This window comes from Nicotiana tabacum, chromosome 14 (genome assembly GCF_000715075.1).
Source record: "Nicotiana tabacum cultivar K326 chromosome 14, ASM71507v2, whole genome shotgun sequence".
Classification (NCBI taxonomy): Eukaryota; Viridiplantae; Streptophyta; class Magnoliopsida; order Solanales; family Solanaceae; genus Nicotiana; species Nicotiana tabacum.
The window spans coordinates 116637222-116708775 of NC_134093.1; the positions used below are offsets into that span (position 1 = coordinate 116637222).

Consider the following 71554-nt stretch of genomic DNA (forward strand, 5'->3'; position numbering starts at 1 on the left):
GTTTCGCTTTACCTATGTTCCTGGTACCACAATGAATGAACATATCACCAGTTTCAATAAGTTGGTCACAGATTTGCAAAATATGGATGCAACTTTTGATGATGGTGACTTGGCCTTGATGTTATTGGGGTCACTTCCTAATGAGTACGAGCACCTTGAAACTACTCTACTCCATGGAAATGACGAAATTTCTCTCAGAGAAGTTTGTTCAGCTTTGTACAGCTATGAACAAAGAAAGGGAGAAAAACAGAAGGGCGGAGAAGAAGAAGCACTAATTGTGAGGGGTCGTCCTCAAAATCAAACGAGGACTAAGAAGGGAAGATCCAAGTCGAGATCTAGACCCAGCAAAGATGAATGTGCCTTTTGTCGAGAAAAGGGGCACTGGAAGAAAGACTGTCCGAAGTTGAAGAATAAGGCCAGACATAACAATGGAAAGGCCATTATGGATTCAAATGTAGCTGATTGTGATGATTCAGACTTCTCATTAGTTACAACAGAGTTATCAACATCATCAGACATATGGTTGATGGACTCGGCTTGTAGCTACCATATGTGTCCCAACAAGGACTGGTTCGTGAATTTTCAAGAAGGAGAATATGGAGTCATCCACACAGCGGATAAAAGCCCTCTTACCTCATATGGCATTGGTTCAATAAGATTAAGGAGCCATGATGGAATGATCAGAACATTAACAGATGTTCGATATGTACCGGGTTTGAAGAAGAATCTCATCTCTGTGGGAGCCCTAGAATCAAAAGGGTTCAAAATCATTTGCAGAAAATGGAGTGATGAGAATATGCTCCGGTGCACTAGTGGTAATGAAGGCCAATCGGAAGAACAATAACATGTACTGCTATCGTGGTAGCACAGTTATTGGGACAGCAACAGTGACATCCAGTGATGACAAAGAGGCAGAAGCAACCAGGCTATGGCACATGCGCTTGGGACATGCTGGAGGAAAATCCTTGAAAGCTTTATCTAATCAAGGATTGTTAAAAGGCGTAAAGACTTGCAACTTGGAGTTTTGCGAGCATTGTGTCAAAGGAAAACAGACAAGGGTTAAATTTGGTATAGCGATCCATAATACTAAAGGCATTTTGGATTATGTACACTCTGATGTTTGGGGTGCTTCCAAAACACCTTCATTGGGTGGGAAGCACTATTTTGTAACCTTTGTTGATGATTTTTCCCGAAGAGTGTGGGTGTATACAATGAAGAGGAAAGATGAAGTGTTGGGAATTTTTCTCAAATGGAAAACGATGGTGGAGAATCAAACAGGCAGGAGGATCAAGTGTATTCGCACAGACAATGGAGGTGAATACAAAAATGATCATTTCAATAAGGTCTGTGAAAATGATGGCATCGTCCGACACTTCACTGTCAGAAATACACCACAACAGAATGGAGTGGCAGAACGTATGAACCGGACTTTACTGGAGAAGGTACGGTGTATGTTGTCCAATGCTGGCTTGGGCAAAGAATTTTGGGCTGAGGCAATTACATATGCATGCCACCTCATTAATCGTCTACCATCTGCTGCTATTGATGGCAAGACACCATTTGAAAAATGGTATGGAAAACCTGCTGTAGATTATGATTCTTTGCACGTGTTTGGCTCAATTGCATACTATCATGTGAAAGAGTCAAAATTGGATCCGAGAGCAAAGAAGGCTATATTTATGGGGATTACTTCTGGAGTCAAAGGATACCGCTTATGGTGTCCAGAGACAAGGAATATTATATTCAGCAGAGATGTTACCTTTGATGAATCTACCATAACAAATTAGATGACAGTTGAAGATGTCAAACAAACTGGTGGTGCATCAAAGCAGGTGGAGTTTGAGGGAAAATTTATTTTTCCTACACAAGAAGCAGAGGAGGAAACTCATGAAGATTACCCTCTGGAAGAAGAGCCAGTAGAAAGGGAGATTCCAACTCAGGAACCTCGACAACAACTTGAATCAATAGCAACCAGCAGGCCAAAAAGGACAATAACGAAACCTGTTCGTCTTATAGAGACGGTTGCTTGTGCAACCTCAATTGTAGCTGATGGTGTTCCTACCACTTATAAAGACGCAATCCAAAGTTCAGAAGAAGATAAGTGGAGGATTGCCATGAATGAAGAAATGCAGTCCCTTCATCAGAATCATACATGGAAATTGGCCAATCTCCCGAAGGAAAGAAAGCAATTGGGTGCAAATGGGTATTTGCAAAGAAAGAAGGATTTCCTAACCAAGAAGATGTTCGCTACAAAGCAAGATTGGTGGCCAAAGGATATGCTCAAAAGGAGGGAATTGATTACAATGAAGTATTTTCTCCAGTTGTAAAACATTCCTCCATTAGAATTATGTTGGCTTTGGTAGCACAGTTGGATTTGGAACTAGTTCAGATGGATGTAAAAACTGCGTTTTTACATGGAAACTTGGAGGAGGAAATCTACATGACTCAGCCAGAAGGATTCAAAGTTGCTGGAAAAGAAAATATAGTATGCAAACTTGAAAAATCGTTGTACGGATTGAAACAATCTTCTAGACAATGGTACAAGCGATTTGACAAGTTTATGTTGCGGCAAGGGTACAAGAGAAGCAAATACGATCATTGTGTGTATTTGCGCAAACTTAATGATGGTTCCTTTGTATATCTTCTCCTATATGTTGATGATATGTTGATAACTTCCAAGAATTCGGAAGAAATTGATAAGTTGAAGATTCAACTGAAGGAGGAGTTCGAGATGAAGGATCTGGGTGAGGCAAAGAAAATTCTTGGCATGGAGATAATAAGAGATAGACGTACAAAGAAACTCTGTTTATCTCAGAAAGAATATTTGAAGAGAGTACTAAAGCGTTTTGGCATAGATAAGAAGACTAAGCCAATTAGTATGCCACTTGCTCCCCATTTTAAGCTAAGTACTACTATGTCGCCAAAGGATGAAACTGAACAGGAGTATATGTCAAGGGTACCATACGCAAATGTTGTTGGTAGCTTGATGTATGCAATGGTTTGTACGAGACCTGACATTTCACAAGCCGTTGGAGTTATTAGCAGATATATGCATAATCCAGGAAAGGAGCATTGGCAAGCTGTGAAATGGATTCTACGGTATATTCATAGTACTGTAGATGTTGGGTTAGTTTTTGAGCAGGAAGGCAATCGGTCTGTAGTTGGATATTGTGACTCAGATTTTGCGGGTGATCTGGACAAACAAAGGTCAACGACTGGTTATGTGTTTACTTTTGCAAAGGCACCAGTTAGTTGGAAGTCTACTTTGCAGTCAACAGTTGCTTTGTCTACAACAGAGGCAGAGTACATGGCTATTACGGAGGCTGTGAAGGAGGCAATTTGGCTTCAGGGGTTGCTAAAGGAGCTTGGTATTGAACAAAAAAATATTACAATTTTTTGTGATAGTCAAAGTGCTATTCAATTAGCGAAGAACCAAGTTTATCATGCAAGGACGAAGCACATTGATGTTCGGTATCATTTCGTACGAGAAATCATAGAAGAAGGTGGAGTCACGGTGAAGAAAATTCATACTACGGAGAACCCTGCTGATATGCTGACAAAAGTGGTGACTGCGGTCAAGTTTCAACATTGTTTGGATTTGATCAACATTGTTGAACACTAAAGATTGAAGATGAAGACACAACCAAAATTTGTTATTGAGAGAAAATTGAAGATGTGGAATTTTGCCAAGGTGGAGATTTGTTGAAATTGGCAAAAGTACCACATCGGTGGATGACAATTTTTGAATGAGAATTTCACCCTATAAAAGGAGGCCTAATGTTTAGGATTTATATACACCTCTCATTTGCCTTTTATCTTCTTAAGGCATTTGTATCTTCTCTCTTTAGTATTATTTCACTTGTAATTTTGGAGTGGAATAAAATATTGATTGTGTCCGAGGAAGTAGGCAAAATTGGCCGAACCTCGTAAATTCTGGTGTTCTTTTATTGTTGTCTTATTGTCTTGTTTATTATTTAGTGGTTGTCATAATTTTTGGTATAGTAGTTGTGACTCATTCACACTATATACATTTGACTTCCGCAACAATATCATCACGGTAAATATTTATTAGCATCAAATATTTACGATAAGTTATAGCACTACCTTTATTCCCATACGACACACTTGATTAGTACTCTTAACACCCAATTTTTCGATTACGCACTTTTTCATCATTTTATATTTTTTAAGTTTATTTTATACAACAATATTTGATTGTACTCAACATTTAAGATATTAATTTAAGTTCTCAAGTATTTTAATGACAGTGGGAGAAACTATTAGACTAATTAATAAGTTAGTTTGATAAAAAGAATATCACATTAAGTAAATTTAAATAGTTAAAATAAACTTAAATTTTTATCACATTAATGAAGTTGGCATTGCATGTTAAAAACCACTAAATACTAAAAACTATTTTAATTTGTTACTCCATATATATTTGAAAGAGAATGTTTCTTTTCCAAGGGAATTTGAGAATGGGCATGGCAGTAATGTAATTTAGCTCATAAGCGTGGGCATCTCAGCTGAAAGTCTTTGCTATAAATATCCAAAAAGCTGTCCTAGCTTCTCCTCTGTCGCATCTTCCGGAGTTTCGCAGCGTAGCAGATAAAGGTGAGTTCTCTCTCTCTCTCTCTCTCTCTAGATTTGGATCCCAAAATCTAGGGTTATTCTGACTGAAGATTTTTTTTTGGCTGATCTGCTAATTAAGACCTCAATTTTCGTAGTAAGACTAGCTTTGAACTTCATTAATATTTGATTACATGCATCTGTGCAAGTCAAATCAGTTTATTGCTGCATTATACTTAGCATTTCCATGTCGATGCTCTGATCTGTAATTCATTGGATCGCCATAGCTTGATGTATTCTTAACTGTCCTGTCTCGGGCTTGATTTGAGAACTACTTTTCCTTTAATCACATTTTAACTTATTCTTATTTGGAGAACTTGTCTACTCTCGCTGAAGTTAAAAACCTTACTGAAATTTTTTGTTGATTCAAGCATTATTCTTAGGCAAACTCTTCTTCTTTTTTTTCAGCTTTTACCTGTGGTAAAATTTTGTTGCTGTTATCTCTACAAGATCGAATTGACATAATAATTGTTCACTTGAAACTCCTTTCCACTAAGCATTGCTTCGGTTTTTGACTCGTCTTGCTATGATATGTATATAGGTGATACCTGTTACCTACTAGCTGCGAATAGGTTTTAGTCTTGTAAGTTGAATTTGAACCTTTTGCTTTTTCTAGGAGTATTTTGACCATATCATAGGTTTATACGCCATTAAAAATACAGAAAACTTCTAATTTTGTTATATATATATATATATATATATATATATATATATATATATGAGAGAGAGAGAGAGAGAGAGAGAGAGAGAGAGAGAGAGAGAGAGAGAGAGAGACTCATAGATCACGAGTACTTTAGGTTTTTTATCTGCTTCAGCTGAAAATGTATTTATGGTGATTCTTGGGGTATGTTTTTGTTGTCAGATACTGCAGCATGGACAGTCTTCACAGCTATTGGCAGTTTGGCGATGAGCTCCGAGGACAATCAAAAGTTTCAGAGGATCATCAATGGTCAACGGCTGCTATGAAATTGGCTCAGCAGATAAGGTCCAAGGGTGAGCGGAGGAATAACCTAGACCTTTCAAAGGGCTCATCTGAAATTAGGCCCAGGGATAATTTAGGGTTTCAGGAAGATAACAAGTGGGAAAGCCTTAACTTCTACATGTTGAATTTGGATACCAAGATGAATGAAAATACGTCGAAGAGTTCCATTACGAATGGCATGTACAACATGAATTCAGCTTATCTTAAACCCAACGTCAACAACTTGGGAAATGTGTCTTTAAGCAAGTTCAACATTGGGAACCACACAAAGGAAAGCAACAACAACAATAACAACAGTGAGAGTGCCAATGGGAATAATGCCACTGACAAAAGGTTTAAGACTTTGCCTGCTGCCGAGACACTTCCCAGGAATGAGGTTCTTGGTGGATATATATTTGTTTGCAACAATGACACGATGCAGGAAGACCTAAAACGCCAGCTGTTCGGTATTTCTCTAGCATCTTTAAGCTTTCTGCCAAAATGGTCTTGATTTTGTGACATGGAATATTATCATATTTATATCTTGTTAATACATAAGGTTATATAAACAACCTTTCTGCATTCTGATCCTTTTGATAAAAATTGTGGACGGAATAGTGGTCTTATACCTATTCTTTATTGTAGAAGGAAACCATATGGAAATGATAGAAAGAGTGATGATTAAAGGACCAGAATGTCAATTTTGTAACTTGCGCCTGTTTATATAAACATTATTTACCGTTTAAAAAAAAGATCTGCTTTGTTTGAGTTGTCAGTTATTATGCATCTTATATCTTGTTAGCTTTTTTGTGTTTGTGGCTGCCTTTTGTTAGAAACACTTGCAAAGAAAGGAGATTGAGATCCTTATTGGATTTGAACCTCGAGAGTTCTGGGATTCAATTTGTGCCAATAAAGCAAACTGAAAGTTGAAGCTATTGATAAGTTGATGGTGATGAAAAAGGAACTGTTTCCACTGTTACAAGTTCAATCATTCTTTTGCAGGTCTACCTCCAAGGTACAGAGATTCTGTGAGGGCGATAACACCAGGCTTACCCTTGTTCCTCTATAATTATACTACTCACCAGTTACATGGTATCTTTGAGGTTAGTTGCGACATTTTTGGTTGTTACTGGTGTGAACAGATGTAAGTCAACTGGTTTACGCTATTAGCTAGAAGGGCAGAAATTATGAAAAATTGTATGCATACATACTAACACCTTCATCCTTGGGAGGCTTGAACGTGCTTGCTATGGTTCTTTCCATAGTTTTTTCCTTCTTATTTTATGTTAAGATTTCATTATCCTTCAAGCATAGTGGTTTGAAGAGTTGTTGTTTGCATTCCTTTCTTATCACACCCCCCCCCTCCCCCCCCTCCCCCCCACACACACACAAACACACACACAAAAAAAAACAGAGGAATTTCTGTTTGCAGTTTACTTGGTGAGGGGTCTTATTGTATTGCTGGCTTCTTATTTTATACCTGTCAAAAATGAGCTATACTAGTTCTCTGTTGCATGCTTCATTCAAAGCATAAAATCTCTTCTTTAACCATTTCTTTACCAATTTTCTGAACAGGCAGCAAGTTTTGGAGGTTCTAACATTGATCCAACAGCTTGGGAAGATAAAAAGTGCAAAGGAGAATCAAGATTCCCTGCTCAGGTAAAGATATGAATCCACAATTTATTTAATTTTTAAAAAAATGAAAAAACAATTCATTTTTTTTCTATAGGTATTTGATGCATCTGTATTGATTTTTGAGTTTCATGCATTTACACTTAGGTGAGGACCCGTGTTAGGAAAATCTGTAAGCCTTTGGAGGAAGATGCTTTTAGACCAGTTTTGCATCACTATGATGGTCCCAAGTTCCGTCTTGAGCTCTCCATACCTGAGGTAATATGATAAATGTTGTCATGGATTGTTTCCCCCACACGTACCAGTTATTATAAGGTTGAAAATTTGTTATCTAAAATCTTACTTGTTATGCACAGACTTTGGACTTGCTAGACCTCTGCGAAAAAGCTGATGTCTAGGTTTGCTGAAGTAATGCGAAAAAGCTGGTGTCTAGGCTTGCTGAAGTAATGGACTAATTGGCATAAACAAATTGTAGCAGTGTATGTGAATGTTATAGGTTGTGTTGTGCTTGTCAGTCGTGTGCTTTCCGCAGATTTTCCAAAGCGCAAGCTTGGGTGGTAAATCTGAAGGGACTTAGTCGTAGGATTGGCTTTTGTAGCCAAATAAGTGTAGTGGTTCTCTGTGGAGATGTTTGCAAAGTAGCTTCACAAATCTTGTAGTAAGCTTGAGAAGTAATTATGATTGTGTAATGAGTAAAGATCGTATGCATTTCTACTTCTGCATGTAACTCTGCGTAATCCAATTGTGCAGTGAATTCTGAACTTCATGTATCTCTGTCTTTGCTGGCTGCAATTGTTTTTGCCCGATCGAGTTTGTTCTGCCAAGCTCAAGAGTATTGAATTGATGGTGAACGGCAGTTGGGCTAAAAAGTTTCTCAATTACAACTTCTGGCTCGGTAGGAGAAATTGGTCATCTGAAAGTAGAAGATAACATGCCAATCCCTTTTTAAAAAGAACAAATAAATTTATGGATGTGGGGGATTATTATCTTACCTTTGCATGATGCATAAACGGTGTAGCAGGGTTTTGCCAGTGACTTGCAACAAACAGTAACAGATAATTTAGAAGTGGACAATAGTTTTGTTTCATAACATATTAGGAAGGCTTACATTCAATTTGAATTGGAGAAAACAAGTATCAACTTCAAAGAACCTTGGTCTAATTGTCGAGATAAATGTATAAAAGGCGACAAGGGTATGTCATATTAGTGTATGAAGTGAATGGAGAATCGTGAAGTCAGTTCAAATTTCATCGGAGATAAATGACTCTATGTGATCTCTTCCCATAATTATACTAGTACCACTTATATCTTTAAGAATAACATAAATATATAATTAAATAAAAACTGTACAAAAAGATTAGGGTAAACTAAAGAGTTAAGGAAAGTAAAATTCATATTAAGAAAATTTGTTTACCTTTTTGTGTAATTACAGATAAATGGAGATATTTAATTAAGCAGCTGATATTTTTTTAACAAGAGTCAAAGTCAAGGGACAATGAAATGGCGGGGAATAGTTACCAAGAGTACGGCTGTGGTCAGAAACTAAACTACGCTTCCATAAAAAGAAACAAAGCCACCAAATATTGCGTGTGGCGACTTTAATTAAACGAATTTCAGGATTGGGGATTAGAGAGAGCAGAATTCAGACGCTAACAAATCCAGGACCTCCAATGGCTTCCGTTCCTCTTCCTATGGCAGTGGCACCACTAAATTTGTCATCTCTTTTCATTAACTCTTCCTCTAACAATCCTCCAATCAGTTCACTTTGCACTGTTGGATTTAAGCAGCTGGAGACGAATCCAAAAAGGTTGAGGTCATTTGTGCGTCGAGCTGCTTCAGTAACTTTTCGTGATTTGGACGCCGATGATTTTAGACATCCTCTTGACAGACAGGTAAAATGCATACTATGTTATTGGTACAGTTGTTTCTGCCTCTGTCTTCCTATAAAAAAGGAAGAAGCAAATTTATTAGTACATTTTTGCATAATGTTAGGTTGATTTTGGTCTTTTGATGTTTAATTCTTATGTTGCTCAGAATACGTTGCTTTTGAGAGCCATACCTGGTCTCAACGACATTGGAAAAGCCTTACTTGGTAAGTGCTTTTGTTTACGAATCATGGTTGTTGAAGTTATGTAAATCGCCTTGTCTTAAAACATACCACTTATATTTATTTATTTTAAGTCTACAAAATGTCAAATGTAAGCTTTGGACCACGTTGGTGAAACATTTGATGGGTAAAGGTGAAACAAAGGCATATTTCTATAACGACCTCAAGTTAATTTATATAATAATAATAATAATAATAATAATAATAATAATAATCCTACAACAATAATAATTGGTTTTACAGTCAAATAGTTAGAAATATTTAATGAATTTCTTAATATATATACATGGTCTGGGCAAAAGCTACTTGGTTCACGTGAAACCGTAACCAATACTATAACCGTAACCTTGCTTTATGTGATAAATGTTGAATTTTGTAAGCCATCTCAGTTAGAAGCTTGAAATGTTAGGGATACTATAGATCCGCCCCTGCAACAATGAGGAACCCTTCAGGTACTCTATATAACCTCTATAAACCAATAAGGTGAGAAGGAAAATAACGACAATTACTTGGTTACTTGCAAGTTCACCTGGAAAAAAGTGCCTTACTATCCTGTCATCTTGACATAGCGTGGAAATTGGGGCGTTCTCTTTAAGTAATAATGAGTTTTTATGTTAAGACAAACTGCCTTTTCTTTTCGTGACAAATGGTTGATGTCAATCTGTATGTCTGATCTGAAGATGTTATCGCAGGGAGTGTTTCGGAGCAAGTTATGCTTCTGGAGAACATAGGAACATCAGTTCTTGTTTCTGAAAATCAGGTCATTCATTTTTCAGTTTGGACCTTTAAGTGATAATGACTTAATCCTCCTGCTGTCAGATCTTTTCATAGCACTTCTTCTTGTGCCCTGTGGATGCTTACTTGTATAATAGGATCATCTCTTGAAATCACATAAAGTTGTCAACTTACTATTGGGGCCCCTTGTCGATGGTCTCAATAACTTGTTTCTAAAGCCTTCTCATATACTGATTGACATTCCAAGTTATGTTTACTGAGCAGACTATTCTTTAATTTTCATATGCTTGTAATTGGTTTTTCTATAAAGGTTCTGATAGTCATACTACATCAGCTTAACAGTTCATATACTTAATAACGAAACGGAATACATCTTTGAGGAGTAAAATGTTCTTCCATAGAGGTTTATCTCTACTCAGATTTCCCTGTTTTAATCATCACATTCAGCAACTCTGAGTTCTTCTTTGAGCTTGCATTGACTACTATGAACTAGCATCTTACATTTATTAGTATGTGGACTGGGACCTTGTGCTGGTTCCAACGTACTTTGCCATTAAAGATTAAGAGGTCAGAGAAATTTTCTCTCATCTAACTGATTTGGCATGTCTTTCAGCTCCCTGAACTTCATCGCTTAATGGTTGAGGCTGCTAGAATACTCAATATTGAGGCTCCTGACTTATATGTACGTCAAAGTCCTGTACCCAATGCATATACTCTGGCTGTCAGTGGTAAAAAGCCTTTTGTAGTTATTCATACAAGCCTTGTGGAGCTGCTGAGTCGAAAGGAATTGCAGGTCTTGATTCTTTCCTAAAATAACTTTCAAATCATTGCTTTTAGTATCCACTCTTGTGGTTCTTGTACGCATTTTCAAAGAAAAGGCAGGTATCAGTTGAACCATAAGATTCTAAGATTGCTTGAGACTTTTGTTAGTATATCCTTATGGCAGGTTTAAGAATCATTTTACAATCTTAATGTACTTCGATTTGTCTTTCTTATTTTCCTTTTTCATGCATTAAATCATCCTAACATTTTTAGCTAACTCGAATTCTCAAGCTCAGGATGTGATTCTTTCACTTTTGTCTTCTGTAGTTCCTTAATTTTCTTCTCTATTTCAACTTACAATTTTTGTTGCATATGCTTGATTTGCCTCTTTTATGCCCTTTGTTGTTTTAAATTCCAGGCAGTCTTGGCTCATGAGTTAGGTCATCTCAAATGTGATCATGGTTTGTGGTTGACATTTGCAAATATTCTCACTCTCGGTGCCTATACTGTTCCTGGTATGACTTACATTCTACTTTGCATAACACAGAAAATTGCAAAAGCAACAGAGAATCCATCCATTTCTGGTTAATAAATACTCAAAAGGGATAGGATACAGAAGTTAAACAATAGATAAAATAGGTTATTTTAGTAAGTTAACCAAGTTAAATTTCAGCTAGAAGTAGCAAGTATTACTATATTCGTATCACATAATTCTTATAGAAGCGCTTCAACATGAATGGGTTGAGAACTGATCTCTTTACATATTAATTTGTATATTTTACCGGATGTCCCCGAATGGGGACTATATCAGATATACTAAAATGTAAAGTTATGTAAGTTTAGGTAAGTGTTGCGCAAAGCTTTTATCTGTGAATCAATTGTTTCTTAGCTGCTAGGATGTGTTATATGGGGTTATAATTAAGTAGCTGCAAAAAAAGACGAGCTTCAGTTACAAATGATTTCGAATTCTTTTTCCACCCACAGGTATTGGTGGTTTGATTGCTCAGAGGCTGGAAGAACAGCTCTTCCGCTGGCTTCGAGCAGCAGAACTCACTTGTGATCGTGCAGCACTTCTTGTTGCTCAAGATCCAAAGGTAGAGGAAACCCAAACAGTAAATTCACATTTTAGGGCATTAACCACATTAGAAAATCTTATCCATGATATTCCTTTTTTTCCATGCTCCCACAAGAGGTGGTCGTTTCAGTACTAATGAAATTAGCTGGCGGCTGTCCATCTCTGTCGGATCAACTGAATGTGGATGCATTCTTAGAGCAAGCTCGCTCTTACGAAAAAGCATCATCAAGCCCAGTTGGGTGGTATATTAGGTATATATAGTAATATAGCTGTCTTGTATCTTGAGATAGTTCGGCTTGCAATTTTCTTATTTTCTTACATTCTTTTTAAGTTCTTCAACCTGCTTTCTTTTCAGAAATGCTCAAACAAGGCAACTTTCACATCCACTCCCCGTTTTACGTGCACGCGAGATTGATGAATGGTCGAGAAGTCAAGAGTATAGGTCTCTTCTTAAGCGTGCAATACAGACTGTGCAAAATCTTTAGCACTGCATGAGGATGAATGTCGAAATTGAATACGTGTAAATATCCAGGTATATGGTTTACTCTTATATGCTTTAATGTCTAGGAATTGGAGTTTTTTGTAAATGTTTTAGTACTATATATTCTTCCTTCCATTTCGGATTGGTTAGAGGGGTTGTTACTAAAGGTCTGAGGAGCATTTACTTTCGCTAGGTCTGTATAACTGTATTAAAGCTATTAGCTGAGCAGGATTCCATTTGAGAATATGCAAAGAAGCATTTATTAAGAATATATAAACGTCAAAGGTGCATGTTAAGCCAGAATTGCTAACTTGCGCCACTACGATGGCTCGCCGGAAACGGAGACCCCCTCAAGTCTATACCCCAACTATCACTACCAAAGTTCCCACCCTACAATCAACCCATTCACAAAGCCCTAATCAGGAGATAGAGGAACGAAATACACAAGTGGAAGTTTCAGTGGAACATGAAGACCAGTCGAAATCTAAAAGTCAGATGGTGGAGGAAGCTTCCCCAAAGGCAAGATCTGTAAGGCAGATTACTCTAGCTTCAGGGGTGACGCAAAATCTAGCCCCAATTCAACTAGGTAGCTGGATTTCAGGGGAATCGAACCAAAGGGAGAAGGATAGCTATATGTCCTTGTAGATTATAGCTATAAATAAGGACCTCTTGTATTGTATTGAGTATCTAATATCGATAATATATTTTCTCCCGTTGTTGCGACCAAACACACTCACGCAAGTATACGCGGTCGTCAAGTAATAAAGTGACTAAAAGTCGGATGTCGAACCCACGAGGACTTATGATTAACTATTAACTAAATTAGACTATCCTAATTATCTAAACAAGAATTAAACCTAAAAATATTTTATTCTAAACTAATTAAATAAGAAAAATATAAATAATAAACTTTGAACAGAGAAAGAGCAGATTTTAATGATATCAATGTAATGAAAACGATCTAGGGTTATGGGCTATCTAACAATCCTATTGTATTCTTCAATTGAATTGACCGACTAATTTATCTAGCTTATTGGTTGACAGGGTTAATATTGCTCATAAGAATCTGTCGAGTTCTTACTCGCCTATTCAAGCTAACCTAACGCCTATATGTCTATGGAGTTAGAATCAACAAGAACGCATTTATAATTCCTGTAAATCAACCAAGCAAGGCAATTAGGTATATGTCTATCCCAACCACGAATCCGTTCCCCGATGCCCGAGTTCAAGAACTTGCCCTACTCAATCCTGTATGCAATATAGAATTCCCACTTTCGAGTTCAATTCTAGATTCGTAGATAATATTGAATTGGTGATCAAGCAATTAAATAATTAAGCACAAGATTGAATAAATAAACTAATATGATAAATCAAGAAGTCAAAATCAATATCCGAATAACAATAGTCATGAAAGAACCACAACCCTAGAACGTGAAGTTTAGCTCCATATAGACATGATAGCCAAACAACAAATCATACAAAGAAACATAAAGATTACTAAGTTTGGTGGGAGAAAGATGAAACTTGATAAATTCCGGCCTCCACAGCTTTGTCGTGGCTTTTTCCCCCTTCCCAATATGTTAGATGCCCTAAAAGAGGCGTTTTTAGCTTATATATTGCGTACAAAAGTCGTGGGCCAAAGTTCTCCTATTCCTAATCCGACTTGGCTACAGGGATTGATGCTGGGGTGGATGCGTCGCATCCACCTCGTCCTCCACTTCTCAGCTTCGCATGCTAGGGTGGATGCGTCGCATCCACCCTTTGTTCCTCCTTCTCAGCTTTGCCTAGGTGCGGATGCTATGGCGGATGCTATGGGCCGACTTCACTGCTAAGGGTGCACGAAATCCAACCCCTCTTCCTCTACCTAGAACACCTTTTCTTCATATTTTTGTACTCCAAACACCCTAATTCATCACACACAACTCAATTAGTCATAAAACCAATAATTAAACCATGTTGGGCATTTTAAAGATCAAATAGCATCAAAAAGCGGTTAAAACATGGGTAAAGTAACATCAACACATATCGAAATATGCCCAACATCACCACCCCACACTTAAACCTTTGTTCGTCCTCGAACAAACCATCACTATAGTAGACGAAACAAAATTAAGCTCTTATCATTCAAAGCATACTACACCTATGACCATGGTCATTTGCCACAACTAGGCTCTAGAATATGCATCATATGCACTTACCTTTACTTGTGTCATTCTTTTAAAAATATTCAAACAAAGACAACATGCTCACAACAATCCTAACCTCAAAAACCGACTCAATGTCACAATGCACTCATGGCTTGAACACCCAACATCATAGAGAAGTCTAATAACGTTACCTATCCCTCGTGAAACCATGTGCCCTCACAACAAGAACAAGAGAGCGAGTTCAATCCACACATTCGAATCTCATGATCAAATATTTTAATGACTCACATATATCAAAGAAAATCGCTCACTCTCACAGAGAAGTCACATGCATGCAATTGGTACCATATGCTTGCCCTTAATGTAAATCTCTACTAATGTAAGCTCGCTCGATCTAAAATCAATTAGGACTTTTTCATGGTTGTAATGTGGGCTAAGGGAAAGGTAGGATATATTTTAGGAATAGTGACTCAACCTCCTAAGCACTTTAACACATCATCAAATAACTTAAGCGCAAATTCTTCAACACCACTTCAATTTCACAAATAATATCACCCCAACAATATTTTCTCTTTCTTTAAGTACTACTTTAATTCATACCCACTAGCAAGAACAAGACAACAATTTATTCATCTATATTTTTCTTTCTTTTTTTCCAGATTTTTCTCTTCTTTTTTTTTTCTTCTTTCAATTTCCGCTAGTGGTGTATTATTTTACAAAATAAGTGCACCCTTCTTTCTTTCATTGGTTCCACTCAAAAGTCACCCCACACTTAGTCCCTTCTTACTTCTTTTAGCGCTCATCTAACAATTAAAGTGCTTTAAGAGGTAAAAGGATCAAAACAATGTCAATTAAAAATAAAAAGGGTATAGGCTTGTAATGTGGGTACCAAATAAAAGGTCTACAGGCTCAAAAGGGTTAACTAGGGATAGATTTTATTTGTGATAATAAATAAGCTCAAAAAGATCAAAGAAAGCCTAAAATTATTTTTCAAACCGAGCATCACCTAAAATTTCGCTTCAACTCACATACCGGGCAAGTTCTAGACACAAGTACAATACATGGACAACACAAAAACCTCACCACACATGGCACATGACTCACTAAAGACGATCACATTCCGACTCTCAAGCAATGCAAGTATTCACGGAGTCACGAGATATTAAGTATTAAACACAAGGTGAACATAAGTCATGTAAACGAGACATAGGCGCCACAAAACATGCTATCCAATTTAACAAGGCATCATCAATAAACTCAAATCATACAGAAGATACTACACGTGCCAAAGCATAAATATGTTACTATCAAACAAGTCAAGGGCGCCTAGGTTCATCATTCTTGCTCCTTTTATTCCCTAAATTCCTAATCTACTCAGAAAGAAAAACTACCCGGTTCAAACTACATCCCATGGAAAAGAACCGAGGCACAAAGAAAAACCACAGGGGATTATTACTACCTAAAGAAAGCTAAAAGACATATTTTTGAATTTTTGTTTAGACTTTAATCCCTCAAGAAAACTGTCTAGGAGATCAATCGTCGGGAAAAGTCTAATTTTTCTAATTTTTCATTTTTTTTTCCACAAAAGCTACTACACTTAAGAATGAGTACTACAACTAAGCTAAAATAGCACAGAAACTCATCCAAACGATCTCCTCACCCCACACTTAAAATTTTGCAATGTCCTCAATGCACACTATAAATAATAAGAGGGTAAACGAGACTCCCTGGTAGGCCAAAGGCCGAAGCAATAGCGGCTCACGAGGTACTCAGACTTTCCCCAGGCATCGTCCTTTGTGTGGGCACCCCACACTTAGTCCTCACCATCTAGCTCGCTTTTGCACTCTTCTAATGGCTTTGCTTCCTATGCTCGTAATCCTACAAAACAAAAATAAATACTATAAAATAATAAAAATAAAATAAAATAAAATAGAAAGTAAACAAAAAAAAAAAAAAAAAAGCGCTAAAGCTGGGTTGCCTCCCAACAAGCGCCTGATTTAACGTAGCGGCACGACGTGAATCACTTTTTGCCTCCACCTCGAACTTATGAATTGAGCCCCTAACATGGCATCCAGTTTGCGGCTATGCTCCAGTGGTGGGGCTACAATGATAACCAGGCCAAGTAATAAATTTTTCACTCTACACTTCTCGGCCTTTAGATGAGGAATGTATTTTTTGCTTTTTGGCATGACAAATTCAAGAATACAAGCACTCTCATCCTCACTCTTTGACTCCCCCATAGGCTCAGATGTCTTGATTACTATCTTACTATCTAAACACAATGTGGAAAAATGATTGGAATGAGGACCAATACGCCCTAACTCTAGAATTGTATTACTCTTTACATCCTCATATTTACATACACAAGAATCTTCAAATATAACATTATCTACTTCCTCACATGGCTCTAGTGTACTTTTCTCAACATGGGCATCATCAACAAAAATATTCTCGAGTGATTGGCTCTCCACTTTTAGCTTCTTAATTTGGCGTATAAGCTCATTTTCAGCTTTACACAACTCATTACTGTTTTGTTGAGCGTTAGACGCATCAACCTTTGTATTCAATTGAGCCTCTAAGTCGTGAATAGTAGTACCAAATTTATCGATCTCTTGTCCCAATTTGGCTCTTCCTTCTATAAAGTATCTCATCTCATTTGTAATTTCCTCACGTTGAGCCTCATATATTTCTAATCTTTCGGATTGTTCCACCAGCGACATATGGCTCAAAATCTCCACTTTTTCAAAATTATCTGTTTGCTGGTACTCGCTCTCTTCATTCAATTCTTCCATATTGGCCTTCATTCTTGTGATTGCTGCCCTCATTCTTTTCATATCTTTTTTGAGTTCATCCTGTTGCTCTGCTACTTGCCTCAGAATATTCCTAATATATGCATCAGGCTCCATATCCTGCACTTCATTGCCCCTATCAAACTCAGAAACATCATTAGAAAGATCATAATAAGGGCTCAGAGAAGGATGAACAGGATTAGGACAACCATCCCAATGGTCATCTTGACCACCACACATATTACAAATATTCCACTCAAAGGATTGAGATTGTGCGCACAAATCGGCCCCGGGAATATTCTGACAATTTTTCCACCAGTGGGGTCTTCCACAATATGGACAAGGATCATCAAAATAAGAATAACCATCATTCGAATAATTTTCATTCCAAGATGCCATGTTAAAATAAATAACAAATACTAACTAAACAAAAAAAATGAATAGATAAAAAAAATGTCTAATCTAGAAAAATAGCTAATTTCTAAGTCCCCGGCAACGGCGCCAAAAACTTGTTGCGACCAAACACACTCACGCAAGTATACGCGGTCGTCAAGTAATAAAGTGACTAAAAGTCGGATGTCGAACCCACGAGGACTTATGATTAACTATTAACTAAATTAGACTATCCTAATTATCTAAACAAGAATTAAACCTAAAAATATTTTATTCTAAACTAATTAAATAAGAAAAATATAAATAATAAACTTTGAACAGAGAAAGAGCAGATTTTAATGATATCAATGTAATGAAAACGATCTAGGGTTATGGGCTATCTAACAATCCTATTGTATTCTTCAATTGAATTGACCGACTAATTTATCTAGCTTATTGGTTGACAGGGTTAATATTGCTCATAAGAATCTGTCGAGTTCTCACTCGCCTATTCAAGCTAACCTAACGCCTATATGTCTATGGAGTTAGAATCAACAAGAACGCATTTATAATTCCTGTAAATCAACCAAGCAAGGCAATTAGGTATATGTCTATCCCAACCACGAATCCGTTCCCCGATGCCCGAGTTCAAGAACTTGCCCTACTCAATCCTGTATGCAATATAGAATTCCCACTTTCGAGTTCAATTCTAGATTCGTAGATAATATTGAATTGGTGATCAAGCAATTAAATAATTAAGCACAAGATTGAATAAATAAACTAATATGATAAATCAAGAAGTCAAAATCAATATCCGAATAACAATAGTCATGAAAGAACCACAACCCTAGAACGTGAAGTTTAGCTCCATATAGACATGATAGCCAAACAACAAATCATACAAAGAAACATAAAGATTACTAAGTTTGGTGGGAGAAAGATGAAACTTGATAAATTCCGGCCTCCACAGCTTTGTCGTGGCTTTTTCCCCCTTCCCAATATGTTAGATGCCCTAAAAGAGGCGTTTTTAGCTTATATATTGCGTACAAAAGTCGTGGGCCAAAGTTCTCCTATTCCTAATCCGACTTGGCTACAGGGATTGATGCTGGGGTGGATGCGTCGCATCCACCTCGTCCTCCACTTCTCAGCTTCGCATGCTAGGGTGGATGCGTCGCATCCACCCTTTGTTCCTCCTTCTCAGCTTTGCCTAGGTGCGGATGCTATGGCGGATGCTATGGGCCGACTTCACTGCTAAGGGTGCACGAAATCCAACCCCTCTTCCTCTACCTAGAACACCTTTTCTTCATATTTTTGTACTCCAAACACCCTAATTCATCACACACAACTCAATTAGTCATAAAACCAATAATTAAACCATGTTGGGCATTTTAAAGATCAAATAGCATCAAAAAGCGGTTAAAACATGGGTAAAGTAACATCAACACATATCGAAATATGCCCAACATCACCCGTGCTTTCTCACATGGTATCAGAGCAATCGTGAGAGATTTATCGCTGTGCATAAATTCCAGCGACTCCGGGAAGAGAAATCAGTCAACCGGAAGTCTTTTTTCCGGCAAACACAGGTCTGCCGCAGTAAAAAAAAAAACAAACCATTTTTCGTCAGTGTTGTGCAAAAACCAACACTATCACAAAGTAGATCGGCCTCCGACGACCAACCCATAAAAATATCTCCGTCAGAAGACCCTCCACGCGCTCCCATGCGCCGTCGGAAGAAATTTTTCCGACGAAGTTCCGACGTCACGCGCCAGCGCGTGGGGGCCCTTTCCGGTCACTTTTTGGAAAAAATTCTTTGGGGCAGATTGTTCGCAATGGAATTCCGAGCCTACCCATCCAGGTTACACCAAATTCCGACCACTTTTATATTTTTCCGGTGTGAACAGTTTTTGTTTCTGGCAGCTACAGTAAGATTCCGACGACTACAGTATTTCCTTACTCTGTTTCAGTGGATTACAGTTGATTCTTTCTCTTATTTGGTAATAATTTGCAACGATGTCTTTGGGATTTGATGTTTTTGGGTTTAGAAACATGAGTTCTGGAAGCTTAGTGTAATGATTACCTCAGAACCTTTAATGGGAAGTGCAAACTACTTAGCTTGAGCTTCATCTGTCGAGTTGTGGTGTAAAGGTCAAGGTGTTCAAGATCATCTAATCAAACAGTCTAGCGAAGGAGATGAAAAGGCGATAGCACTTTGGGCAAAGATCGATGCTCAGTTATGTAGCATCTTGTGGCGATCTATTGATTCCAAGTTGATGCCCTTGTTTCGTCCATTCCAGACATGTTATTTGGTTTGGGCAAAGGCTCGTACCTTATACACTAATGACATATCTTGCTTCTATGATGTGATATCGCGGATGACAAACTTAAAGAAGCAGGAATTAGATATGTTTACTTACTTGGGTCAAGTACAGGCAGTCATGGAAGAATTTGAGAAGTTGATGCCAGTTTCTGCTAGTGTTGAAAAACAACAAGAGCAACGGCAAAAGATGTTTCTAGTTCTTACCCTCGCTGGACTTCTTAATGATCTTGATTCAGTACGCGACCAGATTTTGGCTAGTCCGACTGTCCCCACGGTTGATGAAGTATTCTCTCGATTACTCCGCCTTGCTGCAGCACCAAGTCACCCAGTGATCTCATCACATATACTTGATTCCTCTGTTCTCGCATCCCAAATAGTGGATGTTCGGGCGTCTCGAACTATGGAGAATAGACGAGGAGGAGGTCGTTTTGGAAGATCTAGACCCAAGTGTTCTTATTGTCACAAACTTGGACACACTCGTGAAATGTGCTATTCCTTACATGGCCGTCCACCCCAAAATGCTTACATTGCTCAGACCGAGACTACATGTAACCCGGGATTTTCTTTATCTAAAGAAGAATATAATGAGCTCCTTCAGTATCGTGCAAGTAAGCAGACATCTCCACAAGTAGCCTCGGTTGCTCAGACTGATACTTCTGTTGCTGGTAATTCTTTTGCTTGTGTTTCCCAGTCTAGTACTGTTGGACCATGGATCATGGACTCAGGCTGTTCTGATCACATCTCTGGTAATATATCACTTTTGTCGAATGTTGTATATTTACAGTCTCTTCCCATTGTTACTTTAGCCAAATGATGTCAAACTAAGGCAAAAGGAGTTGGACAAGCTAATCCCTTGTCTTCTATCACCCTAGATTCCGTTCTTTATGTCCCTGGTTGTCCTTTTAGTCTTGCATCTGTTAGTCGTTTGACTCGTGCCCTCCATTGTGGTATATATTTTATTGACGATTCTTTTATTATGCAGGACCGTAGTACGGGACAGACATTTGGTACAGGACGTGAATCAGAATGCATTTACTACCTTAACTCACTCAGTCCTTCCACAACATGTCTAATTACAGATCCTCCAGACCTAATCCACAGGCGTTTAGGACATCCGAGTTTATCCAAACTTCATAAGATGGTACCTAGTTTATCTAGTTTGTCTACATTAGATTGTGAGTCGTGTCAGCTTGGGAAACATACCCAGTCCCCTTTCCGCGTAGTGTTGAGAGTCCTGCAGAGTCTGTTTTCTTCTTAGTTCATTCTGATATATGGGGTCCTAGTAGAGTTAGTTCAACTTTGGGATTTTGTTATTTTGTTAGTTATATTGATGATTATTCAAGATGTACTTGACTTTTTTTAATGAAAAATCGTTCTGAGTTATTTTCTATATTCCAGAGTTTCTGTGCTGAAATCAAAAACCAATTTGGTGTTTCTATTCACATTTTTCGCAGTGATAATGCCTTAGAATATTTATCTTCTCAGTTTCAGCAGTTTATGACTTCTCAAGGAATTATTCATCAGATATCTTGTCCTTATACCCCTCAGCAAAATGAGGTTGTAGGGAGAAAGAATAGGCAACTTATTGAGACTGCTCTCACACTTCTAATTGAATCTCGTGTTCCGTTGCGTTTTTGGGGCGATGCAGTTCTCACAACTTGTTATTTGATTAATCGGATGCCTTCATATCCCATCAAGGATCAGATTTCGCATTCAGTATTGTTACCCCGGTCACCCTTATACTCTCTTCCACCTTGTGTTTTTGGGAGCACGTGTTTTGTTCATAACTTAGCCCCTGGGAAAGATAAGTTAGCTCCTCGTGCTCTCAAGTGTGTCTTCCTTGGTTATTCTCGTGTTCAGAAGGGATATCGTTGTTATTCCCCTGATCTTCGTAGGTACCTTATGTCAGCTGACGTCACATTTTTTGAGTCTAAACCTTTCTTTACCTGTGCTGACCACCATGATATATCTGAGGTCTTACCTATACCGACCTTTGAGGAGTTTACTATAGCTCCTCCTCCACCTTCGACCACAGAAGTTTCACCCATACCAACCGTTGAGGAGTCTAGTGTTGTTCCTCCTAGATCCCCAGCCACAGGAACACCACTCTTGACTTATCATCGTCGTTCGCGCCCTACATCAGGCCCAACTGGTTCTCGTCCTGCACCTGACCCTGCTCCTACTGCGAACTTGTCTCTTCCTAGTACACGATTGCACTTCGAAAAGGTATACAGACCACACTTAATTCTAATCCCCATTATGTCGGTTTAAGTTTTCATCGTCTGTCATGGACAATGTGATTCTGGCTCATGAGCTTGTGAAAGGTTATGCAAAAAAGGGAGTATCACCTAGATGCATAGTGAAGGTGGATATCAGGAAGGCATATGATTCTCTGAATTGGGATTTTGTGAGACAGGTCTTGCTGGAATTTGGAATCCCTCAGAAGATAATAAACCTGATCATGACTTGTGTATCCACAGTTAATTACTCCATAGTGTTGAATGGTGGCCTAACCCCTATATTTCAAGCTAAGAGGGGATTGAGACAAGGAGATTCTTAAGTCCCCATACCTGTTTGTCTTGGCTATGGAGTATCTAAATAGGTCCCTGAAGCAACTTAGACACAATCCTGATTTCAACTACCATCCCAGATGTGCTAACAGGGGAGTAGTGCACATTTGCTTTGCTGATGACCTATTAATGTGTTGTAGGGCTGATCAGATGTCTATATCCCTGATGATGCAAGCATTCAATCACTTGTCTAGTGTATCTGGACTGAAAGCTAATTTGGAGAAGAGTTTCTTCTATGTTGCAGGAGTGACACAGGAGTTTAGTTCTCAGATAATGCAAGAGATGCACTTCTCTAGGGGAGAGATGCCATTTAAATATTTGGGGATTCCATTGTCTTCTAGAAAACTGTCTATCCATCAATGCCTTCCATTAGTTGAATAGATCATTGCAAGACCTAAATGCTGGACTACCAAATTTTTATCATATAGTGGCAGAGTACAACTTATCAAAAGTGTACTCTTTGAGATGCAGACATACCGGGCGCAAGTGTTCTTATTGCCTAAGAAGATATTGAGTATGGTGACAAATGTTTGCAGAAGCTTCTTATGGACTGGTAGTAATGAACTATCAAGAAGGGCCCTAGTTGCTTGGAGCACTACATGCATGCCTAAGGCTGCAGGAGGATTGAAAATTTTGGATTTCTTTATCTGGAACAAAGCTGCAATTTGCAAGCTATTATGGGCTGTGGGTGAAAAGAAGGAAAAGTTATAGGTGCAGTGGATCCATAGCATATATATAAAAGGAAGAGACCTGGCCAGCATGCCTACCCCAAATCAAGCTAGTTGGATGGTCAGGAAAATATTTGAGGCAAGGAAATGGATGACTCAATCTGGAAATCCATTAGATGATCTCAAAGCATGTGAGGAAAGAGGGAAGTTCAGTATCAAGAAGGCATATCAAACCTTTATGCCTCAGCTCCAGAAAGTTTCATGGAAACGCTTGGTCTTAGCTAAGGGAATTGTTCCTAGACACCACTTTATACTATGGCTGACAATGCATAAGAAGTTGTCCACTGTGGATAGACTTCACAAATGGGGAATTCAAGTGGAGCAGGAATGTGTTTTATGCAATACTATTGCAGTGGAGACATTGGAGCATCTTTTCTTTGGTTGTGGCTATTCAAAGTTCATATGGAGCACACTGTTACATTGGCTAGGGGAAAGGAGACCAATCAGAAACTGGGAAGAGGAAATCGAATGGGCAGCTAGAAGAACTAATAATTCTAGAGCAAGAGCAGGCATCATTGGATTTCTGTTTGCAGCAAGTGTCTACCAAATATGGTCCGAGAGGAATGGAAGAAGATTCAACAATCAACAAAGAGAGAGCAGACAGCTGATAAAGGAAATTATACTACAGTTGCACGCTTATGGGCAGAGACAGAGCAAGTGGCGCCAACAGTTGTATTGTTTAAATAGTTACCCAGTATAACACTAAAACATAGAGTTGTATTCATGGATATCGTCAGTAGTAGATTTGATGGTTGAAGAGAGTAGAGGTAGAATAGTTCCAAAATGTATGAATACTGAGATCTGTCTCTAGAGTCCAAAGAGTCAATTGTACATTCTGATATACTTGGTTAAATAAAATTTTCCGATTAACCAAAAAAAAAAAGGATGCCATTTGAGAGAGGCCTGTGAATATAAACCAGGAAAAAGTGCTTCATGTGTATGGTTTACAGTTGTGGCAGATCTAGAGGGGTTCCACAGGTTAAGCAGACTTACGATTATCAGCTCGAACCCTATGTGTGTGTGAAAATCGAGTATACAATAAGTTAAATGTGTATTTCAGCCAAACTCTCTTCTCAAAACTGTAGTATCGAAATTTTAAAAGCTGCCACTATTTTACAAGCCGCTATTTCTATCAAATCCATCTGTCAGATTTTGCATATCCCTTTTCTTCCTCCTCATAACTACATTTGTTAAAAGATGACGGAAAGGTTTCCTGCCTGTCAATGGCAGTTAATGAGAATTGGTATCACCAAATACTATACATTTTGGTCTTATATGGCATGCGACCTTTACTTTTCTTTGCTTTGTAAGTCATTGTTTAATAAGGTTCTTGTAGTCTCTTTTGAGCATCTTCTTCCTAACATACAATTTTGCAGGATTATAGGGTACAAGTGCAGCTGCTCAGGGCGCAGATTTTACGTGGAATATAAACCCACTTCAGCAGTTGATGACTTGATATCTACTTACCATTGTAGTTTCGATTGTCGAAGTACTAGCTTTGAATATATTTCCTCGGTCAATATAATGTAAAAGAGGTATGATCTGAATTTGTATAGTCATTAACTATGTGTATATCTCCAATAGCTCTGTACATTCAAATACAAAGAAACTTTGGTTTGATGATGGTCATCAATGAGTAGAACTGACCGACAGCCACGATTATCCTGCATTTGAGCTCTGACTCTTGCACGATCTTGAAAGACCTCTTGGAAAGGAACTTCCATTGATGTCTGGCCATTTAGAATAAGTATTTTAGTACATTTATCATCACATACGTTTGCATATCATAGAGTAAAAGAACAATAATATTGCTACTATATACTTTCATTAGATAAAGCATCCAGAGATCCAACAGTTACGTGCTCTGTTACCCAGAAAGGAGAAATGATGGAGACCAAACAGAAAGACCGGGGAGATGCTTGAAGAGCCAAAAGATTATTTCTTGCTATACATGAAACCATGAATTCTTCTCCCTACCCCAAACCCCTACATTATTTGCTTCTTGCAACTACAATGCTAAGGACGTGAAAGATACCAGAAATGAGTGAAATTTCGTATCTAAAAAGCATTTTAAATTACACACTAAATGACTTGCACAGCATTAAATAATACAGCAGTTGGACTGGCGTGAGTCATTCTTTGACCCATACGGCAAGAACAACATCATGAAGAATGCTCTTATGCCTTGGAAAGAATTCCAGAATGTGGGCTTCTCCTTTCTACAGTTGTGTTCCTTCAACATTGGCTTCTTCTTCTACTGAGTTATTCAGTGGGGTCTCTTTTGTTTTTTCCCCGATTTCTTCTTCTTGGTGCTAGCTCCTCTGCCTCGTTTAAACACAGCTAGAATCTCAATACTGCATCCAGTCAGATTAATTTCTTTAAAATGATGTTATGAAACTATGCCCCACAAACATAAAAGATCACTGAAGCAGTCAAACGAATGAAGGTTCAAGCAAAAGCATTTGAGCATCACATACCAACAAAGCAAGGGACAGGGATCTTAAAACAGATAAGAACATGCATAAGGTAAAAAAAAGAAGTTGACAAAAAAGAGGGGACATTTTTATATTTAACAAGAATTATCTTTATGCCCAAAATAGAGGAGATTTTCTTTCTTAGTTTCTTTAGAAATTAGAATGTGAGCATCTACAAACCCTGCCCCTCCAACCTCTTGGTCCTCTGCAATGTCTATTTCATTCCCTTGCTATCTCCAATGGGATTGGTGAGTTCCAGTTGAAAGCTATATTTTCTCAACAATCAGTGAACACTAATGCACAATCTCAAATGTAGAAATGTCCTTATTACAGGCATACTTAAAATTAGTAAGTCCCTTCCACACATCTAACAAACATCAAGTAGCAATTTCCACATAGAAGTGCTATTCATAGGCATGTCCGAGTATTTGTGAGCGGTGATTCCTTGGATCCATAAACTAGGTGATAATGGAAAGGAAAAGAACTGAAAAATAATAATCTAAAAGAGAGAAATATCATCTCTCCCATATAGATGTTCCTATACAGAATTACCAAGAATCTTCCATCCTCTTCTCCATAGTGGCACAAGCATAAAGCCTTTTCATTTAGGGTGTGTTTGGTATGAATTTTTCAATTTCCCATGTTTGGTTGGCTTAAATGTTTTGGAAAACATTTTTCTCATGAACTCTTTTTCCTCCAATTGGAACCTTCCCCACCAATCCCCAACAACCCACCCCCACCTACTCACACACCCCCGCCCACCCTACCCCACCCAACCCAACCCCCCCCCCACCCCCCACCCTAAATAGAAATATTATTAATAGTGCTTTCTTTTTTATGTTATAGATAGATTTTTTTTTATTTCAACAAATGAGTATTTCCTTTTCATGATATAAAAAAAATATTTTTTTCATTTTAACAAAAAAATTACTTTCTTTTCATGACGTATAAAAAGTATTTTCTTTCATTTCAACAAAAAATGATGAAGTAAAAAGTATTTTCTTTCATTTCAACAAAAGGAGTATTTTCTTTTCATGATGTAGAAAAAGCATTATCATTTCAACAAAATGAATATTTTCTTTTCATGATGTAGAAAAAGTATTTTCTTTCATTTCAACAAAGTATTTTTTTTCATTTCAACAAAATGAGTATTTTCCTTTCATGATATAGAAAAGTATTTTTTTTTATTTCAATAAAATGAATACTTTATTTTCATGTTGTAGAGAGTACTTTACTTTTTTTTTCAACCCAAAAAAGAGTATTTTCTTTTTAGCTATGGAGCATAAATTTCAACGTTTTTGTGTAAAAAAGTAGAGCATCACATTAGTTCTTTTGGGTATTTTCCGGAAAAAGTTTTCCACTCGCCAACCAAACAAGGGAAAATAAGTGATAAAACCACTCATTTTCCATAAAAACATTTTCTAGGAAAACATTTTCCATGGAAAACATTTTCCTTCATACCAAACACACCCCTAGTTTCTCCCCTTATTAGAACACTATACTGGAAGACCATTCAGAATTTTTTGTGCAACACACAGTTTCTTCCTTCAAGCAAATGTGTTTATTATGCATATACGTGAATGAAAATAATAAATAATACTTCATAGTTATTTGTAATCATATTCGATGAAATTTAATTTTAGTTGACACAGATGCAAGTTTAAATTTGTTTGTAGGACTACATGAATTACAAGAGGGAATGACAAAACCTTTGTGTTCCAGGAAAGAAATTAAAGCCATGGGCTTTATGCAAATGCCATTCCTTACTAGCTAGCAGTGACAAGCAATCCTGCATGAAAAAGGGCCTATAATCAGCTTCAAGATGACATAGTTCAGTGCCCAAAGTTGAATTGCATCTTATGAACCAAAAACTTGATCAAATTGAATGGTAGTTCAAACGAATTGTATTAAGACGCAGAGATCAAAGAGCTGCATCTCAATCTAATATGGATTTGAAGGAAGGCCACATACCTCTTTAAAACTTTCCCAACCACAGCTAATATAGATAAGAGTCTGAGGCAATGATTGATCTTCCTCATGTACAGTTGTGTTTTCAATTTGAATTGCAGCTTCTCTGGCACGCAGGACCCACGGTCTCTTCTCGTCTCTGACCTTTTCAGGTCTACCATAACAAATAAAACATAAGTGGATGACAGGAACACATTGAATGCTGTAGCACATCAATGATCGTGAATTTTCATAACAATATAGCAACCCACATACTTCCCAGAATTTTCTCTTACTCTACCTTTTAGATGAATTGGCTCTCAGTTTCAATGCTGAGATATGCCGTAGTTCCTTCACCAAGGACGGGTCCAACCCTTTCCTCGGAGGGTCAACCACAACAACATCCGATCCCAAGAGCCATGAAGTTGGTTCCTATGCAAGTCGTTACTTGAAGTGAAAACTTATACAACATCAAAATCATATACAGCTATACAGCATACCAAGAGAGTTCTAGGGTCCGGAAAAGAAGATTTAACAAGTTGAATCCATTCGGACAAAGCAAAGTTTCCACCAGTAGAGTTTCTCTCCGGAATTGAATTAAGAGGTCAAAGAGATAACATAATGGTAATTATGATGAAGCAAATAAATGACCAATACACTATATGATGACATTTAAATCACATGCAAAACCCCGAGGATACTGATGAGAGCTATTAGAACAAGAAACCCCCCAAGGAGGTGTGTTCTATCTCCACATCACAACAAAAACTTTTTTAAAAAAATCTTTTTTATTATTCTTAGGGGAGGAGAAGGGGAATTAGGGAGGAGATTACAAGGTGGAGAATCGACCCCCCACAACAAGGTGGAAGTTTAGGTAGCCAACCAACTGGGCTACCATGATTCCCCACAATAAAAGCTCTTCATGCCTACGGAACGAGCTTGACTGGTTTTCCCCTCTTTTGGTTAAAGGTGGTAGTTTTTTTCTTTTTTGGTTTGGGGTTTGGGGGGGGGGGGGGGGTTTGCTACCCATTCTCACTACTGAATCCAATCCATACAAGGAAGTGAGGAACATTAAGTATTTGGGAGAAATAGGATTCTCAACACTGATTAACACTAAGAACCAAATGCTTTGATAACTCCTTTATCAGGAAGTCTCCAAGAGACTCAGCTTCCTCTAAAAATTAAACAATTTAAGGAGATTTAATACTTATTCCAAATGATCTGTTACTTTAACAGGGGAGCATCCTGTACCTCCCAGGGAATATATCCCATGCTATCAACCTTTATGCCACAAAACTGTAGATCAGAACACTCAGTGCAGCAATTGCTCTCCTTTACCATCATAATGATGCAAAATTTTCCATTAAATGGGTGCCATGCCAGCTTATATATAGGCGTACCTCTATTTATCTTACACTAAACTGATCAAGCTATTACATGTTCTGCCCACCTAAAAATCAATATGTAGCCTACATTTCCAGGTGATTTTGAATTCTTAATCTTTGTCCGTATCAAAAGTCCCCCCTCCCCCCCCCCCCACAATCTCCCACCAATACCACCTTATACTGTTTAATTAATTGCAGACATTCATGAAGAACGGACCTCCTTCCCGATTCCCTAGCTTTACAGAGTAAATCAATACCTCTCCATATATTGCTGCTTTTTTTAAACTTCAAACAGAGGGAACAAAGAAACAAACATACATGCACATATACTGCCAAAGTCACATAATTATTACTTGGGTGTGGGTTATTGCAATGCCCACACTTCATTACACAGTATCTAAATGAGATGGAATATCTATAAGTATGTTTTGTTCTGTTAATATTTTAGGGCAATTAGGGCTTACATGTTACTCCACTGTGACTAAACTCATCAAAGTGGGAAGCGGAATTGGCCAAGTGGAAGAAATTGAATTTAGATGACTCATTGAGGCAGTTCTTCCTATAATACAGGACCGAAGAGGTCATTTTCTGAACTACATCCAGCTTCTCAACCCAAAGACTTAATGAAGATTTGAGGATGACAGTGACCAGGTTTGTTTGGAACACCTTTGTCAGTGTAAACAACATGTCTTACTATTAGCTCCATTCTATGAATTTATGTAGGATCAGATTGCTACTAAGACTTCTGAAATAAGGAATCTCCATTTAATTAAATCTCCTACTCTGTGATACTACTACTGAACAGCCGCTCGTTTAGAGGGCAGTCCAAAACTGCTTGATGAGAACGTGGATTGGTGCAGATGGCTTACTGAGTTGCCATAGCTGATCCAAGATAGTCAGTTGTTCAATTGACAAAAGTGTGTAGTGAAATGGGATTAGCTACTAGTCTGCATTTTGTTCAGAAAATAAAAACAGAGCCTTTCAAAATAAGCAAATCCCTTTGAAGTGTTTGTATAGGACAATATTCACTACTCTGCTTAGGGATTCTAGGTGTATGCCTGTATGGCATGTGCCATGATTGAAATACCATTGGGAACTTAGTCTTAGCTTAGGGATATTTTGAGTAGATTGTCATGTTCCTCCTACTGTATGCCCCTTGTATCTTTGTAATGCTACATTTTATCTATTCTTGAAGCAATTATATTATACTTAAAAGAAAAAGATCTATGTGTAGGTGTACATGATAAAACAAAAATGTGTTTCTCAGAGTCAGTATGACCACATGAATAGATTTGAAAACCATATATTGAAGTAAAAATGCAGACAAGTTTATGTGACTAAAACCAAAGTTGTGCATGTTTGTGATGACTTATATGTAATTGACTTGTTGAGACTGACTATTGAAGCGTCTGCATGGTGCCAGCTGATATTGCTTTCGACATTGGTAGGCAAGCGCTCAACTGTCTTCTCAAAAGATTGCTTGGACTCTTTATTAACCTCAACACATTTAACTGACCTGAGAAGAAACATAAATTTAAAGAGGAAAGTTCAGACATGTTATCTTTAGACAAGTTATCAGATTTAAGTTTGTCCTAGAAGATGTGAGAGGGTATTCATCCACAAAGGGGGGGGGGTAGTATAAAATGTCACATCAAATTCAAAATAATACGTTGGAAAAATAATTCACAATAACACGAAGTGATTTTATCAAATGTTAACTTCAATTTTTGAATCCAATAGATTTTTCCATTTCCAGAGAGATTAATCTTTTTGGGAGTGACTAAAACAAAGAGTAGGTCAACAAAAGGGGTAGAGGACTGTTATTCTGACCGGCATTTCCTTGAAAAAGCCAAAGATAACCCAATTACACCAGCTCCTGCATAGAGATCAACAACTGATGCACCGAGAGGGACATATTTCTGTAACTTCCGCAGCAAAGAGTCAAAAGCCTGAAGAAGGACAAATGATTAAGTAAAATCGAGAGAAAAATGTATCGTAATGGGAAAATCGGTCAAGGTTGTGTGGTTGGGTTACCAAATTAAGAAAAAAAGGATAATCAGAAATATGCCCCTAGAAGCAAAATGCATGGACTGTGGCTCAAACCAAGTTTAGTTCATCGTTAAGTAGGTTTAGTGTAAGCTAAAGTAGGAAAATAATCATCAAAAACATGCCATTACATGGTCAGAAATTATGAATTGGCCCAAGACAAACCAGAAATGGAATAAAGTGGGGGAAAGAATGAAACTAAGTTATCTACCCAAAAGAAGACATGTCCAATGTAAAGAATAAGGATTCTATTCATTTTTTCCTGATAAGTGATGTGTAATAAGGATCTATTGGCACTTATCCTGCCGTGTCTAAATTTACTGGAGAACTAAGAACCTCATTCATAGCAAACTTTGGCTGGAGAAATCCACTATTGTGCTTTATCTGAGAAGTATGTTCTATGTCTCGTCTGTGCTACTCAGAGTGGAGGTCAAGAAAACGGTTATAAACATGATTGCTCTTTCCCTTAAAAAAGAACAAATAGAATCCTTTTTTAAAGAGCTCTACCCGTGTATTTGCTTGCCCAAAGCTTGATGGAGCTAAAGAGACATCAATCCCTCCAATGTGCTCCCAGAAATCTCTTTCCCCTAACAAATGTCTCCATCTGTTTCCAAAGATAATCTGCATACCAGAACGAAGATATCAACTAACTGCTGCACTCTTATTAAAGATATCACAGTAGTGGCCAAATTATGAGCAACATTTTCCAATCACATATATACTGAACATCTATTCATATGTGTGCATATCCATGGGGTGGAGAAAGAGACAAAGGAGGGAGGGAGGAAGGGAGATATTTGCTCACATTATTTGATGATGTCTGGAAGTTCGCCCAAACTGAATGAATTAAATGAACTTTTCTCTTTGGCCCACCATTTGCCCAGAGGAACTACATTAGAAGGTGAAAGTTTGTGTAAAATTAACGCAATCCATTGATGAAGAAGTCTAGTTTTGCTAACATCACACTCTTACATGGGCTAAAGCATTTAATTTTCCAGAGTTTGCTGAATTCTCGCTTCTTGAATTCCAAACCAAAGAGACCTGCACTTTACCTGAAATAAGACAATTTTTATCAACACCATCAAAGATCATCCTAAGCCTCTTATTCACTATAACATGTACAAACCATTCTTATATCTCTCCGGGATAGGAAGGGACGTATCATGCATAGTGACGGCCATCTGCACAATAATTAGTTGCATCTCAGATAAAGAACACCAAAAATCTCATTCAAACTATCTCAGCGACCTAATTCTTTCCTCTGCAAACTTATACTATGTATTACTCACCTGAACATACCTCAGGTCACCAGTGCCTTGATCTTCATCATATGGTTCAACATTCAACTCAATTATCCCTGGAGGGACCCAGACAACGCCAACAGTGAAAGAGAAAAAGAAAATCCAAATGAGAGTAAAGAATAGACAAATAAATACAGCGGCTGTTGTTTAAATAGGTACGTTCACACTATTTAATACACTTCGAAAGAGAATGACACACAAATTATTACATAAATTGGGGGGGGAAAAAGATAGGATGCAGGATTAGGAACAAGCCTCGCTTCAGGAGCTCCACAGCAGCATTGATGTTCGGATGATGAGCTGCAGAAAGAGAGTCACATAATTGCACTTAGATAATTCTATTGTCTATGCATAGATAAGTGTACCACAAAAACCAGATATGCGGATAACCAAATAGCAGACCTTTACAGTCAGGGATATCAACTACGTTATGAGTGCCCTCCTCATAAAGCCCAATCAGAGGCTTGCTTGATGAACCTCGAACAGCGAGCTTTGCACGACATCTCCATCCCCACTGCATCCAAAGGACAGTTAATCTAGCTCATAATTGATGCCATAAAGTAACTCCACCAAAAATACAACAAATCAATTTAAGGCACAATAAGATTTACATCAATCACGTACTAATCTACAACTATCAAATGAAAAATCTTTCACGCCAAGCTTCTTGAAGTAACCTATAGCTTCATCAATTACTACTGGATGGTGAAGATCAAAGTCTTGAGTGCAACCAGAACACCTGTAAAACCACATCCAAATTGAGGCAGTCAAACACAATATTATACTACAATCACAAACATCCACCACTATACACAATATTATACTACAATCAGAGGTGGATCCAGTGTACCAACATTCAACATCTATCTTCCACTCGAACTATATACTACTGGAAAAAGGTTTAAATTTGCACCTATACTATCCGAAATTGCTCAATTTTGTGCTCCATTTCACTTTTGGTCCTTTTATACTCTTGCTATTAGCAAATCGTCTCATATTTGATGAAGCTCCAGAGTAGAATTGGTGGACTCCATGTGTCCAAATTCTTCGATAGAAATGATCCAAATTTATCCCTCAAATTTTAACTATGGTTTAAAATTAAGCTCAGGTTGGCTAGAGTTCAAGGGATAAACAAGACTTTTTCCTAATGACAGGAGTAATATTAGACCAAAAGTTTAACGGAAAGTAAAGATGTCTTATGCTATATAATAAAAATTACTGAGCTGAATACAGATATTAAGAGGGATAGTCAATAATGAATAGTTATGAGCTAGTGGAGCTAAGAATAATGAAACCACAGGAAAGAAAAAGGTACGTACGACTGGAAATGAGTGCAATTGAGGGCGCAGGATAAGGAAGGTGGAGGAGGAGGGATAGGATTATTAGGGTTTATAGAGAGAGCTGATGATGATGGGGCAGAGACACATTCTGCGCACAGCTGATTGCTCGTAGCTTGACAGCTAATAATGCGATGGATTGAAACTGCCGGAGAGAAGAAGCTCAGTGCCATTGGAAAATTGGAACTGCTTTCTCAAAGTGTTCGTTACAGTCTCAGCTGCCTATGGCGGGAATGGATAAAATATTTAAGAGCAGTATCTATATCCGATATACTAATATCTCAGCGATGCCCGATTGCCCGTTCTCATCTCTGGGTGGGCCAATTCAAGTCGAATTATTTGAACCCGAGCCGTTTTGTTTTATGTATTAGCTTTACTTAACATAATACCAAATATGATGTATAACTTATGCTTGTATTAGTTATACATAGGTTGAAAAAGTGTATCAAACAAGATATTACTAATATACAAAGTTAATGCACTCTACCTACCTCTAAGGGGTCGTTTGGTAGGATGCATTAGCTTTGTGTATTAGTAATACTTTATTTGGTACACTTTTAAGCATATGCATTAGTTATACACCCTATTTGGTATTATCCTATGCATAACTATTGCATAAGAAATTATGGTTTTAACAATGCAATCAATTTTAATGTATGCATTAACTTAGTTAAAGATAAATTTCTCTAATGCACTCTACCTACTTACTAAGGGATCGTTTGGTAGGATGCATTAGGTAAAATAATGCATGCATTAGCTTTGTGTATTAATAATACTTTGTTTGGTACACTTTTAAGCATATGCATTAGTTATGCAAATATTAGTTATACACCCTATTTAGTATTATCTTATGCATAACTATTGCATAAGAAACCATGGTTTTAATAATGCAATCAATTTTAATGCATGCATTAATTTAGTTAAAGACAAAATTGTCCTTCAAAATTTATGCTTGATTAAAATATGCTAATATATTAATGCAAGTTTGAAATAATCCAAGAAAGTGAGAAATAAAATTATATCGCTAGTAAGTAAATAAATACTTAACATATTTTCTTTTTTATAAATAAATATTAAGTTCTATACTATAATATAGGTAGACAAATTAAATAATTTTTTAAAACCTTTTTCATATAAAAATATTCCACAACATATGTTTCTTTTAAGAAGATAACGTGATGGACTGGTTATAAGGGTATTTTTTTAAACAAACAATTCTTTTAGAAATTGTGCAATACTTTAATACATCAAACCAAACAACGGATAAGAAATATGTCAGCATAAATTAATAATGTCAGCATAACTAATATCAGCATTACTAATACACCATATTCAGCATTATTCTTACACACTCTACCAAACGACCCCTAAAAGTAATATTGACCATAGAGGGTTATATGTCTCGTACTTGAAAATAAATTGGGAAAATGCTTAAATATGCTACTAAACTTAAGAAAATGGCTCATATATGCCACTCGTTAATAGTTGGTTTTGAATATGCCCCACTTTTACCATTTTTGGTCATACGTGCCATTACCCACTAACTGCATCCCACCTTGTCTAATTACTATATTAGATTTTGCCACATGGCATTATCTATACCCTCCATTATTTACGAGTCCCCATTCCTTCTTACCTTCTTTTACGAATGATATATGTGAGCTATTTCGCTGAACTACATGGCATATTTGAGCCTTAAGCCCTTAACATCTGTAGTTTGCAAATAAGGACAACATTAAATCATTTTTGTGAAGGCAAGGATACCAAACTATTAAGGAAGACAAATGTAAACTATTTTCGCATAATTTAGGGGAAAATTTGGCGTTTTCCTCCTTTTAAAGATAAATATGACAAATCATTGCAAAGAAATTAGTCTGCTAATGTTTGTCCCTGACATTCTTGTGTATATATCGCTCGACTTATTGTGAATGATACTGAAAATCTAGCTCTTATCATCTGTTAACATGCAATTAAAAGAAGCTGAAATTGAAGCTTCTTACATAAAATTTTTTAGAAAATCATGATGAATTCCCTTCTTGCTTTTATCTTTCTTTTTCTTTTTCTGCTCCTCGGGGTGATTAGCCATGGTTTCTAAAAAAGGAAATAATCTGGTTATAAACAAGATCCTTGGCAGTAATTCCCATGATAAAGTCAGCATGAGCATAATTCTTGATATACTGAACTGTCAACTTGTTTACATCATGGAACTTTAGAGCGTCGAGCAATGTCTCAACGTCTTTGCCATCAGAGAGTGCATCTTGGCCTCCATAGCTGAGAAATAGAGGAAAATAGCGAGGAATGTTGGTTAAATTATATTTGGGAGGTTTCGCTTCACCATAATGCGCCAAATTGTAGTCGCTCCCATAGTCATATTTTGATAGTATACCGTCTCTAACAGCTGCATTAATTTCAAACAAGTTAGAGTCAGTTATATGAATCTTTAAATGCGTACTTGAATTTTTGCGCACTAGATTATTGTGTAATTATTTGAGAGAACTTACTCTGAGCCAAATGCACCAGGTTCTTGGTTGAAGTGGATTGAGGCTCGTCATTCAAGAAAAGCTCGACGGTAGAGGCATTCAAACAACAGTTTTTCCCTTTATTCAAATGGAAGGTAATTAATTACATTTGTAGAGTAATTGGGACATTAATATTTATTAACTAAAATTTGAATAATTAAGTCTACTTTTGGAGAAGTTTAGTACCAGTAAGCGCACTCATTAAGTCATAGCAGTCCACCCCTGGCTGAGCACACAAGAACTTGAGTAAATTGGATACAGGTCCACTAAAAACACACAAAACAAAGAAGTGTCATTAACTAATTGAGATAAATTACCCAAAAAAAACTGTGTTGCTCGGACTATTCAAAACTGTCGTCAGGTGCGTGCCGGATCCTTCAGATATAGTGTATTTATAGAGTATCCGACACGGGTGCAATAACAATTTTGAGGAGTTCGAGCAACATAGCTAAAAAAAAAGTAGGGAGTTGAAAATTGAGTGAAGTTATTTACCCTTTTGGATTAAACTCTGCGAGACCAAATATTGTGGTGATCTGTGAACATGGTAAAAAACACAAATAAGTAAGTTACTTAGTAATTTGGTAACTAAGTGAAAAGGAAAGTTTGAAGAGAATTAATTAAGTACTAACTTCACCAACAAAAGCTCTAGCAGCAACATCACCAAGTGCAGTTGTCATATGGCTCAAATAAGCTATTGGACTGAGCAATACTGCTGATTTGACCTTGTCTACCTGTCTTCCTTCTGAGAAGGATGCCAGTGCTATTAAAGTTCCCTGTAAATCCATAACATATCTAAATTAAATTTCATCACACCATAGACAAGTGAAGTTATAAATCCTTTTATCAAAATCTTTTCTTATACCGTTACATCTATTCTGAGTAGAGGAGAACTACGATTTCAACTTTATTAGTTATGAATTTTTGAACTACAATTTCAATCTACCTCGGCCCCTGATTTTAAACTCTGAACTTACCATTGAATGGCCTACATAGTGAGTTTTTTGTCCTGTTTGTTTGAAGATGAAGTCAATGACAGCTGGTAAGTCATGGGCCACCAAATCATCCCATGTCCAATTCCAGAATTCCTGTAAACCATTATAATTTATAATACAAACTTAAAGCCACTTTACATTATTAACAGCACAATTCTTTACTTAGTTTTTTACTGTTGACCTAACAAGAAAATGTATTGTTCTTTGAGGATTGGAAGGTGATATTACCGAATCGTTAGGATCAAGGGTAACGTGACGACGACTGTATCTGGTTCCCCTGATGTTGGAAATCCAAACATCAAAGCCATTATCTGCCAAGATCATCGCTAGTGATTGTTCAGGTGGATTCAACAGCCATGTCGCGCCATCCTGCAAATAAAATAGCCAATTTTTATATTTCATCACCCTGATTAATTTTTTTTTTTTAATAATGGTAACAAACCCTGATTAAATTTTATAATCCTAACGTTTTCAATTCCTTATACGTTACACAACACATTTCCCATTAATACTATTCCTAGTTGAGTTTAAGTTATATACATTGTCACTAAAAGAAATTTTTATATCACATGTGACCTGTACTTCAGGAATTCTATTTTCAAATTCAGGATTTTAAGTATATATGTTCAACCTTTAAGATTCTTAATATTAAATACATTATATTTTAAAAGTTATGAGTTCATAACTATTATTTATTGTAATTTTACTGGACTTTTACACGTAAATATATGTTACGCGCCGAAAATAATAGTTTAAGATGAACTCGGTATGACTATGTTGCATCTGCCCTAGCAAATATCACATTTCAATATAACTTACTTGTAAATATTCTTTTGTTGACCTAATAGTGTAAAATACTTTTTGCGGACTTATTACTTTTTGCGGGTTCGAGTCATTAATGAAGCAAAGTGAGTCGCTCTTGGGGAATGCAAAAAAAGAAGATGGTCCGGATTGGATATCATTGCTAGTCTGACTTTTTTTTAGCAACTTAGAAAATAGTTTAAAACTGATTGAAATAATGTGTTCTTTACCTTTTATTGCGAGAATAAGTGAAAAATAATACGCAGAACTTCTGTTACTCCGTAAATCAAGAAAAAGTTAAAGTAGGTTTTCTTACTTTGTGAATTGCTATATGCTGCAAATACTTTCCTTTTAAGAAAGAGAGGATAATATTTTATATGACCTCATATATACTTCTGATGATACTCAATTAATCAAGGTAAGTTAAGTACTCTTCACTTGTGTGAAGAAGTAAGGGAGTTTTAACAAAAGATTTGGTCTTAGGAATTTGTAATGTTCTTCTTCCATTTAAGAGTAAGTTTATGTTTCTTTGCTTATGTGAAGAAGTAAGGGAGTTTTAACAAAAGATTTGGTCTTAGGAATTTGTAATGCTCTTCTTCCAATTAAGAGTAAGTTTATGTTTCTTTGCTCATAAGTGGGATCACGAACTACAAAATGATACTCTCCAAACACGTTCAGTAGTGCTCTGCAGCAGGCTTGGGTTGAAGTAAGGGTGGCATGTGGGCCGGGCCCGATTCTAAGCGGCCCGGTCCTAAACGAGGCAGCTCAAGCGGGCCTAAGTGGGTCCAACAGATACTTTTTATTTTTTAAATTTTTTTTATAGAAGTTAGACAAAAAAAATGGTAATAAAAATATCTAAGGCAATTCCTTATAAATTATATTATAGAATTGTCACCTAAAGTTTTTAATTCAAATTTAAAGACAAAAGTATTGTAAAGAGATATTCAAAGCAATGCGTTATAATATATATATATATATATATAAGATGTATGTATAATATAGTATAGTATATATATAAGTTATATTCGATATATATAAGCTTATATATATAATATACTATACTATATATACATCTTAAGATATATATATATATATATACACACACACACACACTATACTATATATACATAGTATATTCGATATACTCGATATACATATATATATATAAGCTTATATATATACTATACTATACTATATATACATCTTAAGATATATAAGCTATATTCGATTTATATACTATATATACATCTTAAGATATATATATATATACACACACTATACTATATATACATAGTATATAAGTCATATTCGATAGTATACATCTTAAGATATACTATATATACATCTTAAGATATATATATATATATATATATATATATATACACACACACTATACTATATATACATATGTATATATAGTATAGTATAGTATAGTATATACTATACTATACTATATATACATCTTAAGATATATAAGCTCTCTCTCTCTCTCTCTCTCTCTCTCTATATATATATATATATATATATATATATATATATATATATATATATATATAGCTTAAGATATATAATAATATATAAGCTTATATATATACTATACTATACTATATATTCGATATATATACATATCTTAAGATGTATATATAGTATATATATAAGCTATATTCGATATATATAGATATATACTATACTATATATACATCTTAAGATATATGCTATACACTTAGTATATATATAAAAGCTATATATATAAGAAAAAGTGTAATTATAAAAAAATTAGGGTTAAAACAAAGTTGGGGGGTTAAATGCCTATTTATAAATAGCCAACGACTATTTTGGCAGGTAAAACGGTCATATTTTAAATGCCATAAAGGCTATAATGTGGCAGATTCTTTTTTTAAAAAAGTTTAGCCCTTGGTCCCGGATAGGCCCGTTTAGGATCGCTTGAACCGACCCACTTCTCAGTCGATCCCGGTCTCGCGGGCCTCGCCTATGGGACCGGCCCACTACCCAACCCACCTCCCCACGGTCCCAGTCCTATCCGGTTAGAACCGTTTAGGCTTACTACCCATTTGGGCTTGCGGTCCTGGACCGGGTCCGGTCCTAACCGGCTCACATGCCACCCTTAGGTTGAAGGGATCCTAAGGAGATTAATCTTGCTAGTGAATGATGGTTAATATGCTACCTCAATGGACAAAGGCTTAACGGCAGAGGCAAAATCATGATTTAAAACTTATGAGTTTGAGTTTCTAATATTTTTAAGTTAAAGAGTTCTAAATTAATAATTTATACATATTCAATAAATTTCTTAAAAAAAATATAACTTTGGATTAAAGATAATGGATTCAATAGTACATTGCTAGCTCCCCCTACTTAATGGTCAAGATTGAAAGATATATTAAAAAAAAAAATCGAATATTCAACCTCCTTGTTAATCTTGCAAAGTATACCTTGTGCAAATGATAAAGGACATTGGCACATTAAGGTCCACCACTTACTGTCTTCACTTTTTGATGGAAATAAGTAATTGATACCTTAGCATGCCCGAGGCAATATTATCAAGAAGACGCGCAATTGTACTGTTTTGCCCATATGGTCAACTTTTTAATGCAGATTTCACACTGTAAATCCTCCCCTTTTAAGAAATCATGATGAACCCCTTCTTTAATCAGTGAGCTTGTCACTGAGAAATCATCATCACTCTTTAGTGTTTTTGTCCTTAAAATAATTGGACAGATAATTTAATTTTTTTACTCGAGCTGACCAGTCAAGCGAAACGAATCGTGATAAAGTTCACTATCTCCAAGTTTTACTCCATGAAAATCGGATCTGTTTTTCTTTATATTATTATTTATATAGTTTAATATCTATTACAGTAAAGTTTGTTACCATACTTATGAGATTACTAGCAGGGGATGCTAGAATTTTTGTATGAGGTGTGACTTTTATTAAAAAAAAAGTTTAAATAACTTTAATTATTATAGTTCTGGACAAGAAATAGTCTTAAAATATTGGTTTGTTGAATTTTAAGTTAGAAAATGTCCGAGTTGCATTATATATAAGCACAATTTTCACCACAGAGGATCTCTCAAATAGTCGCAAAAAAAAGTACTAGTTGCCTCGAGCAAAATCAAACACATAACCAACACACCAAGAGACAATTTATGTCAAGTGGTGTTAGTTTTTCTTCCGTTTTCTCACAGTATTTATACATATATTTAGTAAAAAATTTCGATGAAGCGGTGTATCAAAGCTCCTGATTACTAGGTAATGTTACATATCTTAGAGATTTATCTATGATTACTTAATTAATGACATGATTATTGAAGATTCTATTTTAATTTATGAATGTATAAAACTTAAAAACTTCGGAATGATATAGTTAACTTTTTTTGTTGCTGAGAGAATCGCGTTCGTTAGTAATTTCCTCAAGATGCAAGTGATGTACTAAAAGTAGAGGTAGAGCGTAAAAGTAAAGCTTCTTAATTACCACAAGAACACCGTGCTGCAACAATACTGGCTGCCTGTTTTGCCCACCACCACCTAAGCGGCCTTCTGGAATTCTTTGCACGCTTAGTATGTAGCCATCATCAGTTTTTACCTGAGATATGCAAAAAAAGAAACACATAAAGACCGCAGAATCAACTAAAAGTACAGTCCGGTGCACGAACATGTCGCACTCTCGCAGGGTCCGGGGAAAGGGCGCACAGCCTACCGTGATACAAGTATTAGTGGCTAATTCCACGGTTCGAACCCGTGAACTATAGGTAACACGGAGGTCAACTTCATATACAAAATTAATTACCTCAAATTCTTGGCATTTGTAACCATGAATGGCGACAGTGGATGCGCACATGCCAGCGGGTGGTGCAGTATCCACGCCATTAATATCATGGTTGATGAAGCCAAAATGGCTTCCCCTGCTTGAACTAAAAACTCGACAAGGCTGATCAAAAACTAAGATAACTAATGACACTAGGCTCAAAACACGCAGACATGACAAGATTCCAAACGCCATTAATTCTGTTTTAGCTAAGTAATGGATCAGAAGGGGAGGTGGGGGCAATTTGCAATGGTGGAGTTGAGAAAGCTCAAGAGAAATATATTTATAGAGAGACAGAACAGAGTGAGATAAAAAGGGTGGTACGTGAACAGAAGAGGAATGGACACCCACTGGGAATTATCGGGATAAACAAAGTGTGAAAACGATTTTCTTTTGTTCTGATGAGCTTTTCAACTGACTAACTAAACGATTTTATCTACCTTTTTCAAAAGAGGTTTTAGTTTTTTGCTTTTCTATATCACATTACTATAATTTAGTTTCAAGTGTGAACAGAGTCAGGCAGTGTCCAAATAGTTGGCCGAATTTATTATTTATGTTCCCTAGCCAACGTATAAATTATTATACATATATTGTACATGAATTTTACATATATTATATATCTGTCGCCTTTAAGTATAAGGGGTTAATGAATGAACGACTATTTAGGTTAATCCTTCCAAAAAAATTAAAAAGTGATATACACTACATACTTTGCGACAAAGGAGGTTCGAACCCCTCACGTCCGCCAGCTCCGCCCCTAGTCAAGGCCCACAAATTTCGGAAGTTTTGTATGTTCTTTTATCATCACCATGCTATTTGGGTCAACGTAACTGATTATAAATGAATGTACGTGCATATACATGCATATAATGACATTCAATTGTGACAGAGAATGTAATAAAAGTAATTGTATACGGTCGAAATCGAGCATGTTAGATTTCATAGGCACGAGGAGCTGCCTCGAGAGTAAGCTCGTAATAAACTAGGCTCGAGTTCAATGGCAAAGTACGGAGCACGAAGATCGAAGTGCTCGCTGAAGATCGAGACCAAGCATGACCGACTTCGAGTAAGACATAATAACAGAATGGCGAGATATTAGCAACCGACCGAAGATATCGGCGGAAATCTCGGAACATATCAAATCAAGCGGTTATTGACGTCAATTATGGGAATTATTTTTGTGATTAGAATTGTACCTTATTTAGGATTGCTCTACTATATAAAGAGGGACCTTATTCATTTGTAAGGGGCCTTATAAAAATATACAAAAACACTGCTCTCTATTTTACTTACTATCCATTACTGTTCATCATTGTTCTTTACTATTCTTCTTACCCAACCTCGAGACCATCTCGAATCGAGGTCGAAAGCGATACTAGAACACCGGTTTGATTTATTTTACTATTCAGATTATCTATTTCAATTCTTTGTTTGTCAATTGATATTTGATTAAATCGCGTATCCTTAAAACCACTAAACAAGTTTAATTGTTACTCGAATTTTAGGGTAAACAGTTTGGCACCCACCGTGGGGCTAAGGATAATAGTGATTGTTCAGTACTGATTCTGGTAAAACACACTATTTTACGCTTGTTCTTGTTGAGTGCCTTTGCTTTCAGGTTAAAATATGTCAAACTCACAAAACGCATCCACACATGGTAACAATGGCCTCAGATTCCACGATGAAAATGAAAATGTGATCGCTCCAGGAATCAAGGTGCCACAGGCTAATCTCGGGGCAGCACCGGTTTCCAACCCAGTCAATGTCAGTTCGCACGTTGCTCTAAACGCGAACCTAGGCGCAGATCTCGATGGGAGTGTACGCAGAGAACGTGTCCAAGGAACACATGGCAGATGAGACGAAGGAGTTAGTCTCCAATTGATATTGGAGATGCTTCAGGCTCAGCAAGCTGCTATTGCTCAATTACAAAATCGACATAGAGCTCCGAATAGGGTCGAGCCAACTTGCCGTATCGGGCCAGTATCGGAAAGGTAGAATGGTAACGAAACGGAGACTAATCTTGTGGTAATGAAAATGCTTGAGGAGCTCACCAAAAGAATTGAATAAGGGGAGAAGAGAATCGAAGCCAACGATAAAAAAGTGGAGACATACAACTCTCGAGTTGATCAGATACCAGGGGCACCGCCAATCTTGAGAGGGATGGATTTGAAGAAGTTTGTACAAAAGTCGTTTCCTCCAAGTGCGGCTCTAAATCCTATTCCAAAGAAGTTTCGTATGCCAGACATACCCAAACACAATGGGACTACCGATCCCAACGAGCATGTTACTTCATATACATACGCCATTAAGGGTAACGATTTAGAGGATGATGAATCGAATCCGTGCTGTTGAAAAAATTTGGACAGACCCTTTCGAAGGGAGCAATGATTTGGTATCACAACCTGCCACCAAATTCCATCGATTCATTTGCCATGCTAGCAGATTCTTTAGTAAAGGCACATGTCGGAGCCATAAAGGTCGCAACGAGGAAATTGGAACTTTTCAAGGTAAGACAAAGGGATAATGAAATGCTAAGGGAGTTCGTGTCCCGATTTCAAATGGAATGCATGGAGTTGCCACCGGTCATAGATGATTGGGCCGTTCAAGCTTTCACCCAAGGGTTGAACGAACAGAGTTCGATAGCATCACGGCAGTTGAAACAAAATTTGATCGAGTATCCAGCTATAACTTGGGCAGATGTACACAATCGATATCAGTCGAAGATCAAGGTAGAGGACGACCAATTATGAGCCCCTTCCGGTTCAGTATATCCAAACATGTCGATAGTTAAAACCAGAGGCACGTCGACAGGGAGCCAAGGTCGAACATGGACCGATATAAACCATATACCGCAGATCGAAGCAACAATGGTTTAGGACGCAATTCCGCCTGGAACGATCGAATAAGTGATCGAGGACATAATTCTTGGGGACTTATGAGCAAAAGTGGTTTCGACAAGTATGTTGATCCCACAGAGGCACCTCGGTTATCGGAATATAACTTTAGCATCGATACATCAGGCATTGTTTCGGCAATCGGAAGAATCAGAGATACTAGGTGGCCCAAACCCATACAAACCGATCATTCCTAAAGAAACCCAAATTTGATGTGCAAGTATCATGGCGCGCATGGTCACAAGACCGAGGATTGCAGGCAATTAAGGGATGAGGTAGCCCATCTATTCAATGAGGGTCAACTTCGGGAGTTCCTCAGCGATTGAGCCAAGAATCTTTTCAGAGAAAGGGACGCCAACAGGAAAAATGAACAGGAGGAACCCCAACATGTCATTCATATGATCGTCGGTAGGGTCGACATCCCATAGGAACCTATATTCAAACTCACTAAGGTATCAATCATTAGGGGAAAATAAACCCGGGATTATGTGCCCGAAGGCACTTTATCATTCAACAACGAAGAAACAGAAGGCATTTCTCAGCCCTACAACGATGCTCTGGTAATTTCTATCTTATTAAGTAAAGTTCAAGTTAAGTGTGTTTTAGTGGATCCAGGTAGCTCGGCAAATATCATCCGATCGAGGGTCTTAGAGCAACTCGGCCTACAAAGTCAAATCGTACCCACAACTCGAGTCTTAAACGGCTTCAATATGGCCAATGAAATAACTAAATAGGAGATTATTCTACCAGTGAACGTGGCTGGAACCATTCAAGATACCAAGTTCCACGTAATCGAAGGCGACATGAAGTACAATGCCCTGTTCGGAAGGCCTTGGATCCACAATATGAGGGCAGTCCCTTCGACTCTCCACCAAATAATGAAATTCCCGATGTCGGACGGTTTAAAAACAGTATACGGGGAGCAGCATGCTGCAAAGGAAATATTTGCGGTCAATGAGGTGACCTCGATATTGACACTATCAACCTCGAAAAGGTCGGGCATCAAATATAAACAGAAAGTCAAATAGCAATCACAGCCACCAGCCTCGACCGAATTAGGGAAGCGGGATATAGAAGAAGAAGAGGAGGAATTTCTGACCCCTCGAACTTTTGTTGTTCTCGAAGATACTGATGCCACCAAATCAACGGTCGAAGAGCTGGAACATGTTATATTGATCGAGTACTTGCCCGAGCGAAAGGTATACCTGGGAACGGGATTAACCCCCGAACTCAGGAAAACACTTATCCAATTTCTTGTTAATAACATAGATTGTTTTACTTGGTACCATTTAGATATGACAGGGATTTCACCGGAGGTAACGACACATTGGCTAAGCCTGGACCCTAGATTCAAACCGGTGAAGCAAAAGAGAAGACCCCAGTCTGAAGTAAAGCACGAATTCGTAAAGGACGAGGTAACTAAACCTCTCAAAATAGGATCCATTTGGGAGGTGAAATATCCCGAATGGTTAGCCAATGTAGTTGTAGTCCCTAAAAAAGAGGACAAACTTATAAGTGTGTAGATTATAAGGATATAAACAAGGCGTGCCCCAAAGATTCTTTTCTACTGCCTAACATCGATCACATGATCGATTCCACGGCCGGCGACGAGATCCTTACTTTTCTCGATGCCTATTCCGGGTACAATCAAATCCAAATGAACCCGGAAGACCAATAAAAGACTTCATTTATCACTAAGTATAGAATATATTATTATAATGTAATGCCCTTCGGGCTAAAAAATGTAGGAGCTACTTACCAACGCCTAGTAAATAAAATATTCGAAGAATAGATAGGTAAATCAATAAAGGTTTATATTGATAACATGCTAGTTAAGTCCCTGCGCGCAGAGGACCATTTGGCTCATTTGCAGGAAACGTTCAAGATTTTAAGGAAATACAACATGAAGCTCAACCCCGAGAAATGTGCTTTTGGGGTTGGTTCGGGAAAGTTCCTTGGCTTCATGGTATCAAATCGGGGGATCGAGATCAACCCCGATAAAATCAAGGCCATCGAAGACATCGCCTTCGTGGATAGTGTAAAAGCCGTACAGAGGCTAACTGGACGGATAACTGCCTTAGGCCGATTCATTTCGAGGTCATTGGATCGAAGTCACAGATTTTTCTTTTTACTCAAAAAGAAGAGCGATTTCACCTAGACCCCGGAATGCCAACAAGCATTGGAAGAGTTGAAGCGATACCTATCGAGCCCACCACTACTTTATACTCCAAAGGCAAATGAAAAGCTTTACTTGTACTTGGCAGTATCAGAAATCGAGGTAAGTGGTGTCCTAGTTCGGGAAGAGCAAGGTACGCAATTTTCTGTTTATTATGTAAGTCGAACCTTAGGAGAAGCAGAAACTAGATATCCACACTTAGAAAAATTGGCACTTGCACTGATAAACGCCTCTAGAAAGTTAAGACCATACTTTCAATGTCACCCCGTATGCGTATTAACCACTTACCCACTTCGTAATATTTTGCACAAACCCGAGTTGTCGGGTCGATTGGCCAAATGGGCCGTCGAACTCAGTGGGTACGATATCGAATATCAACCCCGGACGGCCATCAAGTCTCAAATTTTAGTGGACTTCGTGGCCGATTTCATGCCAACCCTCGTACCCAAAGTTAAAAAGGAACTCTTGTTAAAATCGGGTACGTTATCGGGGGGTATGAACCCTTTTCACAGATGGTGCTTTAAATGTGAAGGGGTCCGGGCTAGGCATCATTTTGAAGCCGCCCACGGGTAGCACTATTAGGCAATCTATCAAAACTTCTAGGTTGACTAACAATGAGGCCGAGTACGAGGCCATGATTGCAGGTCTCAAGCTAGCTAAAAGCCTGGGGGAAGAAGTCATTGAAGCCAAGTGTGACTCTTTACTGGTGGTGAACCAAGTAAATAAAACCTTCGAAGTTCGAGAGGATAGAATGCAAAGGTATTTGGACAAGCTGCAGGTAACTTTGCGCCGTTTCAAGGAATGAACTTTACAACATGTACCTCGAGAACAAAATAGTGAGGTCGATGCACTTGCAAACTTGGGGTCGTTAGTCGAGGAAGATGAGATCAGCTCTGGAACTATCGTTCAACTCTCGAGATCCGTGATCGAGGAAGGCCATGCTGAAGTTCGAGAGGATAGAATGCAAAGGTATTTGGACAAGATACAGGTAACTTTGCACCGTTTCAAGGAATGGACTTTACAACATGTACCTCAAGAACAAAATAGTGAGGTCGATGCACTTGCAAACTTGGGGTCGTTGGTTGAGGAAGATGAGATCAGCTCGGGGATAGTCGTTCAACTCTCGAGATCCGTGATCGAGGAAGGCCATGCCGAGGTAAACTCTGCAAGCTTAACCTGGGATTTGAGGAATAAATATATTGAATACTTAAAGAATGGAAAGCTCCCATTAGAACTTAAGAGTCAAGGACCTTACGAACCAAAGCTGCTCGATTCACATTGGCTGAAGATGGAACATTATACAAAAGAATATTCGATGGACCATTGGCAGTATGCTTAGGGCCGGGAGGCACCGATTATTATATATTGATAGAAAAGGTTATGTACAAGAGACCGATCAAGGTCTTACAAAAAGAGAAACTAAGTCCTAACTACGGCCGGTTTTGACCTCTTCTTCAGGAGAAACTTCTCCTTCAGGCCCCTCATCGGATCCACCTTTACTGCCTTCTTCATCATCGTCTTTGTTGTCAAAGAAGGCAAGCTGCCTGGCTTCAGCCTCAAACACCTTAGCTCGGGCTATCTCCTCAGAGAGGTCAAAACCTCGAGTATGAATTTCCTTGAGGGTTTTCCTCCGGGATTGATACTTTGCCGAGTCAATGATCCATTGCTCTCGGTCAGAAGCCTCCCTTACCTGCATTTGAGCAGCCTCAGTATCGTCCCGATACATGGCAATGGACTTGTTCGCCATGACTTTTGTCTTCTCGATCTCTGCCTTGGCCTTAGCAAGCTCGGTTTCAAGCTCCTCGATCCTCTTGGCTTGGGCGAAACTTTTCTCTTTGACGCCCCGGAGTTGAACCTCGGACGATGACAGTTTGGCCGAGGTAGTTTCTTTTTTCGCAGTCAGGCGATCCATATTCTCCTTCCACCGATTACAATCGGCCTTTACTTGATCGACTTCTCCCCGAAGCAACTCGATCTTTTCAACCTTTTGTTGCAGCTGAGATAATGAAGTATTAGCCTCCACAGTTAGGTCGAGTCCGTACTTTATCAAAAGGATGCTCACCTGCTTATCTAGCTCGGCCTCTTTCTCATGAGCCTTGGCCAAATCCGCTTGAAGGCCTTTATAGTTTTGTCTTTTTGGCCACAAAGAAGCTTCAAAGCGTTCCTCTCCTCCGAGACCCTTTGGAGCTCGATTTCACACTGGCTAAGGTCAGCTCGAAACTTGGTGAAGGCCTATACAAAGAAGGAAAACACAAGTCAGATTTAGAGAAAAAGAAAAAGAAGAGTAAAGAAAAGAAGTGTAGTAAACTGATTCTTACCCGAGATAAGAGACGTTGGACCTCTTCTAAAAGAATAAAAGCATCACCGATATTAGAGGCATCATCAACTCCAGTAAAGCAATCCCGAAAGGGATCCCCTACACTAGAGCCTACGCCTATATTAGGAGTCTTCAACTCTCGAGCTTCCCTTAGTGCCTCCTCGAAAATGGTCGGGAGAGAAGACAAGTGACTTGCTGTCATGGTCCCGTACAAGTCGCTCAGGATGCTCTGATCGATCTTCGGGGTCTTAGAACCGGCCCCGTGCGGTAAAGTTGCAGATGGCCGAGCAACGGTATCGACCTCTGGTAATTCGTTATCCTCACCCAATTTTTTTTTGTAAGCCTCCTCGACATGAGGCTTGATTTTAACAGCCGTCGTAGGATCAGAAAGTTTGGTGACCTCGGTGGCTTTCCTAGGTCGGACCGTCAGTGCCGAGGCATTTTTCTCTTCTTCTTCTTCGTCTTCTTCTTCTCTCAGTTTTTGGACCGAGTCCATCGTGAGAGCGATTACTTTCCTCCTTACCCTTCGATGTTTGGACTTGGGGTCCTCGGACTGCGAGGCAGTTTTCCTCTTCTTGTCTTCCCCCAGCTTCGGAATCGAGGACTTGGTTTCTTGTTCGCCACTTGAAGGCCTCAAAATGGCATCCTTAGTCAGGCTTGCATGAAAAGAAAATTAGTGATGAATGGAGTATAAAAAGTGTTTCAGAACATGAAAAGGGAGATCATTACCGTGGTTCTTGGCCTCCCATCTGCCCTTAGCCAAATCACGCCATGCACGTTCGACATATGTGGTAGTTGAGGCTAACTTCTGAACCCAATCTTTAAGGTCAGGTACCGCTTGAGGCATCCAAGAAACAACTGCATATCGAAAGGGGATGTCAGGCAAAGTCGAAGAAGGTACGAAGGGCAAAGTTTAAAAGATCACTTACGGTTGAAGTTCCACTCCTCAGGGAATGACATCTTCTCTTCCAGGATAATGTCGCAGGTCCTCACCCGTATAAAACGGCTCATCCAACCCAGATCCTTGTCCCTATCGATGCTCGAGATCAAGGCCTTCGTTGCTCGGCATTGGAGCCTGATTATTCCTCGGTAGATTTTAGGCCGGTACAATCGCATGAGGTAATTTAGAGTGAACTCTAGCCCCTCGACCTTATTAGAGAAGAAGCGCAACATGATTACTATGCGCCATAGAGAGGGGTGGATTTTGTTATACCTCATATTTTCGTACGTGGAAGTACGCCATAAGTAAATTGATGTAAGCTCGGAAATGAGATGTTATATTCCGCATTTTCGTACGTTAATGTTTCATCGTAAGTTAATCGACGTAAGTTCGGGAATGAGATTTATTTTGGGATTATAAGTATTACGCTATTTCAAACAAGTGATTAAGTTAATTCGTGAAGGTGAGAGAGTAAGTGAATCGAAGAAAATGAGTTCAATCAAAGTTTCGCAATTTGGGAATAAAATACGGTCCAAGTATAATACCCCGTATTCATGGACTAGTGCCACACAAGGTACCACATGACCATGATAGTAAGGTGTATAAAGTGTGTTAAAAGTAAATAGTATTTTAAATAATTTGAGATAATTTCTAATTATGGGGATAATTGATTAATGGTGGGATAATTGTGGTATTAAGAAGGATTAAGTTGATAAGGATATTTTGGGGGTTGCCACATGGCATTAAGCCAAGCCAAATAGGCAAAATGTCCATGATGAGTCAAAAGACATAAAGTTGCCTTGATTACACGTTCTCCTTTGGATAATTTAGAGAATTGGACATAAGTTGCCTTGGTTGGTTTCTTACTTGGGAATGCAATTTAGAAGATAGGACCAGCAACATTGCTTATTTTGGTTTCTTATTGATGACGTTGCTTGCAAAGACCAGCAACATTGGATACTCTGACGGATGGAACTTTCTTTCTCAAGGGGATTATTATGAACCATTATAACACTACGGTAGCGTAAAATGCGATTCTAAGGAAGCACAATACAATCTTTCTTAAGAACATCATACGGATATTTTTCTACTTCGATCCGTCGTTACGTGTTTTGTCGCAATTGACATGTATTAGAGAGATTGTCAAGAGAATCGACTTAGGTATGTTAAGGCTATACCTTCTTTCCTTTTGGCATGATCCATACGATACAAACGAAACGAGAAAAGGCATAACTTTCATAAAATAACTCTATTCATAGAAATGCTAGAAATGCCTATATTCTTGAATTCCCATATGTCCTATTATTTTATCGTCTGTTCATGGGTCTCAGAAAATACGTAAGTTGATAAAGTTTATTTCATGATATTAATCAAAAGTATAATGGTCTTATGTCACTCTGAAAGATTTTATTGACATACTTCTCATGCATTACATTCATTTACATTGACCCATGACCAGATGACGTTATATACGTGTATATATGTATATTATATGTATATGGGATATGGAAAAATGTTACGGCGTTATATACGCACCATCACCTAATCAGCTGGTATACGTTGATGATTTGCCCACAGTGGCCAAAATGATATGATGGGATGCCCTCAAAGGCTTGATGATGTTAATGAACGCACATACCGATGCTTGGTATGACATTTATACGCATATGCATGATATTGTAAATATTAATGATTCATAGAGTTATTCAGACATACATGTCGAGCCTTTTACTCCATGTTTTTCTCATGCCTATGGTTTACTGATTTTTATTCCTTACATACTCGGTACATTATTTGTACCGACATCCCTTTTTCCTGGGGACGCTGCGTTTCATGCCCGCAGGTCCCGATAGACAGGTCGAGAGTCCTCCAAGTAGGCTATCATCTCAGCAGAAGATGCTGGTGCGATCCATTTGCTCCGGAGTTACTATTTGGTCAGTATGATTAGGACCTCTATTGATTGGTATGGCGGGGCTCTGTCCCGACCTTTATGATATTTATGTACTCTTAGAGGTTGGTAGACAAATGTCATGTATACGGATACTTGTACGGCCTTGTCGGCCTATGTTTTAAGTATATAATGGATCACATTGGCCTTATAGGCTCTTATGTCTTATGTATAAGTTGGCATTTCATGTTGTATTCAACTTATCTCACGGCAGCCTCTCCGGCTCAGTTATCTATGATAGTATGATACGAATAGATACGTTATGTTGGTACTCAGGTGAGTAAGGTATCAGGTGCCCGTCGCGGCCCATCTGTTTGGGTCATGACAAAAGTGGTATCCGAGCAGTTCTGTCCTAGGGAGTCTACAAGTCGTGTCTAGTAGAGTCTTATTTATAGGTGTGTTGTGCACCACACTTATAAGCAGGAGGCTGTAGGCATTTATGACTGCCATTTTCTTCTTACTCTAGATCGTGTGGTAGAGCTCAGTTGTAAGAAATTAATTTCCTAAACTCTATCTTATTCATAATACGACGATGCCTACATCTAGAAAGACGGTTGGTAAGAGATTGCATGTGGCTGTGAAAGAGTTGAGTCAGAGGGACTCGATTTTGCATGATGCTTATGATGAGTAAATGTAAGGTCTTTAGTAGATCATGCGTGCACTAAGACATGTAAGCCTCTTGATAAGGATCCTTAGGGCAAGAATATCTATCCACCCCTATGGTGAAAGGCAATGAGAGATTCAGAATATAGATACAAGTTTCAACAAGTAAAAGAAGCAAGATGAAGAAGGGTACGAGGTGCCCAGTTAATGAAGATTGTCAGTATTTACAATTCAGACAGAGGAATATAAGCCTTTTGAGTTACCTTCAACAATAATAGAGGTATGTGCAATTAGCCACACCCATCTCATTTATGCCCTATGGGGGCTAACAGAAGTAGTATAAGAGGAGGACGAAATATCAAGATCCGGCTGGGGTTAGAGTAACCCAAAATGGTGAATGGATTTTTTTGCGTTAGTTGACATTTTCGAAGGATATTGCAAATATGCTAGTAGGTCTTCTTGCGAGACACCCAGATGGAGCACTCTAAAATAGTACAACTAGATATGAGTACTATAAAATAGGCATTAGAAGCCTGGAAGGGATAGATATTATCTTAGTGTTGCTCCCGTCCCTAGTAGAGAAGGAATGTTAGGCAACCCGAAGGGCCGGTGGATGGAGCACGGGGAGCTAAAGGCAAAAGAATATCTTGTTGAATTTTTCAGAATATAGTGATAGAAAGAAATGTTAGCATGTAAATAAGAAGGGAGTTAAGGAAGCATTATGAGTAAGATATGATACATGGATGATAATGGTAGATCAAAAAGTTGACAGTATTATAAAGTCTATAGTCAAGTGAAGGAAAATACGAGAGGTGACAGGCCTTGAGGCAACAAAAGAGTATAGATCATAAAGTCATATCCTCATTTCGAGAAATAAGTTCGTGACTCTAACGTGATTACCAGAAGGAAAAGTTAGACCCAGAGTAATAGAAATCAGTATGGGTTGGTGAACAAGATAAACTAAACATGAATTTGGAACTGAGTGATTTGATAATAGTCGGCATCATGAGAATTTCAGAGATTGCATTCCGGCGATAATAGAATGGACGATAGAAGAATAACCTTTAAAGGTCATTCAGGAAGGCGCTTTCCTAAGAGCAAGAAATGTGAGCAAAGTTAGGCTGATATGTGTGCCAGTTACACTAAGTGTCGACCTCGCAAGTAAGGAAACTTGTTAGCCTTGGTACAAGAAGATTACCGCAAGGCGAGTAAGGATCATCGATGATGTATAAAGATGCCTAAGATGAAGAGGTAAAATATTTATACGTAGATCATCATAGCACTAAATGTTAGTACTCCCCTAAAGAGGGGAATATGGAGTGATATGGCATTGAGTCAGAAATTAAGTGGTTCTAGCAACTATGGAACGGTAAAGGAAGAATGCGATAAAAATGAGAAATGAATGATTGCACTTATTCAGATCCTACGGATATGCTACGATTCCAGAACATTATGCAAACATGACGTCAAGGAAAGGAAGTAAGGGTTCTTGCCCGAGATGTCATTGATAAATAAGGAGCCAGTGCGAGATGTAAGTTAAGACAAAAGAAATGACCCAAGAGAGATCACGCGGAATATTGATATGAATGGGCCAACGAGTAGTTAGTAGTTAATTCAGGAAGAGCCTAGTTATGGTTGGACAAGAAGATACAGACAAATCAGCAGATCATGCGAGATAAACATAGTGAACCCCAACATAGTGAATTCAGTCTCGCAGTTATGATATTGTAATCCTTGAGAAATATTCAGATAGTAATGGGGTAGTTAAAGGTACCATATGAGTGTTACGAAAATAAAAGAGAGTGCCACTGGGAAGACAGTCAAAATATCAGTTCATAAGCAACCCTACAAGCATAATGGCGTAGAGGTAAGTAACTACGGATAATTATAGGCAAGGAAGGACATCAAAAGGTCCGTAGAATATTCAATGTAATAAGCTTACAACTTTACAGGAGTCATAGGATCCTCCCTAAATACTACAATGAAAGACTAGCTGAGAAAATAAGGAAGAAGGCTTCAACCTAAGCACAATGACCTAAAGAGGAAATAGTTGTGTAACAACAGTCTCACTACAAAATTGTATGCACACCAAAAGAAAGTGGTACCTACCAAAAGTAATATTCGAGACCATATGAGTTGCACAAAAATTTCGGCATGCGTGAGAACTCAGATAAGCTAAGTATGCACGCAACAAGGGGGCAAAAAGACCAGAAAAAGCAATTGCTTACGTTTGAAGAAAGTTGAAATGGAACGAAAGGAATTATTCGATTGCCGTAGAAGACTCCGATATAAGTTAAAAGAAGGAATTGGATCCAGGTCATAGACAAAGGATTGAATCATTAGAAGATTGTATCATGGTTTTTCATAGCGTCCATGAAAGGCTAAAGTAATAACTAAATGCCATGAGCCGCAGATCGGAAGATAGCTTAAGCCTACATAAAGGTTGATTAGAAGGAAGAGGAAACTAAAGAGTTACATTAACCAAGTAAATCAGGAGTCTAATTATTGGCCCTAGACAATTATAGAAATCGTATTGAGAACATTGCAGAATCACTCTTAATATCAGAGGTACAAGAGAGATAGTACAACAACCATATTCTATAACGACTCTACGATAAAGCCAGTTAGAAGAGTATCAACCTCATAAGAAGTCAGTATGAAGCTCTCACCGGATTGTGTCGGTGTAGGTATTATAATAGAAGTTTAAGATGTGGATGTGAATTATACCTATGTGGAAGGGAGGTCATGAAAGAGATAGAAGATGTGATGCGAGACTTTAAGGTAAGTAAGGTAAAGGTGAACAACGTACGAGATACTCAAATGCAGAAGGTTGAGAATATTCCATACTTCGGATAGAAGTATAGAAGCGCGGGGATTCAATATCCAGGAATGATAGCGGCATCGTCAGTGGCATATCTTCCAACCTATCTAAGTACCAAGAGATATAGTTAAGAGAGTAAAGCAGAATAAGAGACGATGTGATGACTCGCTTGATGTTCCAGAATAACACAAGAAAATCTATGGTGCAAGAAAGTTGAAGGAAGGTTGCGATTAATATAAATAGATATGTATAGGTCACAAGCTAAAGTATGGTAAAGCGACAAGGTTTGAGGAAGACAGGAGTAATAATAAGAAAGGGCAAGCGAGAATGTGACAAGAATAGATAAGTCCTCAGGTTAAGCCCATGAAAACAAGAAGAGCTGATGGTTTCTCTAAGTTATACAAAGCTCAGTATAGCCTGAATGAACTCAAATGAGCAGAGACTGATGGCATTTAGAAGAGATGGAATGCTGCCCTGGTAGTAGAATAAGGGTGTAATTGTGGTAGATAAAGGATGACGTTTGGGCCTTCGATTGAGTTATGGTTTGGAGAAAAAAAAGGGGAATTTCATGAATTGTACATGATTAAAATTCCCACGTAAGATGAATCACATGTGAAATACGGTTATGAAAGCATGGTATCGCCCCAGGTGGATCAGTCTAATCATTTCAGATGTTCCCCGATGAGACGTGAGCCCTAGTGATTGCGTAAGAGGTTTCAAGTTATCAGTGGTAGATTGTAGATCAATATTAAGGTGAATCAACAACGGATGGACAAAAGTCACAAAGTACAAGATGAGATTAGGCCGTCATTCTTATGATGAACAGTAAAGAGGAAGCATTAAAGGACTTAGATTTATACATATGGGATAACAAACGAAAGTAACCTGGAGTTTGGTGGCAGACCTCAGTAACGATAGATCGAAGTAAGAGTTATTGTATAGTATGACCTACCTAGATGCAGTAAAGTCATGTGGATAGATAATCGGGCCAATGAAATAAGATATAGCAATATTCGTAAGTTCAATAAAGTACCGAGCGAAGAACTTCAGTATACCCATAGATGCCCAGAGGGACATCTTATCAAGCTCTGTATATGTTTACAAAGTAAGGCCTAGAGATTGGTTAAAAACCGGAGAAAAAAAAGGAGAGAAGAGTCGCATAGGTGTACTTATAAGGTCAGAGTCGTACAAGCTGCATGACAGAAGGTAGCAACAATTACGAGATTGAAAGTATTCCGACCACAAGTCATGGTGTGAGAAAGAGGCCTAAAGGGGGGAATGCCCTGGCCTTTGGATTTATTCATAGAACAATTGCCTAGATAGAAAGGAGAGTACTAAAGTATTCGCAAGAGCTATATGTTATGATAATAATAAGTGCATCAGTCAACATTCGAGGACGAATGTTCCAAAGGGGGGAATGATGTTACATACCATATTTTCGTACGTGGAAGTACACCATAAGTAAATTGATGTAAGATCAGAAATGAGATGTTATATTCCACATTTTCGTAAGTTAAAGTTTCGTCGTAAGTTAATCGACGTAAGTTCGGGAATGAGATTTATTTTGGGATTATAAGTATTACGCTATTTCAAACAAGTTATAAGTTAATTTGTGAAGGTGAGAAGGTAGGCGAATCGAAGAAAATGAGTTCCGTCGAAATTTGACAATAAAATACGGTCCAAGTATAATACCCCGTATTCATGGACTAATACCACATGACCCTGATAGTAAGGTATATAAAGTGTGTTAAAAGCAAATAGTATTTTAAATAATTTGAGATAATTCCTAATTATGAGGATAATTGATTAATGGTAGGGATAATTATGGTATTAAGAAGGATTAAGTGGATAAGGATATTTTTGGGGTTGCCACGTGGCATTAAGCCCAACCAAAGAGGCAAAATGTCCATGATGAGTCAAATGACATAAAGTTGCCTTGATTACACGCTCTCCTTTGGATAATTTAGAGAATTGGACATAAGTTGCCTTGGTTGGTTTCTTTCTTGGGAATGCAATTTAGAAGATAGGACCAACAACATTGCTTATTTTGGTTTCTTATTGATAACGTTGCTTGCAAAGACCAGCAACATTGGATACTCTGACGGATAGAACTTTCTTTCTCAAGGGGATTGTTATGACCCCTTATATCACTACGGTAACGTAAAATGCGATTCTAAGGAGGCACGGTACAATCTTTCTCAAGAACATCATACAGATTTTTTCCTACTTCAATCCATCGTTACGTGTTTTGTCGCAATTGACATGTATTAGAGAGATTGTCAAGAGAATCGACTCAAGTATGTTAAGGCTATCCCTTCTTTTCTTTTGGCATGATCCATATGATACAAACGAAACGAGCAAATGCACAACTTCCATAAAATGACTCTATTCATAGAAATGCCTATGTTCTTGAATTTCCATATGTCCTATTATTTTATCGTTTGTTCATGGGTCTCAGAAAATACGTACGTTGATAAAGTTTATTTCATGATATTAATCAAATGTATAATGGTCTTATGACACTCTGAAAGATTTTATTGACGTACTTCTCATACATTGCATTCATTTACATTGACCCATGCCCAGATAGCGTTATATACGTGTATATATGTATATTATATGTATATGGGATATGGAAAAAGGTTACGGCGTTATATACGCACCACCACCTGATCATCTGGTATACGTTGATGATTTGCCCACAGTGGCCGAAATGATATGATGGGATGCCCTCAGAGGCTTGATGATATTAATGAATGCATATAACCATGCTTGGTATGACATTTATACGAATATGCATGACATTGTAAATATTAATGATTCACAGAGTTATTTAGAAATACATGTCGAGTCTTTTACTCCATGTTTTTCTCATGCCTATGGTTTACTGATTTTCATTCCTTACATACTCGGTACATTATTTGTACTGACGTCCCTTTTGCATGGGGACGCTGCGTTTCATGCCCGCAGGTCCCGATAGACAGGTCGAAAGTCCTCCAAGTAGGGTATCAGCTCAGCGGAAGATGCTGGTGCGCTCCATTTGCTCCGGAGTTGCTATTTGGTCAGTATGATTAGGACCTCTATTGATTGGTATGGCGGGGCTCTGTCCCGACCTTTATGATATTTATGTACTCTTAGAGGCTGATAGACAAATGTCATGTGTACGGATACTTGTACGGCCTTGTCGGCCTATGTTTTAAGTATATAATGGATCACATTGGTCTTATAGGCTCGTACGTCTTATGTATAAGTTGGTATTTCATGTTGTATCCAACTTATCTCATGGCAGTCTCTCCGACTTAGTTTTCTATAATAGTGTTATATGAAGAGATACGTTATGTTGGTACTCGGTTGAGTAAGGTACCGGGTACCCGTCGCGGCCCATCGGTTTGGATCATGACAGATTTAGCCGAGGGTGACCTGATATCTTTTACAGAGATCAATAATTACTGGGTCGAGGGGACCCAATGTGAAGGGGTAAGTGTAAACACTTAAGAACCCCTCCACATAGGCAGTGATGCTCTCTTCAGGAGCAGGAATTTGCACCACGACCTCGGGACCCCAGTTGCAGTCCCTCTTCACGGCCTCGAGGTGACTCTTCGATATTGAGCATATGTACATCGACACATGCTCACATCGGCCTGGGATCGATAAAGGGTATTCGACCTTGAAGTCGAATTTTAGAGTACACGGGTCAGGAACATATTCATGGGGAAGCGGCTCCGCCGGCGCCTTGCCGCCGGACGACCGGGAAGAGGAGCAAGAAGCTTTCTCCTTTTGCGGTACAGTTTTTGAGGTTTTCGCCATTTGTATAAGTAAAAAAGAGCGAAAAAAGATGAAAAACTGGTGGTTTCGGTGCTAACGGCGGTGGTTCTACAGACGGCGAAAAGGAGGAGATGAAAAGAGTGAGAATACTTAGAGGTTTGATTAGAGCAAAAGTAAAGTTTGATTCAATGAATGGGCGGGTATTTATAGGTTCACGGCGACGGTTCGGTGGCGTTAGTGGCCGACCGCTAACTGACAAGCATTAATGATTTGGGGAACTGAACTGACGGGACGCTTCGATCACATCCGTCACTTACGTCACAAGGACGACATCATGATCGAGGTTTCAGAAAATCAAGGCTCAAACCGTTTCTTATCATTTTATTCCACGAAACGCGGGGACTATCTGTATACGGTCGAAATCGGGCATGTCAGATTTCATTGGCACAAGGAGCTGCCTCGAGAGTAAGCTCGTAATAAACCAGGCTCGAGCTCAATGGCAAAGTACGAAGCACGAAGATCGAAGTGCTCGCTGAAGATCGAGACCGAGCATGACCGACTTCGAGTAAGGCATAATAACGGAATGGCGAGATATTAACAACCGACCGAAAATCTCGGCGAAAATCTCGGCACATATCAAATCAAGCGGTTATTGATGTCAATCATGGGAATTAGTTTTGTGATTAGAATTGTACCATATTTAGGATTCCTCTACTATATAAAGAGGGACCCTATTCATTTGTAAGGGGCATTGATTCACTGATAAAAATATACAAAAACGTTGCTCTCTATTTTACTTATTATCCATTACTGTTCATCATTGTTCTTTACTGTTCTTCTTACCCAACCTCGAGACCATCTCGAATCGAGGTCGAAAGCGCTACTAGAACAATGGTTTCATTTATTTTACTATTCAAATTATCTATTTCAATTCCTTGTTTGTCAATTGGTATTGGATAAAATTACGTATTCTTAAAACCACTAAACAAGTTTAATTGTTACTCGAATTTTAGGGTAAATAGTAATGTTAAATGGATATTGTCTGATGTTGAAGCTAGGGGCGGAGCGAGAAATCAACCTACGAGTTTGTATTAAAAATTTACTGAATATGTATAAACATTAAATATAGAACTCAATTACTAAAATTTGATATCGCTATTGTAGAATTTAAATGAAGCTCACTGCTAGTTCCAGTTAGAAATTTTATTAATCAAATAAGATCGAACCAATATTTAGGGAGATGGATAAAGTGAGGTCAAGTTGTCGGCTTTGGCGTATCTTGTTGAAATTGAAATTAAGGCCCAATCTGCTTGTTACACATTGTTAGTTGACTTTTGGCTACTTGTATATAAAAGTTAGAGAGGATAAAATCTCGAGGATGTACTCCTCATTCTGTTATTAAACCTTAGTAAGTTACAACTTTCACTACTTCCACCTCTGACTATTAAACAAGGAATCCATTTATATATGCTGATGGTATAAATTTTTAATGCAATAACAAGTTATTTAAAATATAATTATAATTAGTTGTCTATATTAATTAAAAGAATTAGTTGTCTTATAACTTTTTATCTACTTAAACTACAGTGGTAAAATAAAAAGTTTATATAGTCAGTATATAAAATTTAAATCAGATTAAACAATTTTCTCGTAAGCAACTGCATTTTATATCTGGCTTCAGCCTGTTGCAATTGTGGCGAAACTCAATGAGTAGGACATATACTATCGGAGATCGTCCACTGGCTAAAACTATAACGTAATTCATACATATGGTTATAAAAAAAAGAAGGAAAAAATGACAATGTATAGCTACTCTCAAAATAATAGCCGAAAAATATATTTTTTTTTAATTTCTCTCTCTCTCTCTCTCTCTCTCTCTCTCTCTCTCTCTCTCTCATATATATATATATATATATATATACACACACACTATATACGTTATATACAAAAATTATATAAATTTTAAATAATTTTTTGATTACCAAATATAAATAATTTTTATCGCGGGCTAAAAGTGAAAAAAAACTCAATAAAAATATCTGATGTTGTGGGAAACTTGAAAGGGAAAAAATAAAATAAGAGAAGTAGCAAACGGAAAAGAGGTTTGGAAGGTGTTGTAATTGGTAAACATCCACACGTCAAAGCAATCACGCCACTGAGTCATAGTTCGTGGAATCTGTTGCTGTGCTCATTTTATTTTCTTTTTATGTAAGTATTCCCATATTTTTTTTGTGACAATGAGAGTTAAACTACCTAATTTTTTAGCATAATTTTTTTAAATTAAGTTTACATATTAAAAAATTAAATAAAATAATATAAGTCACAATAGTTAACAATTCAAAATATTTAAAAAGTTTGTAAAATCATGGTCAATAAAAACTACTTTAACTTTTCAAATAATAATTGATAACATAAACTAGAACACATTGAGTATTATATTATTATTATTATTATTATTATTATTATTATTATTATTATTATTATTATTATTATTAGGAGGATTAGGATACTTCCTCCAGATTTGAAAAAGCGTCGTGACATTAAGAACTAACCAACAAATAGTAATGGCAAGAAAATGGGAAAAAGCATTCTGCACTTTTTAGCTCCGACCAAAAGAAGTATGAACATGTCTTTCATAAAATGAGAATAGATGCCATTCTTGCATTTCAATATCTATTTAAAAAGCAAAGGGAAGATTTGGGACGATAATTTGAGCCCAAAATTATTTGACCCGCTCATTTGTTGAACGTAACCCATCTTGATTCTAGACCATTTCAGTTCATCTAAAGTTGAACTGTTTATTAACCCAAATTAATTCATGAGTAACTTTGCTAAAATATATTTAAAATTATTCTTGTTTTGTTTGATATGTTATATATGACCAAAACAAAAGAAAAAAAGTCTTATTTGATAATTAACAATTCATAAGAAAATAACACACATTAATTAAAGCTTGATAAAAATTGGACGAGTTGAGCTATGACCTAAATTTTAGTTCATCTTGACCCAGCTCATCTCGACCCAAGTAACTTTTAGGCGAATCATTAACCCGCCCATTTATTGACTCGGCTCATGTTGACTAGCCCAAAATCAGCCAACCCGACCATTAGACAACCTTAGGGAAGATACTCAAGTGCCTATCATCATATGCTTAACAACCACTATGGCTGCTTGGTACCGGATTTACCCCTTTAATTTTGAAGAATTAATCTAAATAGTCGTTCATATCTGATCGCTTAAATAACAATGATTATGGTTCATTAGGTCGTTTCTGATGCGCCCAAAAAATTATTTGCGATTTGGGTCCGGTCGCCCGAATTCATGAAGATGGCATGGACATTAGCACAAAAAATCGAAAATCATATTGAATTCCTGTTTTATGGCCCTAAAATTCCAAAAAGAGTACCGGTTATGTCGAAGCAATGACTATGGTTCATTATGTCGTTTTTGATAGGCCCACAAACTTTAGTCGATTCGGGACCAGTCGTCCGAATTCATGAAGATGGCATGGACATTAGCACACGAAAAATCGAAAATCGTACTGAATTCATGTTTTATGGCCCTGAAACTCCAAAAAATAAGGAACGGTCATGACGAGGCTATGACTTTGGTTCATTAGGTCGTTTCTGATGGCCCCACAAAATTTTAGACTATTCGGGACTGGTCGTCCGAATTTATGAAAATGACGTGGGCATTAGCACACGAAAAAGCGAAAATCGCACTAAACTCCTGTTTTATGGCCCTAAAATGCCAAAAAATGAGGAACGGTCATGGCAAAACAATAACTATGGTTCATTAGGTCATTTATGATGGGCTCACAAATTTTAGGCGATTCGAGGCTGGTCGCCCGAATTCAATATGATGGCGTAGGCATTAACATACGAAAAATAAGAAACCGTGCTTAATTCCTGTTTTATGGCCATAAAACATCAAAAAATGAAGAACGGTTATGGAAAAGAAATTACTATTGTTTATTATGTCTTTTCTAATGGGCCCACAAAATCTTTTACTATTCGGAGCTCGTCGCCCGAATTCATGAAGATGGCGTGGATATTAACACACAAAAATTGAAAATCGCCATGGATTCCTGTTTTTTGGTCCAAAATGTCAAAAAGCGAGGAACATTCATGGTGAACAGTATGGCAAGAAAATGGGAAAAAAGCATTCTGCACTTTTTAGCTCCGACCAAAAGAAGTATGAACATGTCTTTCGTAAATAAAAGAGAAAACTACCCTCTGTAGCCCCTCAAAATTTTAATAGCCCATATTTTTGCCCATTGACACAAAATGACCCTCCGGCCCAAACATATTACATTTAATAGCCCGAAATATCTATTTTATATATTTGTTGTATAGTGACAGTCTATTTTGTATATTTGTTGTATAGTGACAGTCTATTTTTATAGTTACAGTATATTTTGTATAATTTTTTGTATAGTGACTATTCTATTTAATATATATTTTGTATAGTGACAGTCTATTTTGTATATATTTTGTATGGTGATAATCTATTGTATATAAATTATACAGTGACAGTCTATTTTGTATAGTGACAGTCTATGTTGTATATATTTTGTATAGTGACAGTCTACTTAGTATATTTTTTGTATAATGACAGTCTATTTTTGTATAGTGACAGTTTATTGTATATAAATTGTATAGTGACGGTCTATTTTATATAACTTTTGTAAATCCTTTTTTTTTTGTGTGTGTATATATATATATATATATATATATATATATATATATATATATATATATATATATAATATACCAATATTCAAAAGAAATGCTCTTGTTGTTGACATTAACAAGTGAGGAATGAAGTACTGATTAAAATTGTCTTCAAGAAAAAAAGTTGACCTTTTTCACTGGAGAATTTTGACCAAGGAATTGCCTTTTCCAATATCATCTTCTTCTTCATCATCATTATCAAGAATAAGGAATTAAGCAACACATGACATTCCCATATGCCATGAATCTCTACAACTGACACAAAAAATATTAAGGTGTAACTTATAAGCAACATATGACATTCCCATATGCCATGAATCTCTACAACTGACACAAAACATTCTCCAATATTTAGGACACGCCCTAATTAAAAACTTATTTTTATCATCAATAAAAATCCCTGTACAATCCAAAAAGGGGCATTTGATTACCAACGGCGAAACCAAAACCTCAGTTTCTCTGATCGCATCTTCTACTCGATTGAGAAAATCTCTAGGCATTAAAGACTTAATATCCAAAATTCTCTTGCAACTGGAAACAAGGCATTTCACTTCTTTTATATCTTCATCGATTTTTTCTCCTATATTATTTTTTATGCATTCTTCACAATAATAGTGCCTGCAACTGCTGTCCCGTATCAACGTATTAGGGGGTTTCGCATCGTCACAAATTTCACAATAAGTGCAAGACGATTCCCCCTTTTCCAAAATATTTTATTAGTTAACCGAATAATTTTAATTTTTTAACCAAATTATAAACATTAATTTCGAACATTATATATCCCCTATATTTGGAGCATTCTTGAAGAAGAAGAAATTTTGTGGGAACGTCCAATGTTTATGTAAGCAAAGAGAGAACAATGAGCACATATTGAATTATAGAAGAACAAAAAAGTGATATGACGGCGGTCGTCAGGCGAAGGCGGTCCCTCGGGAGTGGATCACGACGGAGGGAGTTGATTGGTGGTTCAATACGGAGGCGGCGCTTGCGACGGCGGCATTCGGCAGCGGCTTTTTCGGCTGAGGAAAATACGTATGATCGCTGAGGGAGAAGAAAGTTAGGGTTTTGAGTGGCAGTGGTCTTGGGCTAGCCTTTTAATTAATTTTGGGCTGTTAATTGTATGGGGTTAATTTGTGGCTATCAGGTGATATAAATTTGGCCCTAGTGGTTACAAATGAACTTTGCTCTAAATAAAATGAGAATGCATGCCATTCTCGCATTTCAATATCTATTTAAAAAGCAAAGGGAAGATTAGGGGTGACAATTTGAGCCCAAAATTATTTGACCCGCTCATTTGTTGAACTCAGTCCATCTTGATCCCAGACCATCTCAGCCCATGTAAAGTTGAACTGTTTACTAACCCAAATTAATTCATGAGTAACTTTGCTAAAATATCTTAAAAAGTATTCTTGTTTTGTTTGATATGTTATATATGACCATAACAAAAGAAAAAAAATCTTATTTGATAATTAACAGTTCATAAGAAAATAACACACATTAATTAAAGCTTGATAAGAATTGGACGGGTTGAACTATGACCTAAATTTTAGTTCATCTTGACCCAGTTCATCTCGGCCCAAATAAATTTTAGAGGAATTATTAACCCGCCCATTTATTGACTCGGCTCATGTTGACTAGCCCAAAATCAGCCAACCCAACCATTAGACAACCTTAGGGAAGATACTCAAGTTCCCATCATCATATGCTTAACAATCACTATGACTGCTTGGTACCAGATTCACCCCTTTAATTTTGAAGAATTAATCTAAATAGTCGTTCATATCCGATCGCTTAAATAAAAAATAACAGCAGATGTATAATATGTATAATTCATGTATATAGTTAAAAAAAGTAACTTTCTATATAGCCCGTCAGGACTTTAAAATTTATTTACAAAATTGAAATTGTAGTAACCATGATATCTCATCCAAGGGCCAAGGCGATGAAGCACATTTCATTGTATATTATAGTAATAGCACGAGCTAATCAATTTTTAACATTGTAATTGAAAAATAGCCACTTTCATGAAGTTTCAAATTCTACGGGTTAAGTGAAACTCCATGACATTATCATTAAGTTCCACATGTGGATTTGAAACTCAATGATAGTGGTCATTGTTTAATAGCAAGAGCTAAAAAGTGGTTATTTGTGAAATTTATCCCATTTCATTATCTTTGGGCCTCTAGCAAGCCCATAAGGGTTTTTAACAGATCAACAGCTAAACAAAATTATCAAAATCACACTTTCCAACGAGCCCGCGTCCAACAGAGGAAGCAAATCTTGGGCTTGAGCCCTTAAGCTCATTTTTCTGTTGTAATTTTCTTTTAATTTATATTACTTTTACCTTCAAAGAGACACATTATCCAAAATATCTCCTTTGATTATAATTTTATCAAGAAACAAATATTTCTCATTTTAGAAAAATAAAATAAAATACTACCTGCTTTTTCTATGGTTGACAGAGAAAATGTCAGTCTGCTCATTGACGACACAGAAACATAAACATGAAAGTAAACTACTGGTTGATTGATTGACAAAGCTGTTCTTCTATATCTTTATACAGACAAGAGCCAAATTCTAGAATGAACATACCATAACTCTACGTATTTGTGTATTCGTGCCGAAATCTCATGGCCATTAAGTTTTACTGACCATTAATGGTCACATTCTATACCTTAAAGTCTCAGAATTCCTGATGAACATGCACATATACACATACCTTAAGAAAGACAGCATTTGCCATCAGCCAACATTACGCGCAGGACTCATTCTACTCCTCCTTCCGTTAAAGCTACGACTTGAGAGCAACCTTGGAAGACAACATTGTGCTGACTTTGACGTTTTGACGTCAGATTTTAACAGTCCACTGGGTGTTCTTTCGCTACTACACACAGACGCATAAGGTGTCCCAGGTGTGGATCTTGGAGGAAGTTGAGCACCAGTTGACGCAGTTTCTTTTTTAGTATTTGTACCATTTTGTTTTTCTTCAGCATTTTGCCCATTTTGGTCCTGATCGCTTCTCAAGCTTTCTTTGAAAAGTTCAGATAATCTCTTCTTTTTATCCGTTGGGGATGATTGCTGAAAATAAGCAGGGGTTCTGTTCCCTGTTAAATTTCTAGCTAAGTGATGAACAGGTGTATTTCCACGGGATGGCGTAAAATCTGTAGTCAAATTCAGAGAATCATAAAAATACAAGATGATATACAAGAGTAAATAAAAAATGGCAGTTAGACAATTCTAAACATTGGTTTTGGACTGAAGAACACATATCTGTTAGCTGGATACCATTAACTAATTAAAAGTCGCATGTCGGAATCTTACTAATAGCTAATGTACTTTTCAAGGGTGTCGTGAGCATTTTCTTTCAAATCAAAATAAGTGATATTATTAGAATACTACTGCTTTTGCAGCTTCTCCCCGTGAATCATTAGGCACTACCCGTGAGTAGATCAAGATACAGTAATTAAAGTTCCATTTTGTAGCTCATTTATGAAAACAAAGAAAGAGAAAGGAGAGAGGATGGAATAACACGAACCATCAACTGAAGATCTTACCTCCATTCACGCTTAAGAAGTCATCTTCACAATCTGAATCCAACCAAGGCTGGGAATCAAAGAAGGTCTCCTCCTTGCTACCTACAAGAAAGAAATGTCTCTGACTCAGATAAAAGATGCAATAAAATAGAACACCATAAATATAAACTCACGCACTATGCATGAAAATTTTAAACACTTAGCAAGGTTTCCTCTGTTTCATGCAGTGAATCAGAGTGGTACTTTGAGAAACTAAAGAAGAAAACTGAAAAGGAGGATACACCATGTCCTTATCGTTATTCAACCATAAGGCTAGATAATCATATTCAAAATAAATCCATCCAATACAGATAAAGAGAAATGAGATTGGTTGGAAACACTCATTGGCAAACCACAAATGACTTTCAAGAAAGAGTGCTATTATTAGGCACATGATCAAGAACACAAGGTGATGCAGCAAAAACAACGGTAGATATGATGTTAGTATCCTCGACTAACCGTTGTTAATCCACATGAATAAAACTGAACTATGAGAAGGCTGAGGCCATTAGCCATATCAAACTAATACATTTATCTTCTGCTAGCAACAAGGAAAAGATTCAAGAAAGACAAAGAACTTAACATGCTTCCTTAAAAGTGAGGTAAACTAAAAACTGTACAGTGTTTTTATTTTACTTGTAAAATTTATTTAGTTAATTTAATTAACTTCATTACCGAGAATAATGTTGTTTTAAGCTTTGAAATTCGACGGATAATGAATTCGCCCCTCTACCCTCCTTCATTTAAACACTAAACTTGATTCATAGCAAGCTTCGGCTCATGATGTGTGCTTACCACACAACACACAATGTACTACCTTAACTATTGAACCAAAGCTCTGAAAATACTGGTAAAATTTAATTTTATCCTTAGGAAAAGAGAATATTGTTGACTATTTGCTGATCATTATAGACGGATAGTATAAGTGAGGGCAGTGTAGACCCACGACATGATATGTCAAACAAGGGGATTGGTTTTATAACAAATGTCACCCTCAGTTTTAACTATCTCAAAGAATGTTTTAGTACAACAGCTCAAGTATTGTCTTAGACATGGAGATATTGATGAATGCAACAATCAAGACATGAACTAAGATTTCCATAGGACCATCTGATGTTGATGTAAAGTTCCAAAGGACCATCAAATGTTGATGAAAATAATATCCTCTAGCAAGTGCATAATGGTATTATGTGATAGTTGTCGGTGTTAGTGAGGATGGCTTTTAATAGTAGAGGAAGAAATCTCATTATAAAGAAATATTTGTTTGATAAAAGTAGCAGCCCAGCAAAAAGAGAATGCTGCAATGACTAATTACAAGGCTGCAAAGACTCATTCTTTACAATTCATGTAATGAACTGAGGAATGCTAAAAAGTACCTTTATATATAATATTAGAAGTACTACAATATCTCCTTGGTTTAAGGTATACTACTAAGCTAAGTATTTTCTTTTTCTTTTCTGGTGATACTTTAAGCTGCTATCTTAATAATTTCTTCAGAAATTAAAAAATTGCCCTGCCCATGATAACAAGTTCTGCAGATGGCCCCATCAACTGAAGAATTTTTGGCATTATTCAAGATTCTGAAAATAGCTTCTTGGTCAATATTTCTAAGTCCACAAAGGGAATAGAGAGCTACTACTCTGTAAAATAGTATTAAAGTGTTCTTTTTAGGCCACCAACTAATATCACAAAAAATACATAACTAATGTCCATCAGATCAAACAGAACACCTCTTCAACTTTCCTTTACATTCCAAAATGCCCGGATAATCAAAGGCCAGTAATGAAATGACATATGGGTCTCATATAAATTGAAAATACCAAAAATTAGGAACAGCACAAAATCTATTAGCAGAGGCAAGAATCTAACACAGCATGACATGGCAATAGACGGTAAAGAAACGGACTTTGGGTCTCTAACTCTAATACGGCATGACATGGCATCAGACTATAAAACAACGGATATTGGGTTTAACTCAACTCTAAAAGCTCGTTCATGGGGTGAGATTGAGCATGGACAACATAACATAGAGCCTAACATAGGATAAACCAAGAATTGGTATGGGTCTAGCTCAGTCAGCGATACCATATAAAGAAATGAACCTTAGGCCTAAGGTGTAAATCGCGCAATACCATATAAGTAATTACTAAAAACACATTCAAACTAATTACTAAACATCCCATATAACATCCCACAACCAATGTGAGACAACTCAACACAAACTAATTACTAAAAAAACATTCAAAATCAGAAACATATGTTAACCTTCAATTCAAAAAGACAGCAGCTTTCCCCTTTTTTCCACATTGCCAAACAATATAACAGAGTTATCACAGAGTTTCTGTTGTAAAATAACAAATGAATAAAGAGAGAGTAATAGGGTAGTACCAAAGTCAGGAAAAGTAGTAACAGCAGGAGTTTGAGATTTGAGTTGAAGATCAGAGACTTTGGTATCATTTTTGTTGAGAGGTGAAGGAGTGACAAGCTTGTCAGTTTTGGAAGAACCAAAAACAAGACGAATTTTCATGGCTGATTCAGAGTCTTTGTGCACTGAAACACATGAACCCATTTACTAAACACACAACACACACACACCCCCTTTACAATCACAATTCCATATCAAACAAAATTTCTGCAGTAGAGAGAGAAAGAGTGAAGTAGAAGTGAGAGAAAGGAGAGACAACTAAACAGGGAGAAGAGCAAAAGGCTATGCCTTTGCGTTACAAATAAAAGAGTTGAAAATTCGTCTAAAAAAAGATAAAATTGGGGCTTGAAAGCGAAGTTATCGTAATTTGGTAGTAAGAGTAGAGGAGCAGAAAGGTCCCACCCAAAAAAAGTCGGAATCATTGCAATCTACTGTTCCATAGGGGTTTGGCTTTTTGTTTACCACCATATAATTTTTCCTTCGTCCCAAAAATGAAATGAATATTTTAATTTATTATTTCCTTATGTGAACTCATTGGAGACGAAATTTAAAAAAAAAGAGAAGACTTTTGAATTTGTGGTGTAAAATAAAGCACATATATTTTGTGTGGCTATAAATTATTATATAAAAGTAAATTATTTCCAAATAAGAAAATATGTTATTTTTTTTGTACAGACTAAAAAGAAAATAAGTTCAACCAATAGAGTAATTATTATAATTTATAGTAATTTTATATAATTTTTAAATAAATAAATTTTATTTTATAAAATTTAAAGGTGTAAAAAATTTGACTCTCACAACTTGTTTAGGATATTTATGCCTTGTTGACTTTTATGTGCTTTAGTTCCCGATAATAATTCCGCATACGAAGTTTTAGATAGGTAAAAAGAGATTATATAGTATAGTATGTCATATTTCTCTCTCTCTCTCTCTCTCTCTCTCTCATTTAAATCCTAACTTATAAGATTTTCCTACTATATTAATTGTTAGACTACACCCTTGAATGTTCGTTAATGTTTTTTTTGTTCTTAACAAGATAAAAGTAAATGAAAAATAGATATCGGTGAGAGGAAAATGATTCAATATTGGTCATTTTGGATTAGAGAAATTATGAGGAGATTGATTTTATGATCGATTTTTAATATATTTTTAATTTTATGATTATTTTCATAAAAAAATAATAAAACATAAAGATCGACAAATAAATAAAAAGAATCTCCACAGGATCATTTTTCTTAATTCCATACCATAACAAATGATAGAAGTGTTATAAAATAAAGTAAGTAAAGTAAAGACAACTATAGAGAGAAACTGATATATTATTCAAACTTCAAACTTATGTACATAATGAACTGAAAACTCCTCTATTTATAGAAGAAAGGAAGCTGCTGTGTAAGATGCTACTGCAAGCTGTTGTGTAAGTTGCT

General features: G+C 37.2%; 6 protein-coding genes across 8 annotated transcripts; 3 read left to right on the plus strand and 3 right to left on the minus strand.

Annotated features, from left to right (window-relative positions):
- The first annotated feature begins 4474 nt into the window (after positions 1–4474).
- LOC107764623 (B2 protein-like) lies at positions 4475–7992 on the plus strand. Its single transcript, XM_075229927.1, has 6 exons — positions 4475–4614; positions 5492–6057; positions 6593–6693; positions 7166–7249; positions 7370–7480; positions 7579–7992. Exons 2-6 carry the CDS (start codon positions 5502–5504, stop codon positions 7618–7620), a joined length of 894 nt encoding a protein of 297 aa, XP_075086028.1. The 5' UTR covers positions 4475–4614; positions 5492–5501; the 3' UTR covers positions 7621–7992.
- Positions 7993–8775: 783 nt separating this feature from the next.
- Positions 8776–24977, plus strand: LOC107764622 (plastoglobule-localized metallopeptidase 48, chloroplastic). Of its 3 annotated transcripts, none has more exons than XM_075229924.1 (9): positions 8776–9114; positions 9257–9314; positions 10022–10089; positions 10678–10857; positions 11245–11341; positions 11811–11920; positions 12019–12152; positions 12257–12433; positions 24685–24977. In XM_075229924.1, exons 1-8 carry the CDS (start codon positions 8893–8895, stop codon positions 12384–12386), a joined length of 999 nt encoding a protein of 332 aa, XP_075086025.1. In that variant the 5' UTR covers positions 8776–8892; the 3' UTR covers positions 12387–12433; positions 24685–24977. The 3 variants fall into 3 exon arrangements, with proteins under 3 accessions (XP_075086025.1, XP_075086027.1, XP_075086026.1); XM_075229926.1 differs by lacking the exon at positions 24685–24977 and adding an exon at positions 22825–24191; XM_075229925.1 differs by lacking the exon at positions 24685–24977 and adding an exon at positions 20993–21400.
- On the plus strand, positions 23400–24008 carry LOC107818881 (uncharacterized). Its single transcript, XM_016644950.2, has one exon. It carries the CDS (start codon positions 23400–23402, stop codon positions 24006–24008), a length of 609 nt encoding a protein of 202 aa, XP_016500436.2.
- Positions 24978–25104: 127 nt separating the features above from the next.
- LOC107825244 (uncharacterized) lies at positions 25105–34044 on the minus strand. Its single transcript, XM_075229923.1, has 15 exons — positions 33781–34044; positions 33086–33200; positions 32864–32975; positions 32717–32761; positions 32450–32517; positions 32287–32341; positions 32133–32212; positions 31966–32049; positions 31668–31781; positions 30945–31063; positions 30513–30630; positions 28031–28161; positions 27754–27904; positions 27492–27571; positions 25105–25662 (listed from the first exon to the last, which is right to left on the minus strand). The coding sequence occupies exons 1-15, from the start codon at positions 33969–33971 to the stop codon at positions 25575–25577; spliced, it is 1551 nt and encodes a 516-aa protein (XP_075086024.1). The 5' UTR covers positions 33972–34044; the 3' UTR covers positions 25105–25574.
- A 1525-nt stretch (positions 34045–35569) lies between these two features.
- LOC107825258 (triacylglycerol lipase 2-like) lies at positions 35570–42262 on the minus strand. Its single transcript, XM_016652092.2, has 9 exons — positions 41916–42262; positions 41601–41711; positions 37538–37678; positions 37292–37402; positions 36947–37090; positions 36810–36850; positions 36504–36583; positions 36300–36395; positions 35570–36196 (listed from the first exon to the last, which is right to left on the minus strand). Exons 1-9 carry the CDS (start codon positions 42126–42128, stop codon positions 35877–35879), a joined length of 1257 nt encoding a protein of 418 aa, XP_016507578.1. The 5' UTR covers positions 42129–42262; the 3' UTR covers positions 35570–35876.
- Positions 42263–66629: 24367 nt separating this feature from the next.
- LOC107825267 (uncharacterized) lies at positions 66630–70442 on the minus strand. The gene is made up of 3 exons (XM_016652101.2): positions 70091–70442; positions 67685–67765; positions 66630–67291 (listed from the first exon to the last, which is right to left on the minus strand). Exons 1-3 carry the CDS (start codon positions 70269–70271, stop codon positions 66873–66875), a joined length of 681 nt encoding a protein of 226 aa, XP_016507587.1. The 5' UTR covers positions 70272–70442; the 3' UTR covers positions 66630–66872.
- Between the last annotated feature and the right edge of the window lie 1112 nt (positions 70443–71554).

Excerpts from the sequence above, each read along its gene's own strand:
- LOC107764623 (XM_075229927.1), top strand. The coding sequence starts at position 5,502 with ATGGACAGTCTTCACAGCTATTGGCAGTTTGGCGATGAGCTCCGAGGA. Across the intron at positions 6,058-6,592 it reads CCTAAAACGCCAGCTGTTCG|GTCTACCTCCAAGGTACAGA; the intron begins GTATTTCTCTAG and ends ATTCTTTTGCAG. Across the intron at positions 7,481-7,578 it reads TTGAGCTCTCCATACCTGAG|ACTTTGGACTTGCTAGACCT; the intron begins GTAATATGATAA and ends TGTTATGCACAG.
- LOC107764622 (XM_075229924.1), top strand. The coding sequence starts at position 8,893 with ATGGCTTCCGTTCCTCTTCCTATGGCAGTGGCACCACTAAATTTGTCA. Across the intron at positions 11,342-11,810 it reads CGGTGCCTATACTGTTCCTG|GTATTGGTGGTTTGATTGCT; the intron begins GTATGACTTACA and ends TTCCACCCACAG. Across the intron at positions 11,921-12,018 it reads TTGTTGCTCAAGATCCAAAG|GTGGTCGTTTCAGTACTAAT; the intron begins GTAGAGGAAACC and ends CTCCCACAAGAG.
- LOC107818881 (XM_016644950.2), top strand. The coding sequence starts at position 23,400 with ATGACTCAATCTGGAAATCCATTAGATGATCTCAAAGCATGTGAGGAA.
- LOC107825244 (XM_075229923.1), bottom strand. The coding sequence starts at position 33,971 with ATGGCACTGAGCTTCTTCTCTCCGGCAGTTTCAATCCATCGCATTATT. Across the intron at positions 32,518-32,716 it reads TGTGGAGCTCCTGAAGCGAG|GGATAATTGAGTTGAATGTT; the intron begins GCTTGTTCCTAA and ends GGGTCCCTCCAG. Across the intron at positions 27,572-27,753 it reads GTTGGGAAAGTTTTAAAGAG|GATTGCTTGTCACTGCTAGC; the intron begins GTATGTGGCCTT and ends TTTTTCATGCAG.
- LOC107825258 (XM_016652092.2), bottom strand. The coding sequence starts at position 42,128 with ATGGCGTTTGGAATCTTGTCATGTCTGCGTGTTTTGAGCCTAGTGTCA. Across the intron at positions 41,712-41,915 it reads ACAAATGCCAAGAATTTGAG|GTAAAAACTGATGATGGCTA; the intron begins GTAATTAATTTT and ends TGCATATCTCAG. Across the intron at positions 36,584-36,809 it reads GCAGAGTTTAATCCAAAAGG|TGGACCTGTATCCAATTTAC; the intron begins GTAAATAACTTC and ends GTGTGTTTTTAG.
- LOC107825267 (XM_016652101.2), bottom strand. The coding sequence starts at position 70,271 with ATGGGTTCATGTGTTTCAGTGCACAAAGACTCTGAATCAGCCATGAAA. Across the intron at positions 67,766-70,090 it reads TACTACTTTTCCTGACTTTG|GTAGCAAGGAGGAGACCTTC; the intron begins GTACTACCCTAT and ends TCTTTCTTGTAG. Across the intron at positions 67,292-67,684 it reads CTTCTTAAGCGTGAATGGAG|ATTTTACGCCATCCCGTGGA; the intron begins GTAAGATCTTCA and ends ATTTGACTACAG.